Source organism: Ptychodera flava (assembly GCF_041260155.1).
Source record: "Ptychodera flava strain L36383 chromosome 23 unlocalized genomic scaffold, AS_Pfla_20210202 Scaffold_24__1_contigs__length_23054250_pilon, whole genome shotgun sequence".
NCBI lineage: Eukaryota > Metazoa > Hemichordata > Enteropneusta > Ptychoderidae > Ptychodera > Ptychodera flava.
In genome coordinates, this window is record NW_027248278.1 from 9,471,224 (window position 1) to 9,543,312 (window position 72,089).

Here is a 72,089-nt window from a genome sequence, read left to right on the forward strand (position 1 = left end):
AGACGACAATAAATTCAATTTGACAATCACAATACGAAAGTAAGTAGTATATATCATGAACTTCAACACCTTTCCCCATTCAAAAATCTATTTGTCTGCAGGCTTATCGTTTATAAACATTTTGGAGGTCCACTTATTGTAAAGTGCAATTTACTTAATGGACTTTATCGACTCCAGTTTATTTTACTTTATGTTTCAAATTACTGAGAGTAGTGAAGAAGCTCTCGCCTTACTAAAAATATTGGATACTACAAAACTGCCATTAGCCTTCATCTGGGGAAAATATGTAAACGTAAATCCAAGCATTCGTTATGGTCCATGCTGTGGGAATAACTTAAAAGCTTTCGATAATACCCTTCTGTCGTTAGAAAATGGGAGCTAACCACGGTTCGTTATTAAACATTTTATGGCACGGTTGATTAAAAACGAAGAGCATTGAAAGTAACAGATGTTTGGGGTGCAAGGAGGGTGCTCAAGTCAGTGAAAGGTATTCACTTTAAGAAGATACTGTTCATTTGATACTGTTTCTTGATTGCCTTTAATTTCTGTCAAACGATCAAGTTACTCAGACGCCCAGAGATTTGCATTGTCGTCTGACTCTGCTCATTCGGCTTCAGTCACTCAATTGACTGAAGAAAGAAAAACGTGCAGCTTACATCAGCGATTTTCCATACAACGTCTAGCTTTTTTTAATTCTGAACCAATGATGGTGAAGAATGGGACGGCGATCCTTTGATTGATATACAAAATTCCTATGGCTTTAGATTTTTTTGAATTTCTTCTCGAAACTTTTATTTGCATCTTATTTATTCCGACAACAGAAATGTTCTCTTGCCCCCAGTAAAATAGCCAGCTAAGGGCGGCTACATATGCAGAACAGGGGTCTTAAATTCACATTTTAATCAGTAAGCGTCTTTGAAGTTGTACAGATCAAATACCTGTTCAGTTGTTGTAATTTTCAAACTTTGGGCGAATATGAAAGATGAAAATTCCAGTAAATGGGAACAATAACACAGAATGGAGGCAAACAAACGCAGGGTCTTCACTGATATCGTGCATTGAATTTTAACAATCGATATTAATTTATCGGAAATTGATACAATGTTGTGTTGCATACTCGCGGGTCGTTCCCAGCTCACAGTAGCACCAAGCTAGGCCAAAGCGCCCCCAAATATACTGACACGGCGTACACGTTAATGTTACGGTATATAAGTCAGTAGATACAGGTTATTTTGGAAATACTCATTACCTGACCTGAACACACGAGTGGCACGCGAGCAAATTTCGATGGATAATCTATTGAAAATAAAATCGATACAATGTTTGCTGAAAGCGCTGTGAGGTAGGAAATATCCTTCGAGGAATACCATACACTCAGGCATAATTTTTGACAGCAGTAAAAAATTGCTACTATAATTAACTTTAGATTATCTGCTTTTTTAAAAATATATAGTAGGAGGGGGGTTTCTTGACCTGCTAGATGAGAAATATTCCTTTGAAAAACTGTGGTGGCAACGTGTTGCACCAACCTTTGTAACCATTAAAGTAATATACGCTTCGGAGACAAATAAACACATTCTCAAATTTTTAAAATACTCCTCTTGTGTACCACTCGTTGGGACTGATTTTAAAGAGCTTTGAGTTATTAAAGTTTTAGGTGTTTTAGGCTTTTGTAAATCGACTATTGTATTATTTGCCAAAAGAATAAATACAAGAGGGCTGGCGGTATTAATTACAAATATCAGAAAATTTGCGTCAACTATTTTGTTTTTCAAGTAACCAATTTAAGTTCCTAATTGACCTGTGAATTTTACTCTTGATTTTATAAGGGCATGGTTGAAAGTTTCCTTTGGGAAAGTTAACCCAACATCTTATAAGTTATTTAAATTTCGAGAAACGAACTACCTGAATATGGATCCAAGGATTGCAATTTTAAATTTTAAACGCTTTATTTTCAAGATTGTTTTCGATTTACCAGGATAAATGAATATGTAAAAAGATGGGCTGAACAAGGTGAGGCATTTAATGGAAATGGCAACAAACAAACTATTAAAGGCTGCGTTTGGTAATGTTATATTCATTGGTTCTGATAAAATAAGAAATATACAGAACAAGGCAAACTTGAAAGGGGAGAAATATGATATTGTGCCCAGTTTCTCCAAAAAGGCTATCGGATGTAGGTACATGATTTTTGTTACTATTTATTGTTTTTTCATTAGACTTTGGATAATATTGAGAACAATGATGTACATATATTGTAAAAACATTATTTATAAAGGACATTAGCCTTTCAATTTGCACACATAATCCACAGAATTATGTTTCCACCACGTGCTTTAAACAGGAACTTCCCCTGTAAAAGCCGAACTGTCGTAAACCTATGCAAATTTTAAAAAGCTATGCTACTGATCGGACGTCCCGCGTTTGTCCCAGAATCCCATAATTTTGCATGTTTCAGACGTTTGTCGTCATTGAATCTTGCATATGAATATATAGCGACTAAACATGAGTCAGAAATAAGCTGAAAAATGATCAATTTTTTGTCGGAGAACGCATTTCTTTTGAAAATGTGTTCCCTGTATGACCATTTGACCCCTCTTTGCATGTGTAACGAAAGCGGCCATCATAATTATTCGAATTTATCATACGGTCAAAGCGACGCAACGAGAATTCATAAATTCCCCCTACTGTGCACCCATAGTCCAGTACCTTCCCGTTTAAGCTCTACCAGGATAACTTCCAGGGAGCTTTACACCTATGTAAATAGTCTATAGGCTGTTGGGATAGCGTCAGACTCTGTAACACAACATTGATCATGAACTGATAGACGTTCATTATTTCTGGGTTCGCATGGTATCGTCTCTAAATGCCTGTAAACATTCGGTTTAAAGTTGTAGCATCGTGTTTTGAACTAGCATTACTGATCCTAGACCAGAGTGATCCCCTTTCTTTGTTCGGCTTGGGCAGCAGTCTCGTAGATTTACTACATATCGTGGAATAGAATATGCTCACTGTCACCTTTTATGTATGAGTCATGATTAATGATTTGCTCACCGGGATACAAAGTACTGTGTACGATTGTAAAATATGTGTTCTTGTACAAAACAAGCTTGTTAATCAGGAATAAGGAACGTCACTGAACAAAAGTAAAGATTAATAACGGTCCCCTTCGGGACCAATACATGACTGAGGGCTACTTTAAACTCAGATATAATCCGGTAGATAAAATACACATGTTTAGTCTCCTCTGAAAGAGGTCAATAAATTCAATTTGACAGTCACAATACGACGGTAACTAGTATATATCATGAACTTCAACACCGTTCCCTATTCCAAAAATCTATTTGTTTGCAGGCTTATCGATTATAAACGATTCGGAGGTCCACTTATTGTAAAGTGCAGTTTACTTTATGGACTTAATGGACTCCAGTCCCTTTTATATTGTGTTTCAAATTACCGAGAGTAGAAAAGAAGCTCTCGCCTTACTACTATGCATTCTGGATACTAAAAAACTACCATCAGCCTTCTTCAGGGAAAATGTATAAACGCAAATCAAAGTAGTTCTTTTATTGTCCAAGATGCGGGAACAAGAAAGCTTTCGACAATACCATTCTGTTGCTAGAAAATGAGTGCTCACTTCAGTAGGTTATTATACTGTTTATGCCAGTGATGATTAGAAACGAAGAACATTGAAAGTAACAGATGTTTGGGGTATAAAGGAGTACTCAAGTCAGTGCCAGGTATTCATTCTAAGAAGATATTGCTCATTCGATACTGTTTCTCGATTGCCTTCTATTTCTGTCAAACGATCAAGTTACTCAGATGCCCGGAGATTTGCATTGTCGTCTGACTCTGCTCGTTGGGCTTCAGTCACTCAATTGACTGAAGAAAGAAAAAAACGCGCAGCTCACATCAACCATTGTGACTGCATAGTGTGCGCTATTAATTTGTATAGCGTTTGGCAATTCTGTGGAACAGAAATCGAACATAAGACTACTACTAAATTGGAACTACGACTGGAAGACGAATAGTATACGAACCGTAAGTTAATCGCAATTTATGTGATAGAGTAAATATTACAGTTATAACATTAGTCCCAGGAATCAGATTCACAACAGACATTTTATAGTAGATAAGGTTTTAATATGATGATGAACATTTACTCACGACAATAATTTGGTGATTTGCCGAATTACAATACACTTGTCACTTTTGTCAAATTGGTCACTATGAGTTAATCTTGACAGGTGTGGCACCCTAGCAGGGATTACCTATTCCATAAATCTGTACATCCACTAATCAGTGATTCACCCTTTTTTTACAGTCATTTTCTCTTCGTTTCTTTAACTTTGTAACTTATTTTATATTAAACTTGAATTTATATGATTACTGTATCTGTACCAATACCATATTCCGATGTCATATATAATGTAAGGCTTGTATGACTCCGAAGAAAATACCAATCCATGACACTTCTGCCCCTGCTAAGATATTTTGACACTTTGATACCTATACTAGTGTGTCTTGTTAACTTCCAAATTATTTCTGTACTCAGGGATACCCTAGATATATCCTATATGAGTAAAATACTCATTTCTTTTTTGCTTCGTTTGTTTCCTGAATGCAAATTATTTTGGCATCAGAAAGCACACAGACTTTATAGAGATACATCTACCGTTAACGTTCATGTAATGGTGTGTCTTCCTTCATAGACCTATTCGGTTAATGATTAGGTAGAGAATAAGATTGAAACAATCTTCCTAAATGCGAATTGTCCAAATTGTATCGGACGACTCTCCAACTGTAACAGAGCAATATCTTAGATGACTTAACACAGAAAAATAACTAGAAGCAGATGCCTGTCGTACAAACAGGTATATTCAACACGATTGGAACTAATTCGGGATAATCGGATGGTGAAGTAATACCGATTTAATCTACAAATATAATCTCATCTGCTTTTCTTTTTACATAATACACACTTGTTTTTATGAGTAATTTGATTTCTGCAACTATCTTACACCGAACACTTTGGAGAAATTTAAAAATTATGAAAATCAAATTATTCCAAATCACTTCCAATCGTGTTATTAAAAATTCTGATTTGATTGTCAATTTATTCCATAGTAAATATTGTTTCGGGATTATTTTATCATGTAAGTAAAATATTTGACGAGGGCTATTGGAGGGGTATGTTTAAGGATGACGGTAATTTGAATAGATTTATTTTCTCTACATAAAAATATAGATGATACCAATTCATATTATGTTACTTTTCGTCTCCTACGACATACGTTTGTTAACTCCGCAACATAGGATGAAATAGTAAGTAAAGGGAAAGCAACTCCACACATCGTTCATATATTGGTGGTTTGCGTTTAATGTATAGTAGTTTGTATGTTTGTTTCACTGTATTGTGTATAGAACCGATTGTGTATAGAACCGATTAGGCACGGCGAAGGTGGTAAAGTGACAGCAACTCAACACATCGTTCATATCAGGGTGGTTTGCGTTTTGTGTTTTTGATATTGAGTATTTTGTAATTGTATGTCACGTGTATATCACGTTTGGCTGTTTTATGTAAAATGTTGATAAGCCATAGCGAGACGTTCCCATAATCTACGTGGTGTCTTGATGTTAAACTGCGTTGGTGCGAAGGGACTATTTTTTGTGTCATTTAACAGGTGGACTCTGTCAGGATGGTTTGTGTGGGAATGAATTTTAAACCTTTGCTACGTACGTTGATTTCGATGGTGGTGAGGTTGTGTGTCGATAGGTTTTTAATGAGTCTGAGATTATCGTTTGTTACAGTGCTCAATTTTGTTCTATTGCACCTTTTTGATGTTTTGGTCATGCTATGATTCTTGCTTCTATGTTTTCTTTTTTTAACTTTGTGGTGTTTCTTGTAATTTCTATTGTGTTTTGATTTGTGTCGTATATGTTCTGGGTTTTCGTTATTCGTAATTGTCGTTCTCGTTTCATATGTGTTGGCCTTGAAAAAGGCCGTTTGAGGTTTGGTTGTGTTAGGCTAGAGCCGTCACTTATTGATGTTGGTGTCACGGCTTGCTGTTTATATTGTCTTTTGCCTTCTTCCGAGCCGATTTGATAGTTGAACTAAGAAGTTGAGTGGCCGTAGCTTCCCTACGAGGACTTCTGATGAAGGCTTTTGTTCTTAGTTTTTGTTATCTAGACCTACCGGAGGGTAGTTGTTGAGAAAATTTACAAATTGCGTACCGCTGTGTCGTTCTAATTGTTGCCGCTTTTGAATAAGATTTCTGCTTTGCTTGCTTCCTGCGATAGGCTGCGATAGACTTAAAGGCTGCAAGGTATTGTGGATGTCTTGAGGAACCATTTGAGTGTGGCCTGCTGTTATCTTATTTTTCCCCCGTCACGTAAAATGCCGTCAGCTCGTGTTTCGCTTTGTTGATTCTCTAAGTCATATTGTTAATTTCCTTTTTATAAGAAGTTGCGCGTTTTCTGACAATATACACCTGATCTTGAACTTGAACACAGTAGAACAAAATTAGATATGCTTCCAGAATGAAAGAACAAACCTTCAGCGGGACAACATCGGAATAGATTCAATCTGCCAATATACCACACAATTAATCAACTGAAGACGAACTTGACGCAACTGATGAAGAAAGTCTGGCAAACTTTCGAAATATAGCGTCAAAGAATCGTAGTGTCTCAGACAGTCTGGACACGCATATTACAGCCGCTGTGTCTCGCCGTGTCCAATAGGCACACAAGACAGTGAAACAAAAATACACACTACTATACGTTAAACGCAAACCACCAATATATGAACGATGTGTGGAGTTGATTCTCTTTACGAAATAATGAAGGCATATCATCAAGAACACCAAAAGAAAACTGTGAGGTAGCAATCAAACCGTTAGATAAAGGAAGCGGAATGACATTCTACACACTATACACTTACAATATACACTATATCACATACAAAAACGTAAACCACCCAGATATGAACGTTGTATGGAGTTTCTTTCCCTTTTCTATCTAAAACACGTAGATTACAGGTACGTCTTGCCATGGCTAATCGACATTTTACATAAAACAGCCAAACGTGATATACACTTACAATATACTATATCATACACAAAACGCAAACAACCCAAACATGGGCGATGTGTGGAGTTGCTGTCCCTTTACTACCTACTACCGATGACAGGCAAGTGAAATACTTCTATTCATGGTTAGTCTAATTTTGTTTGTAAGCGTCATATTCTAGTAAAAAGTTATTTTGTTGAGTTATTCACAATACATGCAAGTACGAGTCGACGACACACAAGTTCAAGACCAGGGCCAGATGATTAACACAGGGAATGATCCTACTACAGCAGAGATAGTTCTACTTTACGCCTGAGTATTCTCCAATCCTTCTGTACAGAAAAACACGGCAAGTTTAACCGGGCTTTTTAGATTTTTGCAGCAATCTCACCAGACAGGGACAAAAATACCGTCTATCGGTTGAACCAAGAACCGCATTCGGTGACAGGATGACGAACATACAGGTTTTACTAATGTCCAGAACTTCAACAAAATATCTTATGACAAGATACGTTGATCTTTTACAAAGATATGTCTTGAACGTTGTGTCATAATCACCAAAGTTGGCGCAAAAGTGTTTTGTTAATAACTTCAACTTCAAGTATATTTCAATTCCTGATACCTTTTCTATCTGCAGGAAATGTTAATGGTTATCACTGTAAATCATTTTTCTGACCAATTTGGCTGAATAATCGTGAAAAGCTGTGACGATCGACACCGACTTCATTCATCGAGCGATGAACATATGTGATGTGATTATCCCAATGAATTTAAGCTTTGAACAAAAGGAGATTCATCAATGAACTAATACGTGCGTTATGTGAATGCACTAAGTTCACATGCGGTGTGCAAGGTCAAACATTTGCCACTTAAAAAGACATAGTGCCTAGTTTTAAGGTGTACTTTTTACCGATTTTTTATTGTTTTGTCATGGCATTTTCTTAAGCGAAACCTTGATTATCAGTTCCGTACGATGTTCATACTACAAGTTACAATATGGATATCAGACACATCTAAACCAACATGTACAGAGTCTTCAACACTTGGCAAAGTGCTTGATATACCTTCAGTATATTTATGTATATAAATGTATATTGAACACAAAATTAGCTGTATACTTTACGTATACCTTTATATATGGAACATCTCAATACCTATATATACTTTATACTTAATGTGTATCTATGCAGAAGAAGAGTATACGTCATGCAGATCTTTTCATAACCAAGTGTACACTGTACTTGTGAATTTTATAAGTATACGTACGTACGTGTATACTTCACGTATTTGACTAATGTATATAGTCAGTATATGTATGTATATTGTTGTATATCAGGCATTTTCCCAGTGCACGGAAAAGAATGACAGTGAACTCAAACTCTGGGACTGAGTAGCTTACGGGTTGATATCCAAATACGATGTTTCCAATCGGGTGCGAGCTCCTCAAAACGTACGTCATCTATCCACCTAGCAGCGAAGCAAGGGACAAACCCAGAGAACCGCTCGGCCAAATCTCCAATCTCTAAAATGCTGGGGTTGTGTGTTGCGGGGTTGCGTGTTCCACAGCCTGCTCTGCCAAATTCACTATTTTCCGTATTGTAGCATCGGTTTAATGGCAACTGTTCAGTGTGCTTGAGGATCGATTCCCTGTACCTTTGATTTTGACTTTCTCCATCAACAAAATATTATACAAAAGAAACATACTTTTGTAATGTTCTAAGTAACTTTTCCTACCTGTGAAATCAGAATTATATGGACTGATTTAATCCGAAATACAGTGAAATAAATAAAAAGGAGCGGTTTAATAACCGAGCTTAATTTTGTTACAATTTTTCTTACTGTGACCCCTCCAAACGTTGTAGAGTTAGGAAGCACTCACGCTCGTGCACTCACTATCAACATCCAAAACATACTTTATCGAAGCAATGAGTACATCACTGTAGTCGGCGAAAGACAGCCTCGAAAACAATTCTGTCCACGAGCAGAGCTAATCAACCAAGGCTAGAAAATACGGTTTTTGAAATCGTGTTCAAACTCACAACATCAAGATATCAAGTCTATTGTCTGTTCTTCGGACTTATTCGCGAAAACACTCTACGTATATTTTGTTAACAAAAGTAGGGACACAGGGTCGTATAACGTGTGCATATATTGGGAAATTGGCAATCATTAAATAGGGAAACTTTTGTTTGATTCTTTTCTTACTAGCCTACCAAAGTAGCTTCGTCATGGATTTTGCCAAATTTCAAGTGCTCGTGTGTTTGATCGTTGGTATTGTGCTTGTAAGAGCAGCAGACAATATGCATTCAGAAAGTCAAGGCAACAGAAATGGTAATGTCCGACAATATCCTAATAGTCACTAATGCACGTACGTAAATAACTGTCTTTATTGGTGCTGTAGTGTTTTCCTATTTCAAATCCTTCGTCGACAGTATCTTGGTGTCACATGTCTGTTACTTTCTTCCGTGTGACCTTTTTGTTTTGCCAAAAGCAGGTCAACGATGTTTTGGCAATAGTAGTCGTTTACCATTATAAGTTTTCAAATGGTGTTGCGTTTCGACAAATTGTATTTCTTTTGGTGGCGACATTTGAATCGAAGCAAATGCGATTTTTAAAAGCATAGATGCATCAGCAATGATTATGTGTAGCATTTCTGAGATTAACTCAGTAGCATTACTAAGATTAACTCGCTTTCTTATGATTCTGACGGTAACTCAAAGCTATTGCAATAACTGACCATGTCATCAAATCTTTGTACTTGAGAGACAAACTAAATTTTGATAGTTCAGTGCTGTTGTCGTAGTTTCCTATTGATCTCGTTACGGAACGATTACATGTGATAAGCAAAGCATGTCTTCACGTTGATATCAGGCAGGTCGATGTAAACCTACTCCTGTTGACACTTTGGCCAAGTAAGTCACCTTTAAATGGACACGAAATTTTTCCAGCAATTACAAACAGTTGGTCTATCGTTATGCTTGTTTATGGCCATTAACCTCTTATTGTGAGATATGATGAACCAGGCTATATTCTCTATACAACTGTTACTCATTTTAATTTTGTGTCCATTGAAGATCTTGTGTAGTTTCGATCCTTTTTGGCAGTGTTGATCAACTTGTTGGTTTACATAGTCCTCACTGTGTGTGTGTATATATAAATATTTATCACATGAACTGGCCCGTATCTCCACCTGTGTGACGTACACCAGCACAGATAAGAAATCCATATTACCCCTGTTGTACGTCATCAACCGGAACTTTTTTCCTGCAATGGTACCGTTCGTACATGCACATCGCGACACAGACCGATTTGTCGTGATCGATGCCGTGCTGTCATGGCATTTGACAAAAAGGTGACCCGATAAATCCAGATACGGAAACATAGAAGGTATGCCCAACGAAATTTCGAGTCGCTACAGCTTTACTATTCCCAAGAATCGAATGAGGATACAGTCGATCGTTTGGCTCAGTAACGTCACGGCTCCAGTTGCAAGGCTCAATGTGGATATCGTCGTACCTGGCGATCGCCAAGCGACGTCGTACCTGGCGATCCCGGTTGGCGATAAACCCGAAAGATACACCTCAACGAAAGTTCAACTTAATAAATGAATACTGTATAAACTTCGGGAAAGCGACATAGAAGGCACAAATATCGACGAACAACGATAAATTTCCTTCATCACACAAATACTATTCCGACCCCGTTGTTTCTCGATCGGAATCAAGCCTAAGCTGTCGAACTGTAGCGTAAACTCTGCAATGCAGCGCTGTAGAATCCGATGCATTTCGAAAGTTGACTCGGACAACACTCACAACAGAACAGAGTTCCCGTCAAGTAACAAAATTGGGAAGTACCTACGGGCGATATATGTGTCACAGCAAATATCAAAGTCCGTATGACGAAAACATTGACGACTGAGATGGCCCCCGGCGGAGACCGGTGACGGCAGTGCCCACTACAAGCGCACACTGTGTGTGTCATCGATCTGAAACTTTCGGGCTCGCCAAGGCCGTAAACTTGTGATATTTTAAAAGCCACAGCATCTGTAAGAATGATAACTACTGTTTTGATCGTGCCGTTGCATTCGCTTTATAAATATAATTCTAAATATTCTAAATAACTCAAAATACTATCGTTATCAGTCGCCAGCGCGGTGAAAGCTATATCCGCCGATGGCAGACTTGCCTTGGCATCGCTCCATCGCAAGACAATGATTGACACGCGCACGTGACCGAATCCGTATGTCTTATTGGTGGAGATACCATTCCATGTATCAAATTTTTAGCTTAATGGGATTTATGAATGAAAGTATACCTGTAAACATTTGCACATCTCCTGGGTGACGGACCGCTTTACTCATTAAATGTAAGTAATCCGCGTAAATAAAACACAAAATCGCTATAAAAATCATGCAATTTGTTACAATAATTTTGATCCATCCACATCAAAGAAAAATAAGAAGACTGTTCATGTGATAAATATATAATCCCATGGAATTTTTCTCTGTTTGACATCATCGTATACTCGTGTTTTTCGCGGAGCTGCACAACTTCTCGCCTTCGGCTCGAAGTTGTACGGCTCCGCGAAAAACACTTGTATACGATGACGTCAAACAGAGAAAAATACCATGGGATTATATATATATATATATATATATATATATATATATATATATATATATATATATAACACTTATTTTGCAGGTATTGATTCTGACGGTTTCTTGCACGCAAAGCGATTCCATGGTCGATTGTCACGATCTACTTCTACAATCATTCCTGAGAATGCAGATTTCATTTTAGTGACAATTTACAGGCAGCTGATTCTTTATGACAGTAGTCAAGATATTCATACCGATCATCTTAATGGCACTTTTGCAACCATAGATGTTGACGCTGGTAATGATGTGTTGCTTGGAGTGAGCCATCATACGACCTTCAGGTAAAGGATTCTATGGATACATATGGATGGACATCGATACCGGGCAGCTGTTGTGTTATAAGTGCGACGTGGTTTGGGCAGAGAGTTCTTGGAGTAAACGCAGAGAACATTCTCGTTGTGCGTCTATCCATATCGAGTACATGGTCTATGCTTGATAAACTGAATGATATTCGCACTATCGTGTGGTTTGATACAATTATTTTTGCTCTGTCAGCTGATGGTAAGCAGCTACTTATGTTAAACCGTAACTTATCAGAAATTCGTCCGTGGAAAAATATCACCGGTGGTTACCTCATGGACTTTGCTATGAAATTTGATGATAATCAAGAGTACAATTTCGTTCTAATAAGAGAAAATCACCCTGACGTGATCGCACTTAGTTCATGTGCCATGCCAAATCCAGTGTGTGGAGACAAGGTATACGAAGGTAAGGATAATAGTGAATATTCTAAAAGAATTAAGAGAACGCACATGTCCTAAATTTAAATATATCTTGATGTATTCAATCGTAAAACTACCAAATACAGAATCGCTTATTATTTTACATCACGTATATTTCTCCGGAGGGACAAATCTTACCAGAAAATGACGAAAATTCAGTATAAAATACGGCTGTATGGTGTTCCTCAGTCCAAGGGATATATATATATATATATATATATATATATATATATATATATATATATATATATATATATATATATATATATATATATATATATATATATATATATATATATATATATATATATATATATATGTAAGCTAATCCTGCGGAAATAAAACAACAACTCCATACCAACTCTCTCCTTATTTCTTCTCTCGCACATTGTCTGCTTCTTGTGTGTTATGTTATGCCTTGCGAATTACTTGGTACGTTACTAGGTCGCATGTTTTCCAATACATTCTGTCCGGCTGTGCTGCAGTAAATAACGTGATACTCGCCAGCCGGTCGGTGGCCGTAATGTAGTAAACACCGTGTTTCAATCCCAGGTTCTCACATTAGTGGAGTTCTCCTCCCAGTCAAACACTTGGCCAGTACTATGTTTGATTTCTATTACATTAATTACACAAACTTATCTCAACCTTTTGTCACCTTTTGCTAATACTGCAAACAGAGTTTATACAAGCGTTTGATTGACGGTCTGTTCAAATCGCCTACGGTCATTGATTCCCCACCACAAACGCTCGAATTTCCTAAAAAATTGTCTTCCAGTCGCGTTAGACTTTTAATATAACCACAGAGTTCGATCGGCAGCAACTTCGCGCTGACCGCTTCGCAGTCTGTCTGCGTTTTTGTGGCCGGGGAAAACTAAAAAGTGGCATTTTCTGGAGTTTGTGCCCGCATGTTGCCTGTTTGGTGTCCACTTACACAATGAACGGCGCCATAGCTTGGCGTCCTTTTAAAGGGAGGCTACGCCTTTAAGCACGGCCGGCCAGCGTGTTTCACAAAACAAGCGACTGAGGTACTTTATAATTGTGCGAGCCCATCATTACTTTATTGCTTGGTAAATGTACGTTATTAATTTTCATAAGGCAGTTTTCACATTGCTATGCAATTCAAACATTTACTATCACTTTGTAATAGACTAGAAGAGGCGATTCCTGAAATAAACCCTTGTGCGTCTTCCTATTTCAGGGTGGAACATTATTTTAGCTAATTTAGCTAGGTGTCTAAATTCGCTTATTTAAGATGCAGCTAATTCAAACTTTTTCTCTATATTTACCATGCCTACATAGCTAAATTAGATTTGCAATTTACTAGAAATCAAGCCACCATGTTACATGTGGTATAGCCACAAACTGATGACGTCAAAATCGCCGTATACAAAACACAGACGCCCCGTAATTTCGGCAATGACTAACTAATAAGGTTAAAATAATATGAATTGCACTTTCTTCAAAGCATTGTCACAATATCCGACTGCTTAGTTTTTGTGTCAGGTGAAGTACAGTGGGGGCAAGGAATTCGGGGTTAGCTGACCAAATTGTCGGAACGGAGCGAGCGAAGCGAGCGGAGTTCCGACAATTTGGTCAGCTGACTCCGGTTTCTGACTCCCACAGTGCTTCACTCGACTCAAGATCAAGTAAAGAAAGGCCATCACAAAACCGCTTGTCCGATTTCTTTGAAATTTGATATGCAGTTTACATAGGGTGACCTCATTTAGATTTGTTCAAATCTTGGTGAAATTTGCATATTTGTATTTTTTAAGGCAATTTTTGTCATTTTTGGTAAAAAAATCTTTAAAAATCTTCTTCTTCAAAACTACCAGTCAGATAGCTTTGATATTTGGTACATATGTCCTTAGGGATGATCTATTTCAGATTTGTTCAAATTGTGCAGAAATTTGCAAATTTGCATTTTTAAGGCAATTTTTGCCATTTTTGGTCAAAAAATGTATTTCTCAAAAGGTGCTGGTCTGATAGTTTTGAAATTTGGTATACAGGTTTCTACAGATGAGCTAAGTAATATATTGAAATTATGGTGAAATCTGTAATTTTGTATTTTTGGGCCAATTTTGCATTTTTGCCATTTTTGGTTAAAAAATGTGTATTTCCAAAACTACTCATTTGATAGCTTTGAAATTTGGTATACAGGTTCCTTCAGATGAACTTAATCATATTATTGAAATGACGATGAAATCTGCATTTTTTATTTTTCGGGGCAATTTTTGCCATTTTTGGTCAGAAAATTTTATTCTCAAAAAACTGCTCATCAGATAGCTTTGGTTGACATGTTCTTAGGAATGATTCGATGTGATAAATTCAAAGTATGATGAAATCTTCAATTGTGTATTTTTGCAGCTATTTTAGCCACTTTTCTCTGGCCACTGCATTGAGCTATCAAAGATTTCCACCTTCTTCATCAACATGTGTCAAAAATAGTTATTCTCTACATAAACACAGCGGAGCTATATCGGCCGCTAGGTCGCTTGTTGTTTAAAGTTTTACTTCAGAATCTGTGTTATTTTATGACAAGAATGTGAAAATTTAGAAAATCAAGCATGGTGACCCCATCTTTTTTTTAATATTTGAATATTCGCATATGCCATAATTCAAAATTTCCTTGTGTTCTTCCATGTGTTTCTGTCTGGCCTGATCTTGTGTACAAGTATATTTCACTGTCATGAGCGTCATTTGACCCAAACTCTTTTTTCAACTACCATGTATATCAGAGACAGAGTCAGAGCTATCTCGGTCACTGCTCAGGTATGCAGTAACAATGACACTACAGTAGCAGGGCAGTAACTGACAGTGACAGTGCGCGTAGGCGCTATCTGTATTAACTTTGATAATTTAGTTGATATTTTTATTCAGTTTATACAACTGCGTTCCTCTTCTACTACCTACAGCATGTTGAATTGTCCAGTATTCAGCTTGCTAACACAGCCTATGTATGTGTACCATGCATTTTTATCACTGGCGACTGACTGTCAGTCACCTAGTACATATTTATATATACAGGCTTTGTCGACAAACTAAATATCGTGTGTTTGAGCATGCTGTAGGGAGATAGCAAGAAACTGTAGTTGCTACGTTGCATAGAAATATTGCAGAAATCATTAACAGCTGCAGGTTCTGCCCTGTTAATAGGGTCAAGTTTGCATGTTGTTTTACGACAAATCACACATGTTTACATTTTTTCGATATAAAAGTCATGAAATGTGACAAAATGGTTCTAGATTTTTTTAAATTATTACTAACATTACAACATTTGGATGACATTAAAATGGTATTCATTTTTCATTGAATAACATACAAAAACTTTGAAGTGGAAAATGTAAAACATAAAAGGGAACCAAAAATTTCAACTTCCCCCTACTGGTAGAGCACAATTTTCAAGTCCCCTCTCTACTACCCCGAAAATTTTCAAATCCCAATGAATTCTTCCAGCCCCCCTAACCATTTTCTGTGAACGCAGCCTTATCTACACTTCCGTATTGTCATAGTAGTGAGTGTCTAGCAACAGAGATTGTGCTAAGGGTCCTTCTCATGTCCACTAACGCCTCACAATTTCAAAGTCACGAAACAAACGGTATTTACACCATCAAGTATAACATAACTTGCAAATCCAAAAACCTTGTTTATCTCATTGCACGCAAGAGATGCATAAAATGGTATGTAGGAGAAACTAAAACAGTATTTCGCCTAAGGTTCAATAACCATATATCAACAATAAGACTCAAAAACTAACACTCCTATCACAATTCATTTTATCAGAAATCAACACACCATTCACGACGTTGCAATAACAGGGATTATCAAAATAAACAAGATGACACGCTCGGCAAGAAAAAGGAGTCCAATTCGATTTCAAAACTGGGTCCATTGTAACCAAACGGACTCAACATTCTAAGTCAATTGTGCTCGACAAATAATCTAAATAAAAAATTACTTACAGCGCCCTCATAGAGGCACTATAAATCTCTTAATAACCATTAGCGTCGAATTTCAAATTCCAATATATATATATATATATATATATATATATATATATATATATATATATATATATATATATATATATATATATATATATAGATAGTGATGAATTACCAAATTGTTTATGGTGATTTTTACTATTTCACTAGTCAAACTGACAACATTCCATAAACAGCACACATAGATACATTTATGAATATATATAGAGTAACTCCGATAGAATTCCTGAAAGATTCCAAAACGTCTTTGTTGTTCGGTATAACTTCATCTCCATACCCTATAGAAGAAAATATGTTGTTATTGATATAATTTTTTTACAGTATGATTGTAAAATTTTGTAAGTAATTCTATGTTAAGTCAGTTTTCTAGTTAATTGATGTGTTTAATTTTCACAGTGAGGAGGTTCGAAGCACTGCAAAGAAAGTGGGTAGTCTGATATATGTAGTAGAAAGGACTTTTACAAGTAGTCATCTGTGGAAATACCTTTTGCTTTCATGTGTACTCACGAAGACTGTTTTGCGGGAAAGCAAAGCAAAACATATAACATTTATTTTTTGGTGTTAATTCAGCCATTTCAGTTTTCTATAAAGCTCGGCACCATTGTCCTTGAGGCACCAACCAGATTCGATCGTGAAAAAACTATCCCAGTACACCAAATGGCGTATCCTCAACTGGCAACGACAAAATTTTAGAACCTGAATATAATCTAAACTATATCATGAGATAATGACAATGATGAAAAAGAGATATAAGCAAAAATATCACCGAACAACGATGTAGTAACGATCAAATACCAGGATATGCGCGAGACAACCAAAGAGCAATAACAACATAATAACAAGCAAAACCAAATGACAGCATAATAATAATGACATAATTTGGAAATAAAATCTTCCATTTAACATTAGAATAACTTGACAATTGCTTTCTGTGATTTAAGAAGGTAATGCTATCAATATTGTACATCGACATTAGTCCGTGTTCTTAACCTGTGATGAAAACACTTTCATGGCAATGTTCGGGCTGTATTTTCCGTGTTTCAGTGCAACAGTGACTGAATAATGTGATATCCTCCTCTATAGGGTTATTGTCGTCATCATGATCAGCATAATCACCATCATCTTCACTTGATATTAACAGGGTCTGCTTCTGATGCGGGAAAGGAAAGCATGGACAGTTCAATTACATATCCAGGTTCTAGAACAACAGGTATGTCCAGGTGACGCCTATTGCGTATATACTCACTCTAATGTATGTATGTATGTATGTATGTATGTATGTATGTATGTATGTATGTATGTATGTATGTATGTATGTATGTATGTATGTATGTATGTATGTATGTATGTATGTATGTATGTATGTATGTGTATGTATGTATGTATGTATGTATGTATGTATGTATGTATGTATGTATGTATGTATGTATGTATGTATGTATGTATGTATGTATTCTACATGTATATACGTGCGCGTATTTTTTTCCTATATGTATGTAGGTATATGGATGCATACGCAAAGATATGTGTGGGCAATGTATCTGTAAATGTGTTTGTGTGTGTATATATATATATATATATATATATATATATATATATATATATATATATATATATATATATAATTCCTCTCTTTATATACATTTTCCATCTCTTCTATCTCTAAAAGCAGCTTGATTGTGTAAATTATTTTTTTTACTTTTGGCGCCACGTATAATGACAATGATAAAAAAGAGACATAAGCAAAAACATCACCGAACAACGATGTAGTGACGATCAAATACCAGGATATGCGCGAGACAATCAAAGAGCAATAACAACATAATAACAAGCAAAAACCAAATGACAGCATAATAATAATGACATAATTTGGAAATAAAATCTGCCATATAACAATAGAATAACTAAACAATTGCTTTCTGTGATTTAAGAAGGTAATGCTATTAATATTGTACATCGATATCAGTCCGTGTTCTTAACCTGTGATGAAAACACTTTCATGGCAATGTTCGGGCTGTATTTTCCGTGTTTCAGTGCAACAGTGACTGAATAATGTGATATCCTCCTCTATAGGGTTATTGTCGTCATCATGATCAGCATAATCACCATCATCTTCACTTGATATTAACAGGGTCTGCTTCTGATGCGGGAAAGGAAAGCATGGACAGTTCAATTACATATCCAGGTTCTAGAACAACAGGTATGTCCAGGTGACGCCTATTGCGTATATACTCACTCGTATGTATGTATGTATGTATGTATGTATGTATGTATGTATGTATGTATGTATGTATGTATGTATGTATGTATGTATGTATGTATGTATGTATGTATGTATGTATGTATGTATGTATGTGTGTATGTTTGTATGTGTGTATGTATGTGTGTATGTATGTATGTATGTATGTATGTATGTATGTATGTATGTATGTATGTATGTATGTATGTATGTATGTATGTATGTATGTATGTATGTATGTATGTATGTATGTATGTATGTATGTATGTATGTATGTATGAATGGATGTATGGATGGATGGATGTATGGATGTATGTATTGATGTATGGATGGATGTCTGTCTGTCCGTCTGCATGCATGCATGCATGCATGCATGTATGCATGCATGCATGCATGTATGTATGTTGTCACGTTGATAGACAGGTGATGATAAGAAATTTTTAGATTACAGCCTTTGGTCGTGCTTAATTGTCAAGGTTTTCGTTTGGCCTATTCTCGTTTCATCAGTCGTTGTCATTAGTTGCAAGCATGCTCGATCAGAGACAAATTCGTTTGAGGAGGAAAGTGGATAAACCATGGATTAAGTGTAAATAATATCAATCAGACAAAAAAAGCATAGGCTACTTCAGAAATTGCATTAATTGTCTTTTAGCAGCGGACATTCTCATACTACAAAAATGTATTGTTAGCCGAGCGGTTCTGTCTGCTGTATCTCCGCTGGGTGACTGACTGCATGCTGTATGTTGTCCGTTCGAACCCGGCTGAAAACTAGCTGTATTTTCTACCCTCGTTTGATAGCTATACTGGTCGACAGAATTGTTCCCGAGGCCGTCTTTCGCCCAGATGAATCGATGTATTCATTGCTTAGATGAAATTTGTTAGCGACGTGTGACAGTGATTGTACGAGCGTGAGTACTTCGCGGAACTCTAAAGGTGTAAAGGTCGCATTCAAAAAGTGTAACAACTTAGCTCGGTTATTGAACCACTCTTTTGGAGATTTGGGATTTGGCCGGGTGATTTTGTCTGTTGCCTCTCCGCTGACTGTTTTTGGTTCGAACCCGAGAATTTGATTTCAGTCTAACATGTTCGCAGATCAACAATTTGGGTAATATTCCTTCTTAACTTGGACAAGATGAAAACATTTAATTTCTATTCCACTATGTCCTATTTTCAATATTTTCTGCATTTTCTTCGTGCAGGAAACGAAATCTTAATGGTGTTGGTAACTGTAGGCCTAGATCTATTTTGCCAGGTTTGAGTAAAAGCTTGGGCTGACTATCACGGTAGAGGCAAAATTAGGTAAAGACACAGCACAGCTGAGGACTGCGGGTAGTTCCGACGACGGCCAAACTCCCACTAACTCAGAACGCACTTTCTTCCAGCATTTTTTTGCTAATCACCTGTCTCCAGAATGTACTTCTAATTGGCGTCCAAATTAAACTATGACGTCATCGTTATTCTTGATCAAGAATGTGATAAAAAATTCCCATTCCACACCCTTCCCAGACATACGTAGCAACAGTCACCATAGCAACGCAATGGCACCATATGTTAGCAATCTACTAGCCACGTATTCATTACTGTTTCCATAACATCTCCCACGACATCAGCATTCGAAGTCCCTTGCATAGGAATAACGAAAATACAGGAAAGAAAGAAGAAGGGGGATAGGCAATCCAAAGCCATACAATCTCGGAAAGACTTGCGATATCCGCAACGTCCCTGCCGTCTGTCAACAACATAAACCGTCATATGTAAACACAACTAAAAACTTGCCTTATGCAAAATGTACACTGGTCACCTGTCTGTAGTCTTGGTCCAAGCAGCTCAACTAACAAACCAGCTGCTCTGTCATAGTTCATACTTCCTACTAAACTCTGAAAATACTATAACACCACAAAGACAATCATTGCAAAAAATGTTGAACGATCCGTAAATTGCATTTACTTTGTCTCAGACCAACTGTGTCAATGTGTAAGGCCACCATACAAAAAATCCTGCACAAAACAGTCAAAACTTGAACTGTGAAAATCCTCGCTTCATCACAATGACTCACAAAAATATCTTCCAAAACACGTCGAGCAGTCGCTAAAGATAACTGTCCTGCAATAAACAGTGTGAAAAGTCACCAGCAAAAACTTCTCTGAATAGTAAATGAAACACCTCTCAGAAACACGATCGGAACTAATTTGGGATAATTGGATTTTCATATTTTTCAAATTTCTCAAAAGTGTAAGGTGCCATATAGCTGAATGTTGCAAGATTGCAAATTACTCATGAAAACAAGAGTGTAATATAAAAAGAAGAGCAGATGAGATTACAGTTGTATATTAAATCGACATTACTGCACCATCCAATTATCCCAAATTAGTGCCAATCGTGTTCAGATAAGAAACTCTCAAATCTTAGAAAACTTCTGAAAAAATCAGACGTCGAAATCCTTCCTCTCTCTCCTTTTTCTATTTTCAAATTTTCAAACATACTGAACCTTTTTGAAAACTGTAAATTCACAAAATTCTGATGTGCCAGAAATTCAAACAAAATGTCTAAACTCTCATGTCAAATGCATGTAAAAACCTTGTACTGTATCCATAAAACATAGGCCACCTTCTCTGTCGTTTAGGGCACCTAACACGCTCCGTGATTATCTGACTCTCCTCCACAGAATTATCATGACTATCGCTGTCACTGACTGATTCAGCTAAATCGGGAGCATTACTTTCTCCAGGCACTTTTACTGACTCTGCCGTTTAGTGGAGTAGGATCAACTACCAGTTTAGACTCAGAAGACTGACCAGTGTCATCTTCCGTTTTGCTCACACCATCTCTTTACAGTATCAACACTCTACTGTCCTCAATTTAACATTTGGTGATACCCGATCAGGGGGTTTATCGATCTGTAGTTTCTGATCAACCAGCAACAATTTCCTCGTTTAACCATGAAGTGAGATCTTTCCCCTGGTAAGCCTTTAACTTCTCATAATGTACAATCTTAGGCTTAGCTCGTGGGTTCTCTGTATGCGGTAAACTACATCAGTCAACTTACTGATAATCAGGTATGGACCTTCATATGACAACTGAAGCTTTGGAGAATAGCCATTTCTCCTGCTTTCATTCTTCGACCTCACAACGCTTACAACACCAAACCCAAATTTTGCAGCAAGCGCTATGGGAAAGGATGCCCCCACAACAATACAATTTTTTTACTTACAAGGCTCGCATAATATTGACACATTATATTTTTATTATGCCTTCATTAACTAATTCATTCATTCATTCATTCATTCATTCATTCATTCATTCATTCATTCATTCATTCTTTCATTCAGTTAAAATCGGGACCCCCTCTAGTGAACAGATAAGAAAATTGAGAAAACGAGTATCATCTCAAACGTTAATTTAAAGAGCACAAAAGGTGGGCTATAAATAAATTGGCATCGCTATGCTCATGGCTGTGATGATATCATCTTAGGTGTGGGCAACATGTTAAGCCCTTTGAGGAATAGTATCGATGTTATGAGCTTAATATGTAATTCTCATCCAAGAAGGACACCTTGCCATGGATAATGACGCAAAGACGCGACCACTTATTCCAAATGCAGTGATATCTTAACTTGCTCTAGCTAAACCAACATTTAGGTGTTCACAGTGTAAAAGCTGCCAGCTTTTGATTCCCACGTCCAAAGTTACGATCATTGCAATAGAGGGTGTCGAAGGGAAGAATATTATTAACAACTGAAACACCTGATTATCGGTTAATGGCTATCATCTGTAATATACCTAAATACCTCTATTTAAACCTGTTAAGACTGGATGCCTAACCATTGCATTGAACACGCGTTATAGTTTTCATTGAGGTAGCTAAAACAGTGATTGACAAAGATCTAAATGTACAGTTGCTTCGTGATTTTCAAGAGGTATGGCAAAATCAAAAGTCGGAAGATATGGATAGTTTTGCGAAACATTTTTTAATTAACTTAAGAGGCGTTTTGTTTGCTAAAAAGAAAATTAAAACATTTATCATATCAATTCAATATGTAGCAATACCTACCCCAATATGCAGCGCCAACCCAATATGTAATAAAACTCAACTAAATATGTAGTACTAACCTAATGTGTTATATTATCATTTACCTCGAGTCACGTTCCTGTGTAAGGCCATCGGAAAAGACGCCCCCACAACAATAAAGATTTTTGTTTTACTTGCAAGGCTTGCCTAAGATTGACACTATGGTGTTTTTATTATTCTTTCATTCATTCATTCGTTTGTTCATCCATTCATTTATTTATTCATCCATTCATTCATTCATTCAGATAAAATCGAAATGGCATCTAATGTACGCAAAATGGACAATAAAGAGTTTAGAGTCACACAAGACCTTCATGTAAACAGCAAACACTGGCAAGACGTCAAAAATTTGTGGATGCAGATGCGAAAAAATAAACGTAAAACCTGTAAGTGTTGCTTTAAGATTTGTATACAGCCAACGAGTCTAATTGTCGTATTTTCTCTGTTAGAAAATGTGTTTTGTAACACACCTCATCCGATTTTCTCGCAAAAAATTGAAAAGTTAAAGCCTTAAAATGGTACATACCATTTGATTGAAAATGAACGAATCAAGCCAATGAGCTGTGTTACGATAACAACTGGGTATTGATAGTCTTGGTCATTATATCTTCTTATCACTGTCACACTCTGTTATACGTAGCCTTAGGGAAACAGTCATAGAATCCTTGATCAAATTTCAGAGCGCTGTAATACATGATAGTTTCTGAAAAACAGATTATATGGTGAAAAGTTACGAATTGAAAATATCACAATAGTTTTTAATTTGCAGTAGTTTGAATTTAACGCTCTATTGTGCAACTCCACTTTAATAGGCATGTCTTTTTTTCAACATCCTTGAAAAATACTTTACCTTTATTTTTATTTTAACTGAACGTCCAAAGTCATTAAAATGGATTACCTAAAATTAATAACCATTGCACACAGGATGTCCAGTACAGAGACTCCACTTAATATGGCCTTTAGAACATGCATAGCTTACACGTGCATGCAATAAAATTTACGCATGCATCTCTAACAACATGAATGATTTTTTTCCAATATAAGCGAAATACTAAATGGGGCATAATTTCAATATAACGTACGTAGACACGTGTGCAGAGCTCCAAGTACCCGACTCCTGACTACTCGTCGAGCAAATCTTCGTGACGAGCAATGCAGGAAGCAGGCGGAATTGCCTGCTGCGTTGCTTCTGCTCCGTAGTCCTCAATGTTCATCGGCATTTTTTGTGGCAAGGAAAGTTGCCACAAAATGGTTGGGAAAAGTTGTTGGTTACGGAACTGCAGCAAGCTGTGCATACCCCAATCAGGGGGAAAATTTATTACACGATGATCTAATAGCGGTATTAAGGGTGATTTAGTAACACTTTTTGTTATCAGCAATTTCTTTGGCTTTCATAACAGTGCGGAATATACAATTTACAACGCAATGATTTAAGTCAATTACAGGTGTAAAACCAATGTTCCTGTCGTGGGCAATTCTTTGTGCAATTTTCCGTCGCTGAAAGAGACATTATTAATATTGCATAGTTGCGCGGAACATGAGTGGATACTCCATCGCTTTCTGCACGCTCCTGCCAATTTTTTATAATGATATGCTTTCACCTGTCGTTTGGGATTCGTTTTCTTCGTAAAATAGCCGATTATAACGTAAATCTTTTCCGAAAGCGATTTTTACGCTCACGTCCTTATAGAATTCATGCTCAATACTGTTATTCCTTCTAGTTTGTATTGCTGCTATTGTTTTTATCGATTGCCGACTGACATTGAGATATCTTAGTAAAAACCGGACAAAAAGTTACACTGATCAAAGCTAAAGTACCCCGTCCCATCGAATTGCAGACGACTGAAGACGTCGCATACGCGCTGCTCTGCTGATAAAATTCGGGCTTGTTGGGTTTTTTTTACAATCATTGCTTTATACGTTTACTCAAACGCAATTAGAATTTCAGTATTATAAGTTTTAACACACTATGTGTTCTCAAACAAAATTTTCTAGTCAATGCGACTGTTTAAGTTAGGTTTGTACGTTGAAAAATCGTACACTAGTATGCGCCTCAGGGACAGATATTCAGACTCGTTAATGTCTAACAGTAAACAGATTCTCTAACTTTTACAATTCTTTTCTTATCTACCACTTCTGACGATTCATTTTAAGGCTGTTGGTGTAAGAAAACTTTTCATCTTCGTATATTTTTGAAAATCATTTTTTTTACCTGGTCAAGAGGGCAATACGCCCGTCAATTACCAAGGGGGCGTGCGTTACCAGAAATACATTGTTATTCCGAGTCCCCGAGGCCTCACACCGAGGGGTATAGCAATGGTGTGTTTTTGTAACGCACGGTCATGAGGGGTAATAAACGGGTGCTATAGCCCTAATAAAGAGCAGGTTATAAGTGTTTTATAATACACCACATGCTCATGTTTTCTTATGTTACAGTTTTTAATATGTTTTGATATTACGCCCTAAAAAAATCCATTGTGACAAATTTACTTGGCGAGTTCTCCACAGCGGTTTTAACAAAGTAGTACCAATCTCTTCACAAAAATATCCTATGCATACCTAGAACATCCTTGGTTGCACTTAAACCTGTGTCATTAATGAGATTTTAAAGTTCCTGCGCTGTTGAAATGTTGGCAGTGAACAAGCAGGGATTGCAAAGAAACTGCCTTCGCAATATATATATATATATATATATATATATATATATATATATATATATATATATATATATATATATATATATATATATATATATATATATATATATATATATATATGCCGGAAGATGGTCGAGTTCTGAATTATATCTTTAAGACAGGAGTAAAACAGAAAAGTGGTCATAGTATTCGTTCACAGTTTTTCTTCAGAACAGTGGTCATAGTATTCGTTCACAGATTGTAGTAAACTAGCAAAAATTTCAACTATCCCAATTGGAGAATTACCAATAGAACTAGATTTAAACCGAAGATTCCCCCGTGATTCAATATATATAGCAGTTGCATGTAAATCTGTAAATTTAAACTTTTGCTACGAGTTTGTAAGTTCATTGAAATTGCAATGAAATCATAAGCAATGTTCATCATAGATTAATATCTAACATTATTAATTTTACAATTTTGTAATTGGCTGAAATGAAGATACTAAATTTCTCTGACTACTGTCTTGCATCATCACTCAATATAGTGAGTGTAAGAAAAAGCGTAAGAAACATTGCTTTACGTAATTGATCAAGATATGACTATTGATTCTATGTAATGGACTCAAATCGTTTTTGTAAGTTGTATTATGTACTGTTATGGAAAATTCACGGACATCGCTGATCATCTATAACGTGACTCAATCACCCATACTAGCATTACTAGATCACGATAACATCATTTAGTGATTAACCCTTGGTGTCACGCCAGACGTTAGGATTTGAAATTTTATTTCCGTCTGGAAATTCGCAGTCGACGCTTACATTGTCAATAATAGTATTGATTAGAGATAAGTTGTAAGAAATAATAACAAAGAATTGTTTCGTGCTTTATACATTAGTAGGATAACTGCACATACGTAAGCAAGAAATCCAAATTCCCACATGACGGCCCTGCGCCAACACAGAACTTCACGGGGTGCGAACCGTCGACCTGACCTTAAACGACGTTCTGCACCTCGTCTATTAGTAATGTATAGTTTACTTTACTACTTTATGGAAGATGCACTTGGCACCTATTGTTCGTCTTAGCCAACGATCAGCTGTTCCACTTTAACGGTTTCCACATGACTAGACTTTACCCACAGCGCAAGGAAACAAAGAAACATAACATATTAGTAAAAAAACTTTTCGAGGGTCCATGTTTGTACCACAGACAACACATATGACGCATTTATAGCGTCTTCAACACATTTTAAACATTATAATAACAACTTTAGAAGAGCACAGCAATCTAACATGAACGTAGAACCACATAAAGTCAGGCGACTGTATTATCTATTTAAAAAAAAACAAGAATTCTAAGATTACAGAACTCAATCAATGAGAAGAAACAACAACATAAAAGATACATTAGTGAATGCAACACTTCACAAACTAACGAACACAGAGGACGCAATGATAGCGTCTTCAACACAAGCGACAACAACCTGAGACAAAGACACTCTATCAATAAATGTACAGCAATCAAACACGAATCGGAAAGCATATAAACTCAAGCGACTGATGAAGGAACATCACAGCGTTCCGAAACGAAAGCGTCAAAGGATCACGTTGTCTCAGACATAAGCGAACAGGCTTCGTTTCGCTACACACTACTTACACACTACTTACATTAATTGCTAAAACACAGATAAAACAACAGAACGAGGATACAACAAACATGAAAGATCACAAATGACGAAAAAATGAATCACGAAAACCGACAAGAACTGCTAAGAGATGGACCAAATATCACAGAAAAAACAAAACAGTATTCTTCCCAACACAATACAGCCCATTTATTAAAACAGCAGCTATAAAGCAGACATTTCTAAAACACTGGCATAGTTGACAAATATGAAACACTGAAAGAAATCTTTTCGAAACTAATAATAATTATATACAGAACAAACAAAATCATAAAAGACACATTAGTGAAGTCAAGACTAAATAAACAAATAAACAGCAACGACGTGGTTTCAGCGTCCTCAACACAATGCCTTAATAAATCAAAACATATACAGTCTAACAACACTCTTAGAAGAGAAAAATACTCAAACATATACCACTCATGCAAAGCACATATATACAAACTACTGATGAAGGAACATCTCAGCGTTCCGAAACGAAAGCGTCAAACGATCGCATTGTCTTAGACATAATCGATTCGGCTTCGTCTCGCCATGGTATACTCCGAACATTAATCGCCAAAACACTGTAAACACATATAACAAACATACAGACAACATAAAAAGGCAAGGGAAACAACACACGCCTAAACAATCGATGAGAAACTAACACCCGAAAAAACTCGTTTTTCACTTTTCCCTGTGTTTTGCTTGGCTTAGACTTTATTACTGGGAAAGAGAAACTTTAACACCTCACCAACACAAGGGTCCGTGCAAAATTATCGGAAGAGCCCTTTAGACCATCCAGGTTCAAGTTTCCGGAAAGATGTCAAGTACATCGGACTAACCAATGCACTGCATAAAAATCCTATTATACTTACTGTATTAACATGGGTTATTGCCTGTTTTTTAGCTGAAGAGAGCATATACAGATGAATACAGTCAAGAATCCATTGCTTGTATTCAGCAAGCCTGTATTCATGTGGATTCATGAGAATTCGCGTGTATTATACTATAGCTCATTAATGTGAATATCTGAATTATTGGGTTTTCATGCAGTGCCAACATTTGAGTAAAAACATCAGGAACAATGGAATTGGTTGACCGGCTGTAATCTATAACTGGTCATTTTTTGTTTGGGCGCGGGTCTGGAATGATGTTTACTTGGTAAACCACTAGACCGCACAATAGATTTTCTGTATAAAAATGGCAATTTTGTTACATAAAATTTTGCATTTACCATGATAAATACCCATTACGTTATCTAAGGTACTTATCACAATTATAGTTGTCTCAGCAAATGTAATGCCAAGCTTTCTATTGCAAGCTACGAGCCTTTCAGTCTAAAAACTTGGGTCTTTTTGTACTAAAGCACAAGTTTGCAAGTTCATTCCCGGCATTCTTGGCGTGGGACCTCATTCATATGAATAACAGTATTCTTTTTATATTTATAGGTAATGACATATTATATTATATCATGCTACCATGCGCCATTCTGATTGGACGAGAGCGATGCTAAAATATTGTTTTAGCACTGATAGCGGTGGTAAAACGGGCCCCTAAACTAGCTGTGGGTCCATAGCTGTGGTGTTTTCAGACGGGATTCATGCCTTTTACGGGCTGGTTTTGACTTTTACGATTTTAACCCCGCCACCACAGCTATGGGATATTCCATAGACTAGCGTCCAAATCCGCCGCAAGCACCCTTTGCGCAAGTTTGCTCGACGATATTTCGAAAAATTTTCCATCCAAATTACAAATTGCCAACACTTATCGACAGCTTGGTTATTAGGGACTCACCAGACCAGAAATCCGCTCAAAATTCACTGAAATATCGCCTTTTTTCTAAGTTTGCGCGACATGACTACACGTAGACCGCCATTTTGCTAGCGTAAAACTGTTGGTCGAGGATCCCTGCAGTACGTCACTACAGTGACGTAGGGCCGTGACCTCTCAACTTCTAAACACAAACTGAGAGATTCATCGTGTGATATCGATGACCATCGTTCGTCTTATGGACATTCCCAGTCTCACAAAACTGAAACCAAACTTTTACTTGGGGGAAAAAAGTTCAGTCCTAGGATCTATAATTATTCGTGGCGCGCCGCGCGGATGCTGGCCGTAAGTTAGTTTGTGTTCAGAAGTTGAGAGGTCACGGCCCTACGTCACTGTAGTGACGTACTGCAGGGATCCTCGACCAACAGTTTTACGCTAGCAAAATGGCGGTCTACGTGTAGTCATGTCGCGCAAACTTAGAAAAAAGGCGATATTTCAGTGAATTTTGAGCGGATTTCTGGTCTGGTGAGTCCCTAATAACCAAGCTGTCGATGAGTGTTGGCAATTTGTAATTTGGATGGAAAATTTTTCGAAATATCGTCGAGCAAATTTGCGCAAAGGGTGCTTGCGGCGGATTTGGACGCTAGTCTATGGAATATCCCATAGCTGTGGTGGCGGGGTTAAAAATCGGAAAAGTAAAACCGGCCCGTAAAAGGCAGGAATCCCGTCTGAAAACACCACAGCTATGGACCAACAGCTATGGTAAAACGGGCCCCTAAACAAGCATTTTTGAAAATTGCCCGGTCGGTGCATTTTCAAGAACGATGTGGCTCTGAACTTAATCCGAAACAGTCCGCTTTGTTTCAAAGACCGAGTTCGAATTTCGATACAGAGATAAAGTATGGTTCTGTAACTCACCTCTTGGTGAAAATAAGCGGTCTATGATGAAAGAAATCTCCGAAGCAACACATTTATTTTGGTATGATGATGTACAAAATTGTATAGGGTAACAGCGCACTGTGTAGTTTGCTTGATCGATTCAGCAGGAGTCGAGACGCGACATACCGCTCTTTAAAACGAAGCTACTACTAGTATTCGTTCATACACAAATAAATTGAAACTTCCTCACTGTAACGGTACGTCAGATATTCCTTCCTAGAGTTTGGGCTGTAACAGACCAGGGTGTTCTAACGATGAAGCCCAAGAACTTGAAGAAGTTCAAAATAACAATGCGATCATTCCTGGCGACTGCGACGAAAATCGCTGTGTCAGCGTCCAGCTCTCGCTGAATCGGGCGACACACTCTGCTCCCATATTACAACTGTTCATACAGTCGCCGTAATCCATGTCTGGATTATTTCAAAACTGCACGTTTTCTGGCACAAATTATCCATCCAAAATATCCATCAAAAATAGAACCTGTAACCCCACTGCACCACCTCCTCTGTCTGAATGTTACGACGGTTGGCGCACACCGGACTGACAGTGAATGAGACAAATCTAGTTTTAGTGTACTACGCAAAAAAAAAGCCAGCGCTATTGTTTTTATGTAAATTTACGAAAAAAATTGTTACTTTTTCTTTTACTTTGAACTCTTGACCCATTTCTGTGTCTGAAGCAGTTCGTGTTGCATGTAAATATTAATAAAATTTTGATGAGGTAATGCGTATGTTATCGTAGGATATTGTGTTCGTGTGTTGTCAACGTAATCCAAACTTATGAAAATGCTCGGTCTCGGGCGATGATTTTCCGACGTTCGATCTCTCAGACGTCAGTTTTCTGCATTTTGGACTGAAACTGACGAAAATGCCGGACCAAGACGACAAAGACACACAAGTTGATATAGTATAATAGCAATAACCCCCTTCGCAGTCGGGTATACACTCGATTTTGGTACAATTCGCTCCATATAGCACGAGCCTATCGGCTCGTGCTATATGTCGCGCATTGTACCAAAATCTCGTGTATACCCTCCTGCGGCGGGGGTTATTGCTTAATTTTATCACTCACGAATAGGCGAATAACATTGGCTAATGGCAGCGATATATTTTATAAATAGCGAGTAAAAAGTCACACTTTGCATGCATGTGTTTTATATTGTTTCTCTACAAGCATTCAAAAAAAATCTACACCTGTCATGCCCTGGTCTGACAAAGCGAAGTGTGCGCACCCCGTGAGTGACCAAGTCACAGTAAACTGGATGTTTGAATTTATTAATTACGCAATATATGTTATACTAGTTTATGAACAAAAAGGGATTCAGAAAGGGAAGGGATAATCCACAGTTCGAAATAGACCAGTGCATGACATCTACTTTTGCAACTTTAATTGATCAACGTAAAGCCTTTGACAACGTTAATCGTGTTGCATTATTATTTAAAATTCTCTCTAATGGTATTGATGGGAAAATGTACAAGTCTATTGAAGCTATGTATACAGATGCGATTGCTTCTATAAAATTAAATTCATTTCATACAGACTGCTTTGTCACCGACCGAGGTGTTCACCAGGTTGATAACTTTTCCTCAACCTTGTTTTCTCTGTTCATCAATGATTTGGCCTCAGAAATTAAAATCATGAACAGGTATTAATTTAGATAGTGATACTAGCGTCTTAATTTTGTTGTACGCTTACTAAGTAATATTGTCATTTTGTCAGGTAACGTAACAAGAATGATATGCAAATAATGTTGAATTGCATTAATGACTGTTTAACAAAAGGAAACTAAGTATCAATGCCATGAAGTCTAAGGTAATGCACTTTTCGCAGAAAGAATAATACATGGAGTACACTACATTTTCAGAAAAGTATAAATATTTAGGGATTGTCGTAAATGAATGTCTTGATTATACCATTACTGCCAAGGTAATTGCGGACTATACAAATAGAGCACTTGGGGGTTAATTGCACGGTTTAAAAGGTTAAAAAACATGGGATGCAAACCCTACACAAAAATATGAAGCAAGTGTAGTCCCGATTCTTGATTACTGTTCAGGTGTTTGGGTTTCAAAAGTTTGATTCATGTAAAGGGTTTCAAACCGAGCTTTGAGGTTCTTTCTTGGAACTCACAGATATTCACCACATGCTGTAGTTACGGGTGATACAGGATGGCACTCGTGCATTACAAGGAGATAGATCAACTTGTTAAAATCATGGAAACACTTATCGAGTCTAGATGGAAACAAAATCATAAAGAGATTACGTACTTATATGAAAATTAAATCCTTTTATAAACTTGAACGATATGTAAATTTTAACTTAAGTCGCAGTCATCGGTCTCTGTTAGCTCAGCTTCGTATGGACATTTTACGCATTCGTATTGTGACAGATTTAGAAATAAACCACTGCAAGATTGTATCTGTAGATTTTGTGATGAAAATGTTTTGGAAGGTCACTTTATGTATGAATGCAAACAATATCGACAGCTACGACGTATGTAAATTGGAACAATTCTGCACACATTGTGGGATAAACCAATCAAAGATATAGTAAAATATATTTTATAACCAGTGAGGCAATTTGCAAAATTAATTGAAAAGTACTTTATAAGCGAAAAGAAGTTTTGTACATGTAATGCCCTTACTTTCATCTTGCTCTCACTCACTCACTTGCAGAGTTTATATGCTTCTTTGAAACCTTTAACAATTTGTATTGTGTTTAAGTTAATTGAAATGAGACTTATAAGCCCATTGGACTACACAACTGATAGAGTTGCAAGTCACAATAATATACAATTACTACTACTACTACTACTACTACTACTACTACTACTACTACTACTACTACTACTACTACTACTACTACATGCATGGTGGTTCTTATAATGTAAACAGCAAGAAACAACTAATTCCACTTTATTCTTTCTTATTACTATCATGAATCGATAGTATTATTGACGTAAGCGTAGACTGCGTATCTTTAGATGGAAATAAAATTTCTGATCTTAAAACCTCTGGTGCGACACCAAGGGCTGAGCCCTATATTATATTAATAATATTAATAATACATGTGAAGCCATGGAATGTGTCTTTAATGATGAGTGAATTATAGATTCTAATGAACGATTTTTCAGGTTCGGAGGAGGACAAGGCCGTCTTCATTGGAGTTGTTGTATCACTGATCGTTGGAGTCTTTGCCGGGCCACTCTTCACACTGATATGTTGCATTAGACGAGTTGACAATGATAAGCAAAGAAGACAAGGAAAGCCGTTAAAATGATCACTAGAAAACCTTACTTGTATTTAACCTGTCAAGCATACGTTTTGATAAGACATGGTTTTCTCATCGAAGCGAAGTTGATTGATTTGTTGCAGATATTCACGTTTATATAACAAGTTATGAATTATTTGCGTAAAGTGGATTTACCACGGAATTCACTTTTTGGAGGAATATTGATATTTGCACATTTTGTATCACTTGTAAACATTGCTTTTAACACCAAATATGATGGCAAACTATATAATACTTTTCCGCAATATTTAGCACAGTTTTAATACAAATATTCACTCACATATATACATAGATACATACATAGATACATAGATACATACATACATACATACATACATACATACATACATACATACATACATACATACACACATACATACACACACATACATACATACATACATACATACATACATACATACATACATACATACATACACACACATACGGATGTGAAGAATAAATCGAATTGAATCTGGACTTAAAATGTGTCTGTCGTAATGAGATTAGTAATACCTGTCAGTGAGTTGACTGAGCTTAAATGGCAACGCTCCTCGTGGCCGAAAGAGGACCACACATCATCACAGCTTAGAACGCATAATTACAACTAATATATCTTAGTCTATTTTCCACTCGACTGGGACCTAACTAAACAGTGTCTTATTTCTTCGGTAACCTATTTAATGGACATGCTATTATTTTACATCCTAAACCATGGCTAAAGATGTCAAAGTGGAAGAAATTAAAGGTTGAGCTAAATGGCCATTATACTAGCATAATTTTCTAACGTCCGACCACATATCTGCGTTCTTTGTTTATTACGTATATACATTAAAATAGGTTTTGTAACTCAAGGCACTTACGCACTATTCTGTATTATTTCTTATGCCTATCTCAGGTTTGGTATTAACTTTCTCCGGGTCTCATGCTAGAAAATGATACAAATCGATATTTTGGTACCAAGACGTGACTCTCCCGTTATTTATGTTCATATTAATCTTTGTTTGCGACATGTTCGTGTCGCTCGAAAGTCATGTGCAAGTATGTACGTAGGCATGCTTGACTTGCAGGATACAGAAGGCGGGAACGAGGACTTTGATCATTACATTCTGTAGAGAGATGACTAAATGTTTCACAGATACTCGTGCAGTCGGTGTACAGTAGCTCGTTATCAGTTTTTTCCAGCAGCTGTCAGACATCCCTATACAGCAACATCACCGAGTTGAGTGGTGGCAAAATGTGCAAAACACTTACCGAGAAATATTGCGACGTCTTCAACATCATTAAATTTGGTGCTATAAATGGCAAAATGTGCAAAATGCTTACCAAATTACAATCGCCAAGTCTTCATTTGTTAAGCTTCAGCCGCTTTTCTGCGCTTATGCTGGAACACACGTCCCAAAACGAGTCAAAATTGAAGTGGAAAAACATGAAGCAGTGACATCCGGATGGTCACCTCCAGTCATCTATCGTGCGGGCATTTCCCATTGTTACGTTCAGGATGTAAACACGTAGGGTAGTTTCAAGGAGGTGACTCTCCCAGCATTGACAGTTAACTGTAGCGATTATCAGTGACAAGCAACGTTCTTTGTATCAACGAATACAGTATGCAGATAAGAACCTCTCCCTTCAAATCTTTCGTTTTTACACTTGTGACCTTTTACTCCTATCACTGACACGCACTATTAGTGCGTTGTTTGTAGAAGTCACGTTGCATCGCCTTTGCTCCTTTTCTCCTGACATTTTGGACAGTAAGGTCACTTCAATTGACCATTTTTCCGTGTTATCACGCTGTCAGAGTTACAAATTACTAGGCCGTAATGCTGTTGTGTGTAAATTACACAAGATTCCAAAGGGTACTTCAGGCGAGTTAGACGTTTGCTCTACAATTCAATGATAGCAAAGTAGCCTTTGACCTAATATATCAGTCTCCAGATAGTTTGAATTCTTCACATCCGTACGTATGTATGTATGTATGTATGTATGTATGTATGTATGTATGTATGTATGTAAATTACACAAGATGCCAAAGCAAGTCTGTTCATAGTCCTTTTGCCATATGAGTATTGTTTGTGATGCCGCAAACGGTACTTCTGGCGAGTTAGACGTTTGCTGTGTACAATTCAATGATAGCAAAGTGGTCTTCGACCTAATATATCAGTCTCCAGATAGTTTAAAGACGCGTCGTGTGTACGACATACTGAAGGGACCGAATCGCAAACAGAACGCAATTTTTGACCGTGGTGAATAGTTTAATATCAGTATTGTACAACCTGCAGTTGTCTTTATGGTGTGTTTTACATAATTTATGCAACAAAATCGAATATATTGAAATTTAGCACGCTGTCTTTATTTCGATATGCGATTTCATATGTGATGTACTGATCAAACGGTCCAATCTTCATTCAAATATCCGTAAATGAAAGCTAAACATTAAGTCAATTCTTAACGCCTATAAATCAACAGGTATGAATTATAAGCCTTAATTACTTCAAAGTAAATGTTAAATTAAATCAAAATTATATCTCTTAGATATGTCTGAATAATTACATACTCTGTATAAAATCGACCGTTATTTACTTGGTGACTTGAATTTGGCATTGGCATCCAAAATGTTATTAGATAAGTCTGCAATATTACAACAAACTGTGTTCTATAAAGATTGTACATAATCAGCGTATCTTGTTCTTGATTCAGTGTAGGTTACATATAGCGACATATACACAAACGCAATGTACTCGTACACTTGTACGCGTGCGCGCGCACTCCTAACCACCGCACTCATACAATTACAATATTATGCAAAATTATTTTCGAAATACCAAGGTCAACTTGACAACACAGTCTCTTCTTGTGTAAAGACAAATCAGTTTAAAATAGGACAGTAATTCAGTTTGAAGAAGTAAATATTGATGTATACCATGGTTTGAAGAGAGAAGGTAAAACTACATATGAAATACCGAAAATACTATCTGCCAAAAAGCCATTGTCCCTTCAAATATTTTTAAACTCAAGATATAATTTCTTGTAAATTAAGAAGGGACATAGCCAGACGTCGGGCAGATGACTCTTTGAATACCTGAAAAGAGAAAAAAATACATGGACGATAGCAATATGGACGTTCCTGTTTCCGACTGTAAATGTACGCGTATGTAATATTGGTACTTTGAAATAAAGCTGACAAAAATGTTTTGACGCTACAAAGTATCTCACTCAGTCAAATGTTGTGAACGAAATCAGTGGAGATGTTTCTAAAGGATCGATGCAATATAATGTAGAAGTTTTGACACTCAATCATAGTTCTGTGTAGTCAAAGTCACGGGCTTGGACTTTCTTTGTGCCATCAATTTGCACTGTGTCTGCGCTGTGTGAAATATCTGTATACATCTTACAGTTATGCAATTACGATAATAGACTTTGTGCAACCTTGCCTATATTGTGATTATAAAAATGAGAAATAGTAAGAAAGTTAGATCTTTTATTCTGAGGCAAGATTACACTTGTTTTATAATATTCAAATAACTATAATTACTAGGTTCCAGGTTAAACGAAAGAAACTTTATTGATTTCAAAATTTATTTTTATGGTCTAGAATTCTTTGGTGCACCCAATCATATTAGGCCAATTCAAATCCAACCATAACTGTTCCAAAATGAATTTGATTTCTGTTTAATGGCGCTAGACTCAAGCAATTCTTTGCTTATTTCCCGTACTGATGTGACATGTTCATGAATAAAAACAAGAATATAGTTTGAGAACTTCCCAAATACATCAAATTAAAATTTTACTATATACAGTAAATTTAAACGAAATGAGGCTATGACAATTTCTATAACCTCAAACTAGGCTATTGCTAAACGACGAACCGTGTGGCGACCAATGTGAAACAGAGCCCCCGTTAAAATCCAATTTTCCGCCTATTTCTATCACCAAATTAATTTTTTTATAGTTTTTCCTAAGTTTACTCCCACAATTTTGATTGTTCGTGCTTTGAACGTACAAATGCGTGTTTTTGAACGTATTTAGTCCATGAAATTAAGCAACGATTAGTGCAGGTTGTTTAGCTTTTTTGGTAAAAAATCTTTATCTAGTAAGTATACATTACATGAAGATATTTAGTTCCCGAACTGATTATAGGGCCCAAACATATGACTTAGTATGTTACACTGAGTTTCCTTACAAAGTTTAATGCGACCCGGGGACAGCGATTCAGAATTTAGAATAGTCCAGTACTTTCATTCGTGTTTGAATTCATTTGAAACCTCAACTCATTTGTGTGAGAATCTAAGATTAATTTTCCCCGTCGATATAATACTTGGTAATTCTGCCATTTTGAATGTCAAATATCGTTAAACTTTAGGTCATTTATTTTTGAAGTTGAGGTCCAAAACTTTGCAACGTAACCCTTGAGCTACATTCTTGATTCTAAGACAAAAGTTTGAGCTTCATTGAAGTAAGTACGAACAAAAGTTAAAAACTTCTAGTTTCGACAATCGTACTATCTTAAATTATAATATACCTGTGTAGTAAAGAGACAGGTATTTTTTTCATAGTATTTAAAATTCGATGGAAATCATGTTTGACGAGGTACGATTCCAGCAACAACGCGTATACAACCATTGATGTATCCGATAAAATAGCATGTCCCCTAACCGTACACAAATAATCCCTTGTTTGTGGTGACGATGAGTTCGTCATAGTCCGGGTCATGAGTTATCGCCATGGGCCCAACAAGATCGATGTCACTAATACAACAAACAAACTTCCCCTCGCGGTCAAATTTCTGGATCCTGTCGTTATCAGTGTCACACACATACACGTTGTCTTGCTTGTCAACAGCCAGCCCCTCAGGGTACCTGAACTGGCCTGATTGCTTTCCTTCGCCGCCAAACCAGTACAGCAAAGTACCGTTCGGGCCTTTCTTCGGATCAAAGACGTTGACGCGATGGCTGCCTTTGTCACAGACTAAAACCTGCCTCTTCCTGTTGATGCACACCCCGAACGGTTGGACAAGGTGAAGTTCAGCTGGCATCTCCTGGCCTAGGAAGCCCCTCGGCTTCTCTTCTCCTTTCTCGAACATCGCAACAAGCCCGTCACCTTCCTTGTCTTTGCAAGCTACGAATATTGTACCCGAGTACTCATCTATCGCGATCCCAAGTGGGCCGTCCAGGTACGTCCCGCCGAACCACCTCTTCAATTTACCCTTCTGGTTACAAACGAATATTTGGCCATCGCGCATGTCCGTGCAATGGAACTCGTTTTCTTTAGACACCGCAATGCACTGTGGGAAGATCACATGTTTCCGTGACATCATCATCAGTGTTGGTTTACGTTTTTCCGGTTTTAACTTAGCAGTGTTGTCTTTCTTATAGTTCATTCGCTGTATCCTTTTATTACCTGAATCGACAACAATTAATTTACCCTTTTTAACTAGGGTGACGCATTGGGCAAGCTGGAATTCTCCAATATTCCCGCCATCTTTTCCGATTCGCTCGATGTACCTCCACTCGGGCTTCACATTGAACGTTAGAGGTGAGCCTCGTATGTTCTTGCCGCTCAGCGCTATAAACAATCTGTGATAACCTTCCTCCGTACATCTAAATTTCATATTGATACTATCTTCATTGATGTCCATAATTTGCACCGTTTCTTTGGCGTTTGTTGATGACATGACTTCGGAACTTATGTTCAAATTAACAAAAGTCCGCTTGATGGAAGACTCAATGTCCTTAATGGGCACGTCAACGTACACGAACTCACCGCACCTGACATTCGACAAGAAATTCATGATGGACAGACTTTTGGCGCGAACGCCCACGTCCTGTACGGACCCAAAATTAAACCCCGACGAGAAGCCGCGCTCGAATTTCATCACAGAACCGAAATCACTGTGCTGCGGGATATCGACCTCGTCCACGTGGAGATTGTCATCCTCAATGAAGCTCGCCATTTTGACAGCGTTTTCCGATCGCAGAAGTTCCAGCGCTCGATTAGCTTGCCGAGAAAGATTTTTTTCTTCTTCTCGAAGGACTGCAATCTGTTCTTCCACGACCGCCTTGCTTTTAATGTGGCATTCCTTAATTTTACTTATGCTGATTTCCTTTTCTACCTTTATGTTAGCGATGACACTGTTGGTCTGCTCTTCGACGGCTCTATACTGCTCCTGATACCAGTTTTCGATTTCGGTCAGAGCCCGCTCTCGGTACTTCTTGCGTTCGATGTAGGACTTCGTCTCATCGTCCAGCCTCTCGCAGATATGCCTCATGGAGTCTTTCATCTGCGTCAGGCTGATGCACTGGTGCTCAGAAGTGCTGTGCGCATCCACCTTGCACTTGACGCAGACTGCAACGCGACACGAATAGCAGAAGAATTCGGGTGGCCTGTTCCTATGCACCGAGCAGTGCGACGCTTGTAGTTTATTGACTTCGGACCGAGGCGAGAACACTTGATTTGTTTTAGTTTCGACGCGGTGGTCGTTGGTCTCCATGTTCAACAAGTGATAGTGAGCACAGGAATGACAAAGCCTGACGTCACAGTCATGGCAGAATTTGCTTGCTTTTGATCGCTTGCAATTTTGGCACTGCGACTCCTCTCGAGCTGTAGTTTGATCATAGCCGCCCGTCGCCATGAGTTTTGCTCAAAATCTTCAGTTTCCAGTATCTTGGACGGATTATTTGCTATGCGTCACCTGTCAAAACGGAACCGAAAATAAATCTTATAACTGATTTGTAAATGCTATCATCACAAGTATGCCATCGGCCGACACTATAACTTGACTCAATATTCCTACTTAACTTACAAGAAATCTAAAAAATCTCTGCCCTTCAGTGTATAGAAGACATGTCGGCTACACTCTATTTTTTGGGAAATGAGACATTTGAAACAATATTAAAATTCTCGCAAGGCGTTTTTATGGATGGAAAGGAATCAGCCATATTTTGTTTTAGACAATCCATTATTGTTTTCGATCAAAATTTTGCAGCAACGGGACCGTAAACTTCTGGGTGACGTTGCATACCAAATTGGGCCCCAGTGAAGGTTGGTAAGTGCAATGAGGCAGCAGTTTGGTATAAATCGTTAGTAACTGTTGAACTCGCCAGTGTTCGAGTCAGAGAGAGAGAGAGAGAAAGAGAGAGAGAGAGAGAGAGAGAGAGAGAGAGAGAGAGAGAGAGAAGGGGCGGGAAGTTGATAGTGTGCATTGAAAGTCGACGACCCTACTTCCTGTCGTATAATTCACACAGAGTCAGGGTTCACTAGGACAACTATTGTAAGCTCTGTCAACCATTCGCTACTAACCTTCTTCCATTGTCCGAAGTTGTTTAATTTATTGGACAATAAATACAGTGTAATATCAAGTTGCTCTGCGTTTGGTAGAGAAAAACAGGAACCGTTTATCCAAAGGGGGAAGTTATCGATCACATATTATTAAGCTCGTTCAGTAAATCACAATCGACGAACAAGAGGTAGTGCAGATGAACACAATGAAATCTCTGTTATGTGATACATTTTTGAAGCTTAGCCGTTTCCTTTGTTAATATGCTCTCATGTCAAAGGTCAAGCAGTATATGGGAGTATGAGGATATTTGGGTCAAGACAAGCACGTATTATTCGGTAATACGGAACTGTGTGCTCAAACTTGTGTGAGTCAATAGAAGCTTGACAACTCGACCGAAACAAACGTTGAATAGCTTGAAGTTTTGACTTCCCCTTGTCACACAAAAATCAAATCGATCTTTTTTCGAGTAAAACAAAAATGCGGCTGCAGATTTTTGTAACTATCCATTCATGTACCGACATGAAGCAGAAACAACATAATGGCCCACAATGGATCACTGTCTTGTGTGGGCTGAGTCAATATTAAGATGCGCGTGAAATGTTGAACGGATTGATAGAAGAACTGCCACCTTACCCGTCTCGGCGGCGCTGCCGTTTTTAAAAATAGGAGACAGGACCTGGTATGAATTGAAAATCTCGTGATACCTGAGCAGATGCCATGGAAATCGGAAACCCACACACACCGCCAGGTAAACAATTTCACCGAGGCGATAAATGTGGCACATTGAATAGATCACACGTAATCCTAGCCTGCTAACAATCACTGCTGATCTTACAAAATATCTGTATGGCAGAATAGGGAACTCCTGCACTGTACAGCCGCAGCCCAGAAGAGGAACTAAAACCGCGGAATAAAATCACTCATAGACAGACAAAATTAAGTGATTGCTCTGCGATTACCGAGATACGGGATTAGTCTACTATCAACGGAGATATGAGCGTTTCTAAGGATTAATTGAATTTCATCATTAGAATCTTAATAGCTTTACCCACAAATAAAAATGACTTACCTTAAACCAAGGCGCTGTAAAAATGCTGTCACGTGACCGATTTCACCAACTTCTGCTTTTCGCGCCCAAAGTGGCCGCTTTAGTCAATGTGTATAAAGTAATACTCCCGTGTCCATGGCAAATAATTCTACAGTCTTTTGAGTGTAGTTCATTCAAGGGTAAGCACCTATCTCGGTCAATGTCAATCTCAGGGCAAACAAAATATCTGCAGAATCTCTCTATTGTTTCTCAAACGAAACATAATGTCTTATTTCTTCACTGGATGTACCACAGCAATAGTGAAGAGAGCTGTCGACTCGGCATACACCAGAAGTAAAATGGAGCCTTCCGTTAAAGAATATTTTTTAGTTCCTGCATAACATCAACTTTGACATCGCCGTGAGTGTCAACACATAAATCACCAAATGAGTGTTTTCTTCACAGGACGAACTTTGCCGTAAGGAAACTTCTCAAAATATTTCATGCCTCGAATAACCAGTTAGGTATCATTAGATTTTCAGTGTGACCTTTGAACTCGTTACTTCTCTCAGTTCTCAGTGTTGCATGACTTTAGTACAATGTATTAGGTTGCCTGGCACTGCTCAGTCTTCTGTCACTGAGGTACGTCAGAATTCTATTGTATACGGGTGTAAAATGGCAGCTTGTGATGAGTGCGACCTTATTGAGTTAAGGTCAACCCGACGCAAGCGCTCATGAAAGATGATGCTTTTGAGCTGGGAACGAGCAGTTGATGACTCTGGCGTTAACAGCAAGCACTATCGGAGCAAATGGGATAATGAATATCTTGAAGGTTGATTAAATAATTTTTTAAAAATGCACACCTTGAAAACATATTTCGCGGAGAACTAATTAACAGGAATTAATGTCTACCTGCGCTGTTTTATTGCTTATTGTGTCAATTGGTTTGTCTGTTTTTCAGTGTATGTCTCTTTTATTGGAAATCTTTGTACTATTGACTGTTTTTCGTCTCGCAGCTTATCTTGGATTTTGAATGTATCTGTTCTTTGTATGTTTTTCTGCCTGACTGTCTATCTGTTTGTCTGTCTCTGACTCTGTCTGTCTCTTTGTTGGCTGCGTTTGTCGTCCCTCTCCTCATCCCCTCTACCCCAGCCATCCCCTTCCTAGAAACACTAATTGGATTGTAAGACTCACGAGAAGTTCATTGTACCATTAGCATGAACGTTCAACTCAATGCCAAACATAACGGACCGAAATCACGGCATACCTCGGACATATACACCGACATTAAATCTCATGCAGTATATATATTTTTCATCGGCTCGTTTCGTGACTGTAGAAAATTTTTTTTTACGCAGAGATGGTGGCCATTTTGAATGTCAAGTATCGGGAAATATTGAGTTTTTCGTTCCCACATTATCAATCTTTGTATGGTGACACCATATTGAGATGCAGTGTGGCAAATGCAAAGCGGTCCGTTCAGCGCTAAGTGGCCATAGATATTTGAATGCAAAAATTCTGCAAGACACATTCGCAATGCTGGCAAGGATGTGATAATTCAAATATATTATTGAATTTGTCAGTTCTGATATTCTTATTCACGTACCAAAATTTGCATGTTGTTGTGGAGGAGAAGCAAACAAAACGAACGAGAGTCTACGTTAATTGTGACTCTGTGCATTTTATTCGCCGTGTGCGAAGACGAATATCATTGTCGTTCTGGTAAGTATTGCTACTTGAACACAAAGCTCGTGGCACTGCAGGGTGGCGACACACATTCATCAGTTTTAGAAGTATTACAGTGATGGATAAGCTTAACCGCAAGATAGATATTGATCATCAAATATTATTCTTATGTCTGGTAAACTAACTATGTACTTTATTGGATTTTTTTCGCCCGTGCTAAGTTTAAGACAGTAGGTGGTGAATCTAATTACCGCATAGTTGATCGTATCACCCCGGGTTCGTTAAGGACTTCACAACAACAGCAGACAGAGTTGCTTCAAGTTTTGAATGTGCGCCCTCTGCCGTTAAACACAGCTCCAGAAATCACTAGAGCTAAAGCCTTACCCATTTCGGGTACGGACGTACATTGTCGGACACAGTGTTTTTCGTTCTGTTGAAGATTCTATCCCAAGGAACGGTAAAAGGACCACACGTTCTCTGAGTGTAAATAGAAGGAATATAAAGTTAATTCACCCGTACTCCGTCCGTTTTCAAGAGATATTTAGGAATCATACTGGTATGTTGAGTAGGAAGAAATGATTCCATATTCAGACAGAGATTGAGTATTCATAAATATTTTAATCACACTGAATGCATATTAGTTAATAATGAGGGAATTCAAACAAAAAAGGAATATTAATCAAATGAAATAAACTAACACACTTTCCGCGTTAGTATAATTATCTAATATGGCCAAAGACAACTAATTCACTTCCGGGTAACGAAGAAAAATAGTGCAGACCTTGAAGTTTTGATACCTGCATGGATACTTGTTTAGTTAGAACTTTAATGTCAAGAATTTTTGTAAAGATATTTTTCTGCCTGAATCAAAATGCAGACTATTGTGGATAATGGCTAAAGCATTCAGTGGTAATATGAGGAGTTCTAGGGCTCATAGAAATCATAAGCCTGGATTTTGTCAAAACACCACTGAGGGCGCTATTTTCATCGCTATCTCGAAATTTCCGTCGACTTGCCCACACGAAAAATTCATCAGTAATCAAGCTGACATTGACCTAGCACATGTTAAGAGGATTCGTGCCGCTGAATGTTTTAAAATAGGAAAATCGAGCTCAACGCTACTGTGGTGGCCTATGGGAAATTAATTAGTGGTCTTGTGCCATATTCGGAACAACGTTTCGTATATCATTCAACTAACTTCTCTGATCGTGACATTTTACTTTTATCGTTAAAAAGGAAAATTGTAACAGTACCAGAAAATTATTATTTATTCGAATGCCAAGTTAAAGAAGTTTATTTTAGTTAAGACCGACAAGGTGACGAAACTAGGCCAAGATCGAGTATTTACACGAATCGACATAATCCTTGGTGTATTTCAGTCGCTGTTAGATCTCGACATTCCCATGTCCTTGGCATTTCAACTTAGATATTGCGCACCCTCAATTTCAAACCGACGCGGGTTCAATAATCTGTAATCGCCCTATTGCTTTTCTAGCGAAACATATTGTCTTTTTCCCTCACAGATGTACTGCAGCAATAGTGAAGAGAGCTGTCGACTCGGCATACACCAGAAATAAAATGGAGCCTTCCGTTACAGAATAATTTTTAGTTCTTGCATAACATCAACTTTGACATCGCCGTGAGTGTCAACACATTAATCACCGAACGAGTGTTTTCTTCACAGGACGAACTTTGTCGTAAGGAAGCTTCTTAAAATAATTCATGCAAGGAAGAACCATTTAGGTATCAGTCGCTTTAGAGGGCTTGTCCTTACTAGGCGACCTTTGAACTCGTGACGTTGTCTCGTAGTTCTGATGCACTAATGCAGTAACAGGTACGATGGCCCTACACGACACAGTCTCTGCAGGTAACATATGTCGAAATTCTAATATCTACATGTATAACATGCCAGTTTGAGTGATTGTGGCCTCATTGTATTGAGGGCAACTCGACGCATGTGCTCATGAACGATTGCTTTATTTTGGTGGGAGCGATAGAGCCATTGTGACTATAATGTTAAATGGCAAAGGAGGTATGGAATATCTGAAGATAACTAAACTGTTTTAAAAACGTTTCGCAGATAACGCCAGCATTTACACTTCTACCAGTGTACTTCTCTTTTTGTATTTTGCCACTGTTCAGTGCATCTTTCTTAATCGGGAATCTGTGGTGTTTTTCGTCTCTTAACCTTTATTTTTCAACATGAATATCTCTTTTCTCTGTCTGTCGGACTGACTTTCTGTCTGTCTCTTTGTTTGGCAACTTATTTCGCCCCCTCTCCCTCTTGTCCCTTACGCCTTCCTTCCCCTCCCTTCTTCAAACACTTGTTGGATCGTAAGGCTCACGTCGAGAAGTGTCCCTAATGGCACGAAAAATCAACAGAGTGCCGAAGATAACGGGCCGTAAAAAATCGTAGCAAGTGTGGTCAGTTCAAGACCTGTGATGAAAATGTTTCAAGGCACGCAATTTATTTAAGGAAACTTGTCACAATCATGGGAGACTCTATGACGTTGATGGAATGGAACAACACCTATTGATTTCTGTTAAAGATAGAATGCGCCTCAGGTACAGATATACTTTCAAACTCTAGCTTAACCGTTTTGGTCTACAACTTGTTTTGGGTCATCCGTAAGCTCATGGAGTATATACAGTTTTCATCCGCTCGTTTTGTGAATGCAGGAATGTAAGAATTTACGCAGGGATGGGGCCATTTTGAATTTCAAGTATTTGGAAAGATTACTTCGTTTCCACAATAACATTTGAACGGTGGCCCCAATGCTTATTCTTAATTTTAAATTTGAAAGAGTGAAAGGGGATTTTCAAAAGTTTGCTCTTTTAAGTCTTTCAATTTCGAGACATATTCTGCCATAAAATGGGACTTTGTTCAGAAGGTGTATCTTGCATTTGTTGCAACAATTTAGTTAATGTGTCTACATAGTCTGTACAATGCTATGCCTGAGGAGTCTCACTGAGTTCAGATACAGTGCAGTTAGATAAAACGGAGTCATAGTTCAGCGCTAAGTGGCCATAAATATTGGAATGCAAACATTCCATAGGACCTACTTCAATTCTGGCCAGGGAGGGTGTGATTAAGAACACTGCTGGATTTAAGTTCCTTATTTTAGTTCCTTATTCACGTACCAATATTTCCCCGTTTATCCTGAAATGAATCAAACAAAACAAAACGAGGGGCTGCGAAAATTGTGATTTGGGTACATTTTTTTGCCTTCTGCAAAGAAGGCCTTTCGTGTCGTTGTAACGAGTTTTGTTGTAACGAGTTTTGTTTTGTAAATTTAACACGAAGTTTGCGGCACTGCAGTATGACGAGAGACATTCGCCAATTTTTCACGTACTTTAAGTGATGGCATTGCATAAGCTTTAAGCAAGACAGATGTTGATCATCAAATTTTATCACTATATATGACCGACATGCCATATTGGACTTTATAGAGTTTTTAGCTGGTGTTAAGTTCTTGACAAAAACTTGTTATATCTATAGTAATTTCCGCATAGTTAACCCTTAACAATCCGTGACAAATTACGTCCACTCCTTCTGATGTCGTGATTCTTGATATATCATATTCTAAAACACTTGTTTTGACATTTTCGATTTGAAATTTTGATGATCTAAGTCGTGACAATGCCCCAGTCCTCAAACGTTCACAGTGAATTAAACAGAAGGCAGATGCAAGACATCCTTCTTTTTTATATATATCAATACAACGGCACCAGACTTTAAATCAAATAAGTCAAAACGTCTTTTTAGCGTGACCAATCACGTCCAGGTGATGTGTCATCTTTCAGCTGTTCTGGGCTATCATCGTGCCAACTATATCATTGGGCACATTGCTTTTATTCCTTCTGGCCTATACAAATTTAATATTCGATAAGGTACACTTCTTGCATGTGAGTTTGACCCAGTGTTTGACCCAAAGCGCCCTCTATCGTTAATTGGATGGAAACGGGGCAGAATATACAGGGCAATCATCATTGCTAAAAAGGTTTTGCTAGAGAGTGAGATTGTTTAATGTTTCTTGTACCGTGGACGAAAACGACAATTCTCCGCGCTGTGTCAATATCTTCGCGCTGTGTAAAAATCTCCGCGCTGTGGGAAATTTATCTCCGTGCTGTGTAATCTCCCCGATGGAGGGAAACCGATAAAGGGAAACCTAAGTCTAGGGAGTGTCACCATTTATCCCTTCTAAAATCCACCTTGAATAAAATGCAGCTCAAATTTGCCACATGTTTGCACCCGCCAGCGACTGCGGCGCGACGAAGGAGACGTTGAAGTAGACGACATTTACGAAAATAAACTCGAAATCCCATGGGCGCGAAAGGGCTCATGGGAGGAGCGTGCGTGATGTCATCGGCGATACATGAGCGTGTGTGACAGTAAAAAAACAGAGGATAAAAACTGCAACAAGTTAAAACAAATACAGTAAAATACTGACCGACCAGCGGGAAATAAAACACTTGCAAAGCACAGAGAATAAAAACGCAGACGTTTCGAGTGTGACCCTCAGTGTCACACTCGAAACGTCTGCGTTTTTATTCTCTGTGCTTTGCAAGTGTTTTATTTCCCGCTGGTCGGTCAGTATTTTACTGTATTTGTTTTAACTTGTTGCAGTTTTTATCCTCTGCGTTTTAGCAAGTATTATCTCTCGCTGGTCGACCTAATTTTTACTGTATTATTTTTCACTTGCTGCAGTTTTAGCCCTCTTTTGAGGTCGTTTGTAATTTTTATCGTGTGTAACAGCTTACCGTAGCATTGGAGTCTATGACTGTCTAGTATAGTTCTGCATGTTACAACTTTTTAATGCTCAGTAGAATGAAGAATGAATTAAGTGCAGTTGGGTGCTAAAACAACTAAAGGAAGAACAAAAACGGTGTTAGTTTTTACCGTTTTCCCAGAGAGCAGCTCCTTCGAAGACAGTGGCTAAAGAAAGTCCGGCGAGTCGGAGGTAATAGGGCCTAAAATGTTAAAAACTGTCAAGATACTAAGTTATGTTCTGCACCTTTCAAAGGTCTGCGAAATTGCCGATATAAACCGATAAATATGGGCAATTTCGGGACTACACCTCAGCCTAGAACGACCTCTTGCCTATCGTTTCTTGGCACGCTGAGAAATAGCTGATATTTACCCTATAAATATTAGCAATTCCGAGACTCTAATATCGATACCAAACGATCATACTAGATTTCCTTGCACTGTGTCTCGACAGGCCGAGTCTTCAAAATCACCAATATTAACCCGATAAATATAGGCGATTTCGGACTTTAACTCTGATACTAGACGATACTTTGTCAAATCGTGGGTAAATATTCAATGTATATCGGAGATTTAACCACCTAAGGGAGCATTCGTTTTTACGGGGAGGGGGTCGGTGGAATTAGAGGGACAAATGAAAATGTAAGCTACCCCCCTCCAAATCAAATTTCTAAAATTTACCCCCCCCCTAAATTCATCAATTGTAAAATGTGACCCCTCAAAAAATCATCAGATTTGATTCATTAAACCTTCGCACCCTATGGCTCTGGGCTGAAAAATTAGGCCCTTCAAAAGTGTTTGCAAGAAAAAGAGCTACCCACCCCTTGAATTTTCATGCACAAAAAACAGCGACCATCCCCCAGATGTCAAAGTCCGTATCAATAATAACTCAATTGAATTATAATTTCCCCTTTGACCTTTCAAAGAATCCTTTTTGAACTTTACAAATAACCACTGGGTTAAATTGTCATATTGGTTTTTCAGATCTGCTCTTTTAAATATAATATTCTTGTCACGTACATTTATATCAATTGTCAAACTTGACAAACTTGACAAACAATACATTCTTTACATGTAGGCTTTAAAAAAATTACTTGACGATCGGGACTTGGACAGAGGACCGATCGGACATCATCGGGAGTTTTGGCTGGTCTTCCATGAATACATTATTTACAGCGATAGACGATACTCATAACTGGATTGTCCATATCGCGGGTAAATATCCAATATACGCTTATATCGAAGATTTCATCACTTTACAGATCTGAGCAAGCACGACTTCCTCAGTTCGACCCCAACTTCGAAAAACGGACGTTACTACAGATTTTTCAAATCGCAGTAAATACTTTCCGATATATATCGGAGATTTCGCAACCTTAAAGATCTGGCCAAGCTCGCGCGAAAACCAGCCTTGCAAAAAAAATGAACATCGCGATGTAACAGTCTGTAATTAATATTATTTCTAATAACCACTCGGCTATTTACTATCGACGATGAACATTTTCTATCCTGTAAATATTTTTCTTTTTTCTCATCAGATTTGTTACATATTTCATAATTTTCTCTGGTTGCACTCCTCGATGAACGTCGACTTTAGAAGTTCGATATCGCTATGCTCTTTTGTTCATGTTGTTTGCAGGGCTGGTTTTCGCCCGAGTGCTCATGGGTTGAATCAGATTACAACCATTTTCAGTAATAGATATCGAAGCCACTGCAGTGAATTGCAATAAAACTGCTCACACTAATTACGAACGCTTCCCCCGCATATAGGCCTAGAGAGAAAATTGGGCTCTGCGTAAATTTACAAGCGCAGCTAAGCACAGTCATCATGTACCTATTAAAGCGAGGTGGGTGTGCTCGAAAAAGTAGATCAATGCAAGTTTTGGATTCAAAATCGGCTGTTTCGGCGGAGAAACTGCTGGCCGTATTTCCGAGGTGCTACCAGCGATTTTGTCTATGGCAGTCAGCCGGGCTGTGGTGGGAGGCCGTATAACTCCGTAACACACAGCCATGCAGAGCTACGTTAAATGCGGCCGTACCCTTCTTTATAGTAGACACCCGTCGTATTGACATTTGTTTAGCAGTGCTGTTTCGTTTATGAGTGTTTTCTTTCGCTGTTTTCGCATTCTGGTAGCTAGCAAGCATATAAAAACTGGAAACTAGCACCGACCGCACAAGAACTCCGTGGATACGTAGAGCTACCCTGTATCCCGCACACGAGTACGCTGGTGCTGCCAATGAAAGCCGGTCAACAGCTGCGACCGGCCGCCCGTGCTGGGTGATCTCATTACCGTGCTCGAGCTTGACTGGTACATTTTATAACTAGCGAAATTTTAGTTTTTTGTAAAATCTTGATGGTCGTAATGTGACGTTCATAAAATAATTTGTATATATATGACATCTTTAACAATTTGAAAAAATGAAAGATTAAAGTTGGTGCTGTAGCAAAGCCTTTTTAGCAACATGATTGCCATGTATTCTGCCCCGTTTCCATCAAATTAACGATAGAGGTCGCTTTGGGTCAAACTCTGGGTCAAACCAGGGTCAAACTCACATGCAAGAAGTGTACCTTATCGAATATTAAATTTGTATAGGCCAGAAGGAATAAAAGCAATGTGCCCAATGATATAGTTGGCACGATGATAGCCCAGAACAGCTGAAAGATGACACATCACCTGGACGTGATTGGTCACGCTAAAACGACGTTTTGACTTATTTGATTTAAAGTCTGGTGCCGTTGTATTTATATATATAAAAAGAAGGATGTCTTGCATCTTCCTTCTGTTTTATTCACTGTGAACGTTTGAGGACTGGGGCATTGTCACGACTCAGATCATCAAAATTTCAAATCGAAAATGTCAAAACAAGTGTTTTAGAATATGATATATCAAGAGTCACGACATCAGAAGGAGTGGACGTAATTTGTCACGGATTCTTAACACCCTTAACACCATTGATTTCCTCGAGACTTAACAACCGCTGCAGACACAGTCGCTCCTAGTTTTGAATGTGCACCCTTTGTCCTTGAACACAGCTCCTGAAATCATGAGACCAAACGCTCTATTCATGTCGTACACGAATTTATATTTCATTGTCTGGTGCGGCGTTTTTCCGTTCAGTTGAACAGTCTTATTTTAAGTAACGGTAGAGACACCAATATAAAATGGAGGAAGAAATTTTACAGTTAAAGGTTTGGTGAAATCAATCCGGTTCCACACATAGGCGCTTGGCACATTGGTGGGATAATAATCGTATTTAATATGTAGAATGTCTATATACGACTTGATTATTCAATAAAAGAATCACCATACGTGATATTAGTGTAGGCCTATAGGCCTACATGTTGCCTGGCGAATGGCTATGGCTGCCTGGCTCGGGCCCGGCGAACGCACTGCATAATCATTATTGTGTAGAATGTCTACATGACTTGATTATTTAATAAAGAATAACGGTACGTGATATTACTGTACATGTGAGCTGGCATAACCGAGCGGCTGTAGAGCTCTGCAGGGCTTGGGCCTGTTGTCCGACGCTGCACAGACAGGATGGAAAGGTAAGAAAGCTTTTCACCGCCCGATTTCATAAATCAGCGAAATTCACGAACTCTGAGCGTTTCCGGTGATAAAAACTGGTCAACGGTCAGATGGTTGCATAAACAATCGATCGACTGGCCTCTTTTGCCTAAAATTATACCTTACCCTATGCTACTGTCGAGAAATCGTCCTGAAATCGGCTGGGCACACCAACCCAGCGCCGGCCATTTTGAATCAGCTGCGTGCAATGTACGCGTCCAATGAGAGAAGAGCAATATTTTTTATTTTTTTTATTTAGTCCATCATCCAACGGGTGCTAGCCCATTTACAGGATGAGGTACCCATAACCCACGACCCCAATGGAGCACAGAGGAGTAAAGTGCCTTGCTCAAGGGCACAACACCGAGCGAGAGTCTCGAATTCACGTTCCTCCGACAGTGAATCCGATACTCTGGATCTACCGGGACTTGAACAGGGTCTCGAACTGACCACCCTCCGATAGTGAGTCCGTTACCCTAACCACTGGTCCATGGTGAATGTTGAAAGACGATACGTCATCTGCGAAGGGTTGTATGCAGTACGTCATTGCATGCAGCTGATTCAAAATGGCCGGCGCTGGGTTGGTGTGCCCAGCCGATTTCAGGACGATTTCTCGCCAGTAGCATATGGTAAGGTATTATTTTAGGCAAAAGAGATCAGTCGATCGATTGTTTATGCAACCATCTGACCGTTGACCAGTTTTTATCATCGGAAACGCTCAGAAGTCGTGAATTTCGCTGATTTATGAAATCGGGCGGTGAAAAGCTTTCTTAGGGGAGAACCATTTGATTTCTGAGGGGGGGTATGGAGGATTTTGAGAAAAAAAAATTTGTCGCCAGGTGAGATAGAAGAAAAAAAAAATTGATCCTGTCATGGCCTGAGAAAAAAAAATTGTCATAACAGACAGAAGTGAAAAAAAAAATAGTCACAATGCACCAGAAATTAGCAAAATTTGGAAACCCTATTCTCATGTATTCTTTGCCGGCGCGCCGCCATAGGCGGCGCAAATGTTTTTACCACAAGTAATTCTTATGTTTTTTCCCAGCACTTATGATATAAGCATGCACTACATAGGTCTACTTTACACCTCAGTACACTCAATGTTTTCCTTCCCTTTTCTGACCCAAGAAATCATATTTCAGGATTTCTGTTGCAATATCTCAATGGCATAGGCACTATCTAAAGGGGACTTTTTGACTTCTGTAAATTGTGAAAATTTTAAAACACAAGACAGGAGTCAATAAACTAGTGTTAAAATCAATATATTATTCTCTCAATATAAATATATTAGGAAGATGTACAAGTTGACAATGAAAAATTGAGGAACAACAAATATAATGAAATACAAGGGAGGGGGTCACTAAAAAAATTGAAAACTTCAGGGGGGGCGTTACTCAAAATGTGGAGAGGAAGATGTGGGCGAGGTTACTCAATTTTTTTTTTTGGCGAAATAAATTGAAACACATCTCAGATTACGCCATTGCACACATCCATTTCTCAAAATTTTCAATGCGAGAGGAGGGCACCCCCTCTCGTGCTCTCCTCCCCCTTGGGTCTTCTGACAGTTTTACTGGTAAAAGACAAATTTAAAATACCTGTCGGATTGCACTACACACTGCACCGTGGCGCACATCAATTTCTCAAAATTTTCACAGGATCTAGGACAAAACTGAACTGTTGTGAATTCATCCTTTATTATCACAGAAACATGTTCTCATTTACCTCAGTTCAATGACCATTTTGACAGTTAAACATACCATATTCATGTTTTTCATTAGAAGCTGGCAGCTGGAGAAATGACACAAGAAGGTCACAGATTTTCCGTTCCTGTATATTTATTTATCTTCAGTCTCTGGCAAACAGAACTGTTTTTCACAAATTGTATTGTCATTGTTTGGTTGTTGAATATTGTGACACAAACACTGATCATGCAAAAAACATAAAAAAATTGCAGTGTTCAATGTCATTTTCAAACAGTTTTACAGAGTGCAAAATAACCTGAAAGTCCTCTCAGATTGCACCATTAAACACATCAATTTCCCAAAATTTCCAATACGAGAGGGGGAAACCCCCTCTCGTGCTCTCCCCCTTGGGGTGTTCTAACAGTTTCACTTGGTAAAAAAATTAAAAAACACCTCTCAGATTGCATCAGACAATTAAAAAACACCTCTCAGATTGCATCAGACTGCATCATCGCACACATCAATATCTTAAAAATTTACATGCAAGATAGGGAAAAGCCCCTGTGACACTTTCCCCCTCAGCCTCTCGCATGTTCTCCCCCTGTACTTTCAAATTCTGCCCGGTCAGATATCCTAGTGAAAACTCTGTCATTCAAAATTTCTGAGTTTCAGACCGTAAATAATGACGGCTCCCTTATATACAACGCATCACAAACTTGATGACAAAGAAAAAAAATTTGCATTGCTACTCCATTTGAAAAAAAAAAATTGATGCAGCTCTGACAGTAGAAAAAAAAAATTGCTGTCACTGTGACAGGAAAAAAAAATTTGCTCCCATACCCATTTCCTCCATACCCCCCCCCAAATCAAATGGTTCTCCCCTTACCTTTCCATCGTGTCTGTGCAGCAGTGGACAACGGGCCCAAGCCGGGCCCAAGCCCTGCAGAGCTCTACAGCCGCTCGGTTAAGCTAGCCGACATGTACAGTAATATCACGTACCGTTATTCTTTATTAAATAATCAAGTCATGTAGACATTCTACACAATAATGATTATGCAGTGCGTTCGCCTGGCCCGAGCCAGGCAGCCATAGCCATTCGCCCCAATCAACATGTAGGCCTGTAGGCCTACACTAATATCACGTATGGTGATTCTTTTATTGAATAATCAAGTCGTATATAGACATTCTACATATTAAATACGATTATTATCCCAGCAATGTGCCAAACGCCTGTGGTTCCACAGACTAAATAGCTTAATAAATTGCAACATAAAAGAACGCGCAAGTGTTAATTTTTGTGCGTTTTCTGTCGGGTCATTTTGTTGCATTTAGGCCACGTCCCCGCAGGGTCTTGGTTGGTGCGCTCTATTGTCACAACGCTGTTCATTTACATCGAATAGCGGTCCCACGCCGCCTTATTTCTGCCCCGTATCGACTAATACAACAAAGTAAACCCCATGTGTGATCACTGCAACCTACGCACGCCAGCTTTTCGTTTCTCCCAAGTAGACTCTTCCGCTAGCGCTGCGTCCGTTGGAGCATAGTCTCTACTACCTCCATGGGTTGACGTTGAGTGATCACTCATTCTGTAATTTGCATGTGATCTGCGTAGGGCAATAAGCGCGGGAAATCCAGCGCTGCGCTTTCATGACCTGTGACAAAACTTTATCAACGTTTACTATATATCTATTTTACTCTTCAAATTTATGGACATGTTTCCAGCATGCTCGGATTCAACTCAGATTTTAAATACATAGCTGATGTCTAGTGTAACATGATGCATGATGACCATCGTTCACGTTTAAATTGTTTGAAATGCAACGATTAGAGACCAATTGAAATGCAAAACATGGTACAAACTTAAAGTAAAGCTAAGAAAGTTTGAAATTGGGCGTCATCTTCATTTGCGTTCCTTTTAACCAATTCTAGCAAACTTTAAATGGGTACACTCGAGCTAAACAGTTGGATAATATGTCGACATAAAGTAAGGGCGTTCCTTGGTTAAAGATAATTTTAAAACACAAAGCAACAATAGTATTTGATTCAAAGTAGGCGTGTGATTGTCATTTTAAACTTTACCGTATTCGTCGCTACCAAAACCTTTTAACAGACTTACCTCCTTTTTCAGGCAATCTTCCCGTTGTTTGACTTTTCCAAATTGAACAGACAAAGAGTAGGAACGTTCTGACACGCCGTTGCTATTCGTGGAATTTCGCGCGTTCCCTCAACGCATGCGTTGAACATGTGTTTTCCCTCCATCCCTTCCTGAACAGACTGAGAGTTGAACCAAGGTCCCTCTATGACCGTGGTTGAAATTAAAATAAACAATTCAGTTCTCCGGAGGAAATTCAATCGTGCACGGCAGTTAAGCGTTTGTCCTAAGAGTGACTCTATGAGCACTGGTCTGGCCCCTTCTACCGTAACAAGATAGTCAAAGCAAAACACTTCACATAGAGTCTGGTTGATAGCATACATAAATTAAGTTTGGTTTGGAAAACGCGTGTTAAAATCAAATTTCAAAAAGTAAACTCCCAGAGCAATGCAATGCTTCCGGCCAATTCAATACGGCGTAAGAGGCCTTTGATAATTAAAACACGAACGTGAAAACCCGTCACGAAACTCTTCACATTCTGATACGTTATCTTTGTCTGCATGTAGGGTGCGCCAAGTCACACTTATTGTACTCTATGGCTTGAAACCATGGAAACCATGTGTATGCATGATAATTTGTACTAATTCTCGGTTCGGAGTTTGTTTGAAGAGTGTATTGTTCAAAACCAATTTAATCAGTTTATGATATTTTTGAGAAGTTCAGATCACAATGCCATCGTCTAATGAAACGAGAGAAGGCACCGTGGCCCAGTGGTTAGGGTAACGGATTCACTGTCAGAGGGTGGTGAGTTCGAGACTCGGTTCAAGACCCGGTAGGTCCAGAGTAACGGACTCACTGTCGGAGGATGGTGAGTTCGAGACTCCAGCACGGTGTTGTGCCCTTGAGCAAGGCACTTTACTCCTCAGTGCTCCATTGGGGGAGTTAGTGGGTTATTTACCTCATCCTGTAATTGGGCTAACGCCTGTTGGATGATGGACTGAATAAAAAAAAAAAAAAAAAAAAAAACTCATTGTTTATTTAGAGAAAAAGAAAAGAAGGGAAGAACTAAATGAATGCATAAAAAATGAATCTAGCTGTAAACTTCCGATGGCATTACTGTTTTTTCGAACATGCAAACAAACTCTGTAACGACAAAATGTTAGAAACTATCCTAAACTATCTGAAAAAGTTTAACAATCATTATGTAACAAGAAATGTCTCGTAAAACCAAAGAAGACAGACTATGCGGACCACATACTAAAATGGTTTGAAAGTCTACATAAGAGCAGTGTTCTTCTGTACACATCCATTCAATGTTTGAGAAATAAATAAGACGCAGTGACGGTATACCACGAGAGGTTTGGCCAATTCATCACGAAATGTACATATGTGCACGAGCGATAGTGAACTGGTCAAAATTGAGTGGTATACTCGCTGCTGGTGTAGTTTATTAATGTTATGTCATAATATTAAATTGAAATTTGGAATGAAACGTCAAAAAGGGGATTTTCTCTAGCTGAGAGCTCTTGCATTTTCCAAATGTGTTATATTGCGAATATAGCATGGATATTTCCCGTCTCGACCAATCAGATCGTAGTATTTGCGCCATTAATACACAGTTATAATGTTATTCTTGATACTATAGTGTAATCTTCTGTTGATTTACGAGTATACGACCGTAGGATTTTTTCACAATCGGTTTGATTGACCTATGACATTAATATTTCACTTCAGATAGATAGATAGATAGATAGATAGATAGATTGATTGATAGATAGATAGATAACTTTATTGCCATTATACACATGCATGTACATTAGGAAATTGTTGTGCTGTCGTCACACAAAACAAAACAACAATATATATTACATGTAACTAAAATCACTTTAAAAACTGACTATAAAACCAAAAAAGTAATTCGAAGGAGCCATGAGTAAAACATAATATAAAATCTTATTATAGATACAGGTAATAAAAATGCAATTGCAAATTAAAAATTGCGATCTGAAAGTATTTGAACAGCACGTGGATAAAAACTATTACTAAAACGTGCGGTATTCACTTTAAAGGACCGATAGCGCCGTCCAGAGGGGAGTAATTGAAATAAATCATGTTGTTTGACCAAAAAGAATACACTGAAGAACAGTTTCCGTGAAAGATAATTCGAATGGATGAGTTCATGGTTCTTACAGTTCTAGTTCCGTTTCGAACGCAGGATCTTGTTGAGAAAGAAATCGCAATATCAGCACATAAAGAGTGAAATCTGTTTAGGTAACTACGAGGAAGTTCAGAAGTCATTCTTATGGATTCACTCCAAAGTCTAATATCATTTCTTTTTCGAGCAGGTAGCCCTCATTTGTTTTTGTTGTTGTTGCATTGTTCTGAACGGTCTGCTCGAGTAACATTACTTCACGCATGCGTCATGACCGAACTCTTCAAGAAGACTTGTTGAAGTGCTGATAGAACAATATACTAAATGTCTTTGTTGAACTAGCTTCGTGTGCTCGTATTTCTAAATCAAGAAAAATGTAGTTCTCATGTGCAGAATCTATTTATGGATCTTCAGCACATTTCAACCATACCGGTGCGTTTGATTGATCTGTTCCGTAGTTTTGTAGCAGTTCGGTACCTTCGTGGATCCGATACTTCGCTACAACCACCAGCCTCGCCTTCCCTTCTATTTCAACACTCACTCATCACCACAAAATTGCACGTGAAATGTGATGGTTCAGCCATGCACCATGATTAATGTCGATTTTCCATGTGGTTTCTGTAATGACCGTCGTTACCATCAAAGTTGCATGGAACACACGAGATAATTATATCACCAATTATATCACAAACTACTTCAGAACCATCTTCGTGTGTTCGAAGTCTAGCATAGTTTGCAAATGAGTGTGAACTGCGAACATTCGCCAGTGCCTCTTGTCTTGTGCCTGACGACATGATGGATGGTGTCCTTGAGGTCATAACTTGGAATGTAAACAAATGGATTGTGTTTCCTGTATGTAGAAATTTCAATATAATTCTTATTAGACTTTCTTAGATGTTAGGAAATGGCACAAAATGCATCGATGATTTACATCTGAGTTTTGTCGTATCTCTCATGTATGCTGACATTTTAAGTTTATCGCAAACTTTACAAAAGTTTACAATTGTACAGAAGTGGGGCAATAAAGCCATTAATCGTATAAAGTCGACACCAAGCGACCTTTTCACTCCTTCATGCCTGCCTGCGAAATAGGTCACGATACAAAGCAGAGTATTTTTCTGTTGAAAAAGTGAAGTCGAGATTCCTACTCAGGTCACTTGAAAAAATAACACAACCATATGGAAATTTAAAAACCTGACACATTGTATTTCAAGGTATGGAGAACTTTTACGTTGGTCTCTAAATGTTTTTGCCTTTGATAGAGAATCGGGGTCAGAGCCGCTTCAATGTGTTTTGATAACTCGTAGTTGACAGAAATTGGTTGTAAGTGCCAATGGAAATGATGCAGAATCTGAAACATAGGATCGAACACCCTCAAATTGCTCTTTCCCGTACATATTCGTCAATGTCAGCGCTAGCACCGTGGCAACAATTTCAGTTGAATTTATAGGAAGGTGTTAAAAATCACGCCAGTATCTTAACATTGCAACATATTGGTGTTCAATGTGCCTAAACAAATTCCACGCGGTACGGAGGTTTGAACAATAAAATAAATTACAGCGGTTTTGAAATTGCATCATAGCCAAAATGAACGCACAAGACGCATATGCACTTTTTTAATTTCATTACATTTGCATGTGCGTCTTGTGCATTCATTTTGGCCATGATGCAATTTCAAAACCGCTGTAATTTATTTTATTGTTGAAACCTCCGTACCGCTTGGAATTTGTTAAGGCACATTGAACACCAATATGTTGCACTGGGGCTTAGAAACCCTCACAGTTTGCAACTGGCCGGCATATCACATAAATTAGCTCCACGGATTCGGATTCCTTCAGGATGTTTGTATGTGTTTAAAATGATGCCACTTTTCCACAGTCGTTTGTTTTTCGACAAGTGGTTTAAAAACTCATTCAAATTATGTCGTTCATTCATTAAAGGTGAAATCAAACTGATAAGGAGTAAATTTTCTTTTTTAAATCGTAAGTGACGGGGTAAATCACTACCATATAAACAACGCTAACAGAAATGTTGGTTTGTCTTTTGAAATGTTGAAACCAGTCAACATAATTATTTGGAGCTGCTATGGAGTTCCTTTTACAACCTGAAAATTAGGCCACTAGTTTCCATCATATATATCTGCGTAAAAATTCGGTGCTATCTTTCTCTTCCGCAATTTTTCACAATTATCTTTAAAATATGGTCGTTTAAGCAGAATTTCTGAAGAATTATCGATCGTTCCCAAATTATCAGCGAATTGTAACAAAATATTTACAGCGGTACTTCAATTTAATTTTTTCAATGAAATGACCACCACAGGGTGTGTTATATTTCCGTCCCTTTTGAAATCGCACTGTCTTGCATTTTACTACACCAGTCGATATCACCACTTATATTGACCAATGTTGTACATTTATCACACACTGCAAACTTTTGAAAGTCGCCTCTCTCAATGCCGAGAAACAATCTAATTTGGTACATAGATTTTGGGAACGATCGATATCAGTGTGAAACACATTTGTCACTATCAAATGTACGTGGTACGACTGAAAGCAAAGTCCAAATAAAGAGCACCAATGTTTGAAATGTGCGGTCACTCACAAAACTGTACGATTTCCACAAACACAGAAACCATAAGTCCACGTCAGTAATATGGGCTTCTAATTAATCTCAACAGTCTTTCCTTCCAGCGATGATACTGGTTTCTTTATGATTGTCGTCTGATGATGACCACATCTCGGTAACACCTGTGTGTTCTTCGGTGACATTTTCATTGCTTACATCAGTGGATGAAATTCCACTTGACAACAGTCTCCTTGGTACAACAGCTTTTTTCTTTATGTCGAGTGTTTTGCGTTATTTAGCGAGTGACTTGGTATCTGCAAGAAACGTGTCATGTTAGTATATACATATATCGATTTCTCTCAAAAGTAAATTAATTAATCATGTTAACAGTGAATTAAAAAGAACTCTACACGGCAAATTGCATAATTCAAAGATTGCAAGGTACTTCGCAGCGTCTTACATATATGTATACTTTTGCACAAACATAATGATTTTCGATTTTGAAAGATACCTTCACTGCTGCTTGCCTCATCAGAATTAATATCGCTGAACGATGTTGTGGAGTTAAATGAAATGTCTGAGAACTCTTCTTCATTTCTTTTACGAAAGGATCCCTGTTCTGTTCGTTTTTGGTGACGTTAAAGAACAAATCTGTGATTACTATAGGTACTGTAAGTTAGTCTCCTGTTACAATGGTCGCATTTTCGATATGTGTCGTTATTCCTCGGATCCCTCAGTTTCGCGCCCATTCGTTTCATGACATTCAGTTCTGGAAACAAACATATTAAATGCGTCTGAATTATGTGATTATTTTCTATATGTTTACACTAATCGAGGTATAATATAGTATACCTTGGTCTCCTATATGACCGCTTTGTGCGAGATATACTTATCGACAGGGTACACGTAGCTCTAAAGTCACTAGCAGCAACGATTTAGAACGGAAACAGGCCTTCGCAGCAGGTATGTTAGCTTTAATTCTAGACAAGCTTTTTAAGTCGCTCGATTTGGCAACTTTCTCAACATATAACAAGATGCCGATCTTATACTTTTATAATTAACTAAATTGACTTTTTTCGCTGGAACTGAGACGGGGACGCTTGAAAAATGACCATGTAAATGTTTTGACGTGTGCGTCAGCTGTAAAAGTTAATGGGGTCTAATTGTAATAATGTCAACACAGTTTCACTTTTCGTTTTTGTAAATCGAAGTCAATATCGGAAGCCATAAGTAAGCCAATGAGTAAGCCTGGTTTTATCAAGCAGATTGGCATCATTCACTAAAGTTCCCTGCATTTAAGAGTATATTCCGTGAAGTTCCCTGCATTTAAGAGGACACGTGTGTATAAGAACTATATCAGCTGCATCTGTAGATATAGTCAAGGTCGGAATTCTAGCTGTCTCATTTTGACTCAACACTCAGAACATTTCAATATTATAATTGCATAACGCAGTAATACCATGGATCAGATAACGGTATCATTCGACTAGGGACTGTAGCTCAATGAAATGGCATATCAAAATTGATAGAAAGTATAATTTTGGTAATCACGCAAAGTACACAGCATGTACAGTGATGAAGGCTTCAAATTGTTATCTCTGAATTTTGAGTGCAGCTAACAGCTAGCCCCTCCCAGGAAACTGTTTGGATTAACCCAGTTAAAATTGGAGGGAAAGTTAATGCAGCCTATTCCATTCTCAGCCCACTGATTGGATGTGCTATGACCTACTTAGAAAGTGGAGGGAAATACGACTTCAGAACTAGATATCGATAGCTCTCGGCTTGGGAACAACATTATAGAAAAAACAGCGACTTTGTGTGTTCTTTTCATCTTAATAAGCTCCTTGCAAGTCACACAAGTTGAGAAATTCTGAACCCTACATTAGTATGATTCACAGAAATGTCGAATTCTACGAATGATAAACACGCAGTCGGGACCGAGGTTGCCTCTGTTAGTTCAGTAGCGACGAGACCTTAATGACTGATACTCGTTCAGTACAAAGTTCTGGAACAATCCTGTCGATTCTTCTGATAACAGTTCAAGTTCATCAGGTAAGTCTGACAATTAAATTGACACGTAAACTTTCCTGTCTAATTTGAAGGCTATGCTAATGTCTGTTTTCTATGAAATCGCGGTCTTCGCAATCGTCAGACTTTGATCACAGGCACTTGGCACATTGCTGGGATAATAATCGTATTTAATATGTAGAATGTCTATATACGACTTGATTATTCAGTAAAAGAATCACCGTACATGAGATATTAGTGTAGGCCTATAGACCTACATGTCAACTGGCATACCGAGTGGCTATGGCTGCCTGGCTCGGGCCAGGCGAACGCACTGCATAATCATCAATGTGTAGAATGTCTACATGACTTGATTATTTAATTATTATTATTAATCTTTATTCTTATACAATAGGCCTCCAGCCCAAATGTATACAAAAGCTATCAAAATAGGTACATTTAATAAAGAATATATAACGGTACGTGATATTACTGTACATGTCGGCTAGCTTAACCGAGCGGCTGTAGCTGCAGGGCTTTGGCCCGGCTTGGGCCCATTGTCCACTGCTGCACAGACATAAACTCAAGGCGTGAAAGCTTTTCACCGCCCGATTTCATAAATCAGCGAAATTCAGGATCTCTGAGCGTTTTCGGTGATAAAAACTAGTCATCGGTCAGGTGGTTGCATAAACAATCGATCGACCGGCCCTTTTGCCTAAAATCATACCTTACCCTATGCTACTGGCGAGAATTCGTCCTAAAATCGGCTGGGCACACCAACCCAGCGCCGGCCATTTTGAATGAGCTGCATGCAATGTATGCGCCTGTGCATACAACCCTTGGCAGATGACGTATTGTCTTTCAATTGCTCTTCTCTCATTGGACGCGTACGTTGCAGGAAGCTTATTCAAAATGGCCGGCGCTGGGTTGGTGTGCCCAGCCGATTTCAGGACGATTTCTTGCCAGTAGCATAGGGTTAGGTATGATTTTAGGCAATAGGGCCAGTCGATCGATTGTTTATGCAACCACCTGACCGATGACCAGTTTTTATCACCGAAACGCTAAGAGATCCTGAATTTCGCTGATTTATGAAATCGGGCGGTGAAAAGCTTTCACGCCTTGAGTTTATGTCTGTGCAGCAGTGGACAACGGGCCCAAGCCGGGCCAAAGCCCTGCCTGCAGCTACAGCCGCTCGGTTAAGCTAGCCGACATGTACAGTAATATCACGTACCGTTATTCTTTATTAAATAATCAAGTCATGTAGACATTCTACACATTGATGATTATGCAGTGCGTTCGCCTGGCCCGAGCCAGGCAGCCATAGCCACTCCGTATAATGCCAGTCAACATGTAGGCCTATAGGCCTACACTAATATCTCACGTACGGTGATTCTTTTACTAAATAATCAACTCTATACATATTAAATACGATTATTATTCCAGCAATGTGCCAAGCGCCTGTGGTTTTGATTGGCTTTTGTTACTTATCTATCAGACAAAATACAAAATGGATGTCCAAATACAATTTTGAACTTCCTCTTATTGCAGAAAACGCGAACATTGGCAAAGACATATGATCTCGATTGCTGTACATGATGAAAACAAAAGACTGAAGCAGTTGAAGCGGAGAAAAAGCAGTTGATGGCAAAAATTCCGAGCGGCAAATCCCGGAGACGCAAACATAACATCCACGTTAGCTGTGAATGTACGGTAAGGCAATCCTTTCCCGCCAATTTCTGCTCCACTGTACAAGTATTTGTTCACATATACAAACGGATCAACTTGTTATCACTGAGCACAAGTGTGAGACACACGTTGACTGATGATGGCCACCATGACCTTTCCCCTTAGAGTAAGGTTAATATCAAGAAGGAATGTAGAGAAACTGGCATGAGACATATGGCGAATTGTGCTATTTGTGACAGCGGTCATCTGATGGATACTGGAAAGCTGGAAACATGTCATTGTAAAACAGTAATCTACTTCGTTCTATAAGCCGGGCCTGAACACGTTTCGTGGTTCTAACAAAAGTGCAATTTGCTGGTAAAATAATACTCATGGAAAATTGTCAAAGACGGTAACTTTGCCTTAGCAGGTGTTTCGTGTTATTGCAAGATTTACATAACAAATATTGATAATGAGAGAGAGAGAGAGAGAGAGAGAGAGAGAGAGAGAGAGAGAGAGAGAGAGAGATGAAAGGGAAATGGGATATGGGAGTATGCCTTTACGTTTCAGAAACCGTACTATTGAATCAATAATAAGAACACGATTGGAACTATTTCGGGATAATTGGATCTTCATATTTTTCAAATTTCTCAAAAGTGCCCTATAGCTGATTACAAATTACTCATAAAAACAAGTGTACATTTTTTAAAGAAAAGCAGATTAGCTTACATTAGCTGATTAATTCGACATTCCTCATCCAATTATCACAAATTAGTTCCAATCGTGTTTAAGATAAATAATTTAACAATCTTACCTTTAAAACGTGTAGTAAGTCATCAGCAAGAGCCACAACAAGTCCAAAATGCTGTACTTATTTAACGGACACCAAATTTGAATCTGTATTACGTCGGACTGCGTATGGGATGGCGAGGGCGTAGCCTACAAATTTTATCAAACCGTGATTGGTCGATGTGTGTGCATTTCAATGAGGCACGTTGTCTTCTCAAATCACGCCCACCAGCTTTTGTTCATGTTCTCTACCATCAGGCCTTACCGTAAGCAAAATTGGCAAACGGAGCGATAGTGACTGTTCATTATTGTCCTGTATGAAAATTTTAGTGCGACCTAAATGAAAATCCGTTGTACTCTTCGTTTGTATTTTTGAAACGAATTTGTTTCTTTGTGATGAAAAATGAGTGACGTTTCGTTGTTGTTTTGTTTGAAAATGGTTTAGCCTTTTGTTTTGCAGAGTGCAGTGAAGAAAAAGGAATTATTATCACACGAAGACTTTACGGGCTTCGTTGAGAAAAGGTAAATGACCCACACTTCCTGTCAAATAACTAATGAAAAAATAATGAAACATCCACTTATTATTGCACGAAAACTCTTTCATATTAACTTATTATTATTCTCCGCTTTCAGTTTCATGAAAACTCATTGATATTAACTTATCATTATTCTCTGCTTTCAGTTTCAACGAACCAGAAAATCGCGCTGTTATGAAGAAACTCACGGGAGAAATACGCTCAATCTATGAAGAGAAAGCGTGGAGTGCTGCTCAAGAAATTGAAGGTAGGCTGACTGAGTCCTCCAGACTAGCTAGGACTTTATCAATCCATTCAGCGATCAACAAAAATTAACCTGACTGTTCAGAAGAATTTGTCAATTACTATTTCCTTTACAAGTATCCAGTTCCCATTGATCACAAAAGTCTGTTTATCTTATTCAAACAACAGAGGCTGTTACTGGCGAACACGCAAACGACAGGGCAGAGAAAAGGAACTGAAGCTCGACACAGGGAAAATGTGTCGTCATGAACGAATCAAAAGGGTAAGTCTTCTCACATGATAGTCTACAACTCTGTTGTATATGTGCGAACAATCTTGACTATCTTAATTTGTAAATCTCTAATGTCAGAGGATGTATATTAGAACAATATGATTTCTTTCATAAGAACGAACTTCATGACCGAATTTAGTTGGAACACACTCAGCACACCTGGCGATCATGGCTTAAAATAAAAAAAATACCTTTATTGTTGTTCAGAAACTAAAGTGCAGAACTGAAGACCTAGGGATGACCGACTGGAACGAAAAAAAAGAAAAAAATCAACGCTATTCTTCAGCCAGAGTATCAGAGTTCTGAAGACGACGACAAAGACGCAATTCCATCAATGCCCGAAAGTGGATTCGGCGCTCTTCCCCGAAGAGTCGGTCAAAAAGTTGACAACTTACAAAAGAGCACTCGATAGCATTTTTTTTAGAAAATATATCTCCTAAGCGCCGAGCATCAATGGCAACTATATCAAAACCTGACAATTATATGTCAGAAAGGCAGGTTCCAAAAGACGCACCTTCATGGGCTGTATCGAAAGATTATGATCAAATGTCTTACCTACAAGCATCAGATGAGAATGATAAATAGGTTCAAATATTTTGTTAGAAAGGTATCAAACCTATAAGTCTCTGTGCATATTTTGATGACCAAATAGAATATTAACACGACCACTTTTCTTTCCTTTCATAACTGAATGTTACGTACTGAAAGAATATATTTACGGTAATTTTTAAACTTGGTTGACGTGAAATTGACTACCGTAAATGTTTGATTAGTATGGAGAAAATTATTACAATTTAAGATTTCACTTGATGATATGTAAAGATACTCTTTTATCACAGGCTGGTACAAGTGTGATAACATGTTTTGAGATTGAAAGCTGCGTTAACCACAGACAACGAAAACAAAGAAACCGAACAACTATGATATTATTGTCCAAGCCGCACTTTATCTAGATTTAAGTGTAAGAGTATATGCTAAAAAGTAATTGGATGCATGCAATATTGTAAAAGGACCATCACATCGAGCTGTGTCTTGAGCATCATGAACGAGCGCCGCTCGCGTTGATATGTTGTATCCCTCTTGAACGATTCTCATGGTGGCGTGGTACTCAAACCTTAAGTCACAGGAAGTCGGGCGTGTTCTCGTGATGTGTGCTTTTCCAACAGCTATAGCTAGAGTGTTTTTGTGTATGTGTGTGTGTGTGTGTGTGTGTGTGTGTGTGTGTGTGTGTACACACCACACACACACACACACACACACATTATCGTGAATTGTTGTTAATTGTAATTTTTTATGTATTTACAAATATGCAAAAATCGATAGAGGTTTACCAATATATAGAATGCGTTTTTGGCCATGTTCAAGACATTATCGCAATTGCAAATAAGATTCTTTTCTTGATTTTGTTAGGATTAAAGACTTAATGCTATTCATGTTCGCGGCGTAAGCGTTAAGCTTTATTTACACAACTGTCATTCCGAGCTAAATCTGGGATAATCTTCTTGCTAAATACAAACGCAACGCAACGCATGTAAAACGGGAACTTGCCTCGCTACTCGAAGAGCAAGGTCATTAAAATGCATTAAAATAAATTTTCACAAACACAAACTAAGGAAAGAATCTACACTGCGACTGATGAGAAACCACACGGGTTTCGAAACGCAAGCATCAAAGGGCCACTCTATCAACTTTGTCACACGATAGGCCCGGCTTCGTCTCGCCATAAGCTTTCCCCACACGAACAAAACATTACCGTACACACAAATCCAAACTTCCCTACAAATATCCGAAACGAAACAAACATTTTTATTAACACAAACAATCGGATAAGAATGTAGGAACACATATTCAAAACGAATCAAACACAAACTCGACATAAAAAAACCCATTTTGGATAGTATGGTGGGGAGCCTCTTTCACATGTTTTACATTAGTTTCTAATCCAAGGTCAATGGATTTCTCAGCAAGCTCTACCAACTCAGCCTTTTTAGCTTTGGAAAGGGGAATCTTTCTTGCTTTTAAAAATTCTCGTAGCTCTTTCATGTTCATTTTGCGGACGTCTTCACGCGTGATGTTGCGACTTCCCTCCATGACTAAAATTTTAGCCCTCACTTTTGCAAAATCTCGAGCGCCCCCATGCGACCGATGTTAAAAATTCGTGCGTTTTCTGACAACTCGAAACCGACGTATTAACTGTGCACTGTAGTGTACCAGTTAAAATTTGATTATCAAGCGAAGAAATGGCTGGCTGCATATATACTTCGTAAAATTATGTGACTTTGCATGCCAAGTCCGTTGACATTGTGTTTTCCTCTCTTGGTTGCGCAATCGTCACCGTGTTTTCAGCTGCCTGGAGAGAGACACGTGACAATGAATTTACAATGTGGTACCTACCGACAAAGACGAATTCATTCAGGCGCCGTGTTACGTACGTTAGCTTTTACGTTCCGTACTGCATATTGAAGTACGACCACAGTCTGCCTTGACATGGCATGGAGTTAAAAACGGACAGCAACATGAACGCGGTTTCCGACCTCAGAAGCACCAGTGCCGGGCTAACTTTGTGTTGTGCCATGTTAGAACCCATCTTTTGGCTAAACCAAATATAACACCTGAAAATATCTGGTATCTAAAACGATTTCCTAATAGAAAGATAAAAAGTTGGCGAAAAACTGAAATAAATCGATTCTGACACGAAACTTGAACAATTTTAAAAGCGACTTGTTTTGGCTTCGCGAGTGCCATGGAGGCAAGTACCTTAAACCACCTTAAACAGATGTGAATCTATGACCACGCTGATATTAAACTGAATGTGTCATTCTAAAACAGCGACGGTCAAATTTTTTACAAGTAATGAAATGCGTGAACTTCAATCAAACAGTTGAATATCGCGTTGGTTGATGTGTGGAAACGAGCATTCGTCGTTCTCCGGTGGTGACTGTCCGTTGACTAATAATAGCGACGATAGATAGGCCAGCAGCACGCTGTTTTTCAGCGTGATTGAGTTTATCCACAGGAAAAAGTAGTTGCTGATTCGAAAAAAGCACATTCATGGTTGTTTAATTTTTTTCAAGTTCATGGAAATTATTCTCTCATTTTCAATTTGGCTTCTTTAAATTTATTGCATAAGTTTATAATTACCTAATAACAATTCAATCGCAAGGATTTTAAAGCTATACCGACATGAATTTGTGTTGTGAAATATCGCATACTTTTCAATCGAGATTGATTTCGACCCTGGACTTCGACTCACTTCATGAGCAAGTCCGCCAATAAAAGTTCAGTTGATCGAGACAAATTATATATGCTCTATGATTAGCTCCGGTACAGATTGAAAAACAAATGCTGGGTCAAAATTGTGTTTACATTGTAAATCACGGCATCATTCTAAACTGTACGTGCAATACTCGCATCACATTCCCTCTGTGTCCGCATAGAATTTACAAAACAATAACTCACGTTTCCAAACCGGGCAGAGCAGACACCGGCGCGATTTTCTCGTTATAAAATTTCGAACTATTGGCATATTTTTAATTTCTACTGAGAGGAATGTTGCTCGCTCAACTGTCGAAACAAAAAGACGTCGCAACCATTTTCACAAAAAAGATAGAAAACTTGTGGTGACGTACAGAACGTAATCTTCATTGCATGCTTTACGTGTAAACCGTAACGTAGCGGTAACAGTTTTGGTTGCCGGACTTCACTGGGCATTTGCAGACGTAAAAAATCATCTGACATTTTTATCATCAGTCGCAATTAGTTCGGAGCGGGATTATTTTGAATGTCGGCCTTCATAAGGTGCAGACAAACATGTAAACTGTTATCAGAAAAAGACGTAATTTTTGGATTTTCGGAGTAGCCTAGTTTGATTGGGGCGGGGTCAGTTTTGAATGTCAGACTATACTTTTCATTGAGTCCACGTCATTTGTTAGCGGACACAAATGTACGTTTTGGTTTTCGGCGGCGATTAATTTTGAATGCTGGACTTTATTTAGCAAACATGTAAAGACAAAGACCTACTATTTGGATTTTCGGCCGTTATTTGTTTTGTACGGGAACAGTTCTATTAAATACGTGTTATAGGAAAACGAGGTAAAAATTACGTAAACTACAATGAGCAGCCTCTCTGTTGTGCGCAAGATGTATCACCAGTTTTTATTCGAAGCTCAGTTTAGTGTTGAATGAGTAAGCGTTCTGCGTTACATTCCTCGCTTGCGACCATTTCCAGTTTACACCTTTTCAACGCATCGGAAACTGGAGTTTTAAGCCTGACTGTAACTCTGACAATTTTAACTGTTCTCTCATTCCCGGCCATATGCTTGATATTTCGCTTTTGTGGACCATGCTTTTGCAATCGACGGCTACCTTCAGCATGTTCAATAGCCACGACATACCGCGGCAGCTTGGAAGAAGACTGACGCATGCGCACTCCTCCGGACGGAATTAGCGTAATCTACTTACGGTCTTGAGATAGCCTTGACTAATCTGGAAACCGTTAAGACACAAGAAAAACACGGCACGCGAACTGGCCTACAGTGTTCATTATTGTTAAAATTTAACTCATTTCCAAGTATGTTATGGTTTCAAACTTATCGTCCACTCAAAGGCCATATTAGACAGATTCAAAATTTACCATAAAACAAAAAATGACCAAAATCACTCAAGGAAGATGGGTCTACCCTTAAGTTCTTAGATTACGTACCGTTTGTTCTTAGCGCACACAAACGGAATGTAATCAAATGTGTAGTTTATTTCCATCGGCCTGCTTAAAACTAGCGAAATGTATACTTGGTTTAGCAGTCAGACTGCACCGGCCAGATACACATTTAATGAATATTTGTTCAACACTATATGCCCCAAACACAACGTCATACCTTCAAAATTTCGCTTGTCGATGTATCCCAACACTGTCACTTCACATTTTGTCGAGTGACCATGTGTTAGTTGCAAAATAAATGATGTTAGGCTGTAAAATGGTTCTCCCAACATTTTGCTTATGGGATTGAGCTTGACGAATTGCACACGCTGAGAATTGACTAAATTGTTGGGGGTCATAGACAAGATTCCGGAGTATATTCAGCTTTGTGAAAATTGACTTTTACAGGGAAGATTCCGCTGGAAAGAAATTGATTTCTCTCGTGCGAAAGCTTGTAAATGAGCATCCTGTCCTCAATGAAATATATATTACCTCAAGAAATGAAGCATGCATTCTGTAGTATTACCATTTTAAAATGAAAGATTCTGGTCACAAAGCGAGCTCCGATCTACCAACCTCACCGCAATCATATTAACGGCACTTTTCATCTATTATTCTTAAACAACAATGACATTTGCGGGCCTTTGTAAGCTGTCAGAGCATCAATGCATCGACAAACTCGTGTTTGTTAGTTATAGCGAGCGCAGCGAGGGCGACCGAATAACGCATGTACAATGATCTCAATGATTTGAAATGGAATGGAATCTCTATACTTTTCGAGTTTGAAAAGAGAGCACTTTCAGTCTTGACATGGAGGCGGCCAGTTTGATTACTTTGCTTCGGATTAGACTGCATTCACAAACGCCTCTAGAGGGCCGGAGATTGAAAAATATTCTCTGATTTTTTTTTTCAAATACGTCACCTGATAAACTCAATACATTCAAATGCCTCTCTTCTGCTGACTTGCAATAATTTTGAAGTACCCCCTCAAAATAAAATAAGCCTAAGTTAGAAATGGACATATATTTTTCGGAGAGGGTGTATGTGGGGGCGGGTGCAGGGATGGAGGGCGCTGTTTTGGCATATTTTCTGTCACTTCATCTTGTTAAACAGCGATCGCATAAAAATGGGTCGAAAATAGGATAAACAGGATAACTTCTCTCGCCTGTAAGGGAAACTGTACATAATGAACACAAGTTTTTTTTCAGTTCGGTTATCAAACTGCTGCCGCTTAGTCTTACACAACTTTGAGTTCAGACTTTTTGTTTCCTGTCTCTGCCAAAGAATGCTACGAAGGCTGTTGACGAGCTGTTTCAAAAAATCCTACGTATTGTGCATTGGGAAGAGCAGCTAACAACAATCTTGTACTGCTCTATAAAACAAAACTAATGTTTCTATTGACACATAAATCAAAGAGGTTCGAGCAATTCAATGTCATCTTGGTTGATGCCTATCGGTATGAGAAAGTACCTGTTTGTCTATGTATGCGTTCTTAACAATAAGGAATTGCACATAAAGTACTGTAAGAAAGCTTTTGGTAGGTCTCTGGCATTTTTGAATGGTCACATAATTTCATGTATGCATTCTTGGGAGAGTCGCCATTTTAGTGCGCAACTATGAGAAGGCATAATGTGGTCGATATGGTGCTTCATCAAAAATATCAAATTATAACACACGAGAGTTTATTGGGCACCGAAGCTATTAATAATTTTTCCCATAAAAACAAGCTATATCTGTATCTGTACATTTATATATAAATATACCCTACTTGAAGTGGCAGGTAAAAAGTGGATGTGTATAAGATTTGATTTTGGGCTTTTACCAACAATGTTGATTCCCTATACATGGAAGAGTATGAGAAAACTATGAACAACGTTTTTCCAAAATATTCCTAGCAATATCTGTGGATTTATATATGTTTGTATCAATCAGACAGTTTTGTTTCAATTACGCTTTTAAGTCCCCAATGCCTTCAAATACACCTCCAAT

General features: G+C 38.2%; 1 protein-coding gene and 1 long non-coding RNA gene across 3 annotated transcripts; one reads left to right on the top strand and one right to left on the bottom strand.

Annotated features, from left to right (window-relative positions):
- Window positions 1-35,397: 35,397 nt before the first annotated feature.
- On the bottom strand, window positions 35,398-41,890 carry LOC139124459 (tripartite motif-containing protein 3-like). Of its 2 annotated transcripts, none has more exons than XM_070690599.1 (2): window positions 41,419-41,890; window positions 35,398-39,761 (listed from the first exon to the last, which is right to left on the bottom strand). In XM_070690599.1, the coding sequence occupies exon 2, from the start codon at window positions 39,699-39,701 to the stop codon at window positions 37,722-37,724; it is 1,980 nt and encodes a 659-aa protein (XP_070546700.1). In that variant the 5' UTR covers window positions 39,702-39,761; window positions 41,419-41,890; the 3' UTR covers window positions 35,398-37,721. The 2 variants fall into 2 exon arrangements, with proteins under 2 accessions (XP_070546700.1, XP_070546699.1); XM_070690598.1 differs by lacking the exon at window positions 41,419-41,890 and adding an exon at window positions 40,370-41,169.
- Window positions 41,891-64,813: 22,923 nt separating this feature from the next.
- LOC139124787 (uncharacterized) lies at window positions 64,814-66,594 on the top strand. The gene is made up of 4 exons (XR_011550036.1): window positions 64,814-64,876; window positions 65,037-65,137; window positions 65,302-65,395; window positions 65,612-66,594. It is a non-coding gene; the product is annotated as an uncharacterized lncRNA (long non-coding RNA).
- The last annotated feature ends 5,495 nt before the right edge of the window (window positions 66,595-72,089 follow it).

Coding starts and splice junctions, on each gene's coding strand:
- LOC139124459 (XM_070690599.1), bottom strand. CDS start 39,701: ATGGCGACGGGCGGCTATGATCAAACTACAGCTCGAGAGGAGTCGCAG.